This window comes from Sturnira hondurensis, unplaced genomic scaffold (assembly GCF_014824575.4).
Source record: "Sturnira hondurensis isolate 20B ecotype Veracruz unplaced genomic scaffold, ASM1482457v3 Scaffold0016663, whole genome shotgun sequence".
In the NCBI taxonomy this organism is placed as follows: domain Eukaryota; kingdom Metazoa; phylum Chordata; class Mammalia; order Chiroptera; family Phyllostomidae; genus Sturnira; species Sturnira hondurensis.
Genome location: NW_028089294.1, coordinates 5,282,536 through 5,352,176, shown reverse-complemented (window position 1 = coordinate 5,352,176; position 69,641 = coordinate 5,282,536). Strand labels below are relative to the sequence as shown.

The window sequence follows — 69,641 nt, the reverse complement described above, 5'->3', positions numbered from 1 at the left end:
CGGTGACGGCTGCACAACACCGTGACTGTACTGAATACCAGCGCCCCGTATGCTTCACGTGGTTTAAATAGGGAGTAATGTGTTATGTGTGTTCTGCCACAATTTTTACAAAGAAAAGCCCTGGACGGGGAGCTCAGTTGGTTAGAACATCTTCCTGATACACCAAGGTTGCGGGTTCGATCCCCAGTCAGGGCACATAAAAGAATCCATCGATGAATGCACAAACAAGTGGAACAACAACACACTCTCTCTAAAGTCAATCAATACATTTTTTTAAGTTTGAAAACAAAGCCTTCAGGCTTTGAGCATTTCCCCCCCTACTTCCCCTCCTTCCAACCTCTTACTCTCCACCCCCAGTTTAAGAGTAAGTGTTCCAGAGCTCACCTGTGTGAAAAAGGGAACTTTCCACTTCTGTCAGTGGTGGGGAGGCCTGCTCACGGGCCAGAGCTCACCAGGCACCGCCCCGCAGGGCCCCGAGTGAGGCAGTAAGTGTCACCCTCAGACCTGATGTCCACAGACGAAGAATGACAAGAAAGATGCAGCCTTGCACACTCCAGGCCTTCATCCTAACCCACCTCCCTGTCCAGCCCACTCTCTCTTTCCCAGCACTAAGCTCCCCAGGGGGTTCCCAGCTAAACAGCAGAGAAGGCTGATCAACCACGTCCAAGCCCATCCTCCTCCTGAGGGAGCCCACGCTCGTGTGGCCTGCGGTCTGTTGGAGGCTCACGGATAAGGCCCCACCACAGGCCTGGACCACTCACCAGGTCTGCGTGCGGCCCAGCCCTCTCCATGCTGACCATGCTGCTGGAGACGGGCACAGAGGACAACAGGAAACCTAGCCCTCCTCCCTCCTTGGGGGTAACCGGGAACATGGTGGCATGCTGCTCCGTTTACTGTGGCCCAAACTTGGCCAGAAAGGAAGGCAACCAGCCTTCCCATGGCACGTCCTGTAGAAAGCTACCCTGGGCTGATCATCTCAGGCAGGATAAAGGGTGTTTGGAGACAGGGCCTGGGCCAGCCTTCCAACCGAGTGGCAGAAAGACATCCAGAAAGATACATTTTCCCAGAGGACTCTGTGGCTCCTTCTCTTGCCTTAATGCTAGGAGTCAGGATTTACCTGCCTTCTCCAGTCTGTGTAGAAATCAAGACCCTAGTCCCCGGGGCCTTCCACAATGCTGCCAGCTTTGTTTGGCTGGTTCTGTGACCCTGTCCCACAGCCAGCTTGACCAACCTTTCCTGTGGACTGACTCTTTATGGTTTATCCACTTACACTATTTAAATTCCAACAGTCCCAGCTTCCTGTCCCTCCGTGAACCTCTTTACCCCTAGAAAACAGAGACTCAGTGCAACAGAGCATGATCCCTTTTCCAAAACCTTTAGGATAAGCTGTGTTTGGGAATTCAGAATTTTGGAGATGTCAAGAAGGTACATAAAATGATGCGTATGTTACATATTATACAATACCACCCTAGAAGGTCTGGAACAGTACCTGTAACCAAACCATGAATGCTTCCACAGTGGGACATCTGCTCTCCCTGCCAAGCGGGAGAAATAAAGACTATGAATAGCTTCACATCAGTTTAGGTCAGGTTTTGCTGCCAAATAGCTTTGGCAGCAAACACATAAAAACAAATAAGCAAAATCACAGCTTTTGGAATTGTAGACCTGTAAAAAGAGATTTAGGATCAGTATTCACGATGCATAAAGAGAGATGCTGGGGAGCAAAACCTTAGCTGAGAGAAGGCAAAGCGCCTACAGTGGCTTCTCCTGCCTCCTCCCCACGGCCCACCTCCCCTCTCAGCTTGCCTGGCATTGGAGCCCACCCCCCTGCAGGTGCCACTTGGGGCCCTAGAGTTACAGGCCACCTAACCGTCTAAGGCCAGAGACCGAGCCTTTCTGAGTCTGGATCCTGGTCTATTTGGATAAGAAAGGAAGAGTTTCCAAAGGTTCTACTCAGTAAGTTGGGAAAACTTGGCCATACTGTTCAGAGGGAGGCAATGTCTTTGCCATCAAACCAAAAGCACCCCAAGAAAACAGCTGTCCCTCTCAGCACCCAATGCCCTTTACACCCGAGTGTCTTTGGACATGCTGTTCCCAGTCCCTGGGCAGCCCTCTCCTACCTGCTCAGCAGCCTGGAAAGCTCATACTTAGGGAGGAAGAAGTGTTTGCAACATGCTTGCACAGCGAAGCCAGGGCGCAGAGCTGGGGTGCTGCGCACCGCCGCCGCGAGGTGGCAGCAAAAACCCGCTAATGGCCCCGAGCGCGCTGCTGCCCTCTCAGACCAGATATTTTCGCTTAGGCGCGCGCTGCCAGAGCAGGAGTGGGTGCCGCCGCCTGCTCGCGGGGTGGAGGACCGAGCGTCCCGACAAGGCTCTCCGGGTCCCCGAAGGAGGAAGAGGACTCTTCCTCGGGCGTCCAGCTGATACAAGCCGCTAAACTGGTGTCTGTAAACTTCTCTAGGGGCTCCCGGAATCTAGATGCCCATGCCCTCCCACCTCCGGGAAAAGGCATCCATTCTCCTGCCTTCCCGCTCGCTCCGCTGGCTGGGTCACGCGCCCTGGACTCTTCTGCGGGAGCAGAGCTGTGGTCTGCCTTCCTCTTTCCTCCCAAACCTCCTTCCACAGCCGCTCACAGCTCAAGCCAGGACCTGTGAGCGAGTCTGGAAGCTAAGGCTTCCGGGCCCTGCTCCCCGACAATAGTCACACGCAGCCACCCACACTCAGTAGGCACGTGAGGGCGCGGAGTCACACAAAGGCCAAGCACGCAGACATCCACTCCTACAGACAGACTCCCTCGAGCCACACGAACACCCGAGGCTCGTGCGGAGCAAACGTGAGAGTCCTCGACGTGCAATGGAAGGGTCTCCAAGAAACTCCTTTGATTTGGACTCACTCCATTTCTCTGTCTGTGCCTCTGAACCCTCGTCCGTCCAGTAACAGGATCGCCAAGCTGTTTGGTGGCTCCGAAGGGGACGTCTCCTCCGCGTGGAGCTACTGCTGCAGCCTGGGAAGCCTTCCTTAAGGTCCTAATGGCTCAACTGCACATTTCCGTGCAGGGCTGTCTGGATCCCAGAGGACCTGCGGAAAGGGTTGGACGGAGGCTGCGCGCACCAAAATTGCCCTCGGACGAAGATTCCGCAGGCCCTCGGAGAGGCGCGTTTCCTAGGTCCCCGGCTCCATCTCAGTCTGACCCTTGGGGACCCTTTATGCAGGCTACACTCCCATTCGCCTAGTGTGCTAGTCTCCTGGGGTCACTCCAGCTACTCCTTGAAGACCCACCAGGCCTCCGGCCTGAGGCTCAAGCTGTCACCTTTCTCCCTTCCTAGCCCCCTCGGAAAGGGTGTTGTTACCAGGCGGTGGGACTAAAGCAGAAAGTGGTAGGCCTGGGAGGAGACGCTGCCACATTCGACTACCGTCCTTGCTAGGAGATGGGTTTCCGAACCAGGTGATTGGCTTGCGGGATCCACCGACAGACCCTTCTAAGGATCACGTGTAAGCCTTATGAGAGGCTGAAGGGCGTGAAGCTTCTGGAGGAACCGTGGTCAGAGGGTGAGATGTGGCACCAAGTCACAGAGCCATGAAAAGAGAACAAACACGGATATCACATCATCAGGGGGCCCGTCACCACCATCCACCTCCAACTGGTCATCATACCCTTCCACATCCCCGGGAATGGCTTTAACCGGCTCTGCCGCCTTAGCTCAGGCCCTCTTCACTTCTCACCTGCCCCTTGGAATAGACTTCTTGCTGCAGCCTCGCTCCCTCCAACCACAGGGAGAAGCACAGCTGTGGCGATGACCAGTTAAATCCTTATTTGGCTCCCCAGTGCCCATGGGATCAGGGCCACACAACTTGCCTGACCTTGTAGCTGACCCCAACTCCCCCTTCTCTCAGACTCAATTACCAATTTCCTTAGTCACCCAGGCGCCAGCCACATACCCTGCTCTGTTCTGCAAGGGGAACCTCCTGGTGCCTTTGCTCGTGCTGCTGCCGCCGGGAACCTCCTCCACTCAACCCGTTTCATCTCTCCAGTCAAAGCCATCTCTTCTGAGCAGCCTTTCCTGTTCCCAGCGCCAACGTTGTCGTTCGTTTAGAAATTGCCACTCCCCCAGGCCTTCTGTATGCACCTCCACCTGTCTTGTTTGTGCTTCAGGGATGACCTTAAACTGTCCGCTGGACTCGGAGGAACTTGAGGGTAAGGCTTCCCTGGGCTTGTCCCTCCCCTCTTCACTCTTAGTTTTGGATTTAGCTGGCTGCATTCATGCCCACAAGCACATATCGCTCTAGACACTGTCCCCTCCCCCCTCAGGCACATCTGCTTGTTGACACATCATGAGGGAATAAGGGAAATAGTTCTCTTGCGTCTCACGGGAATCTGCACAAGCATTTCATTGCACACTCGACAAAGTTCACATGTATACACACAGCTCGCACTCAATTGCACACCATGGAGTTCCCTGCCATTGGGAAGCAGAGGTTGGGCCAAAGAACAGTCCCGTCTGGGAGAGGAACCCGCTGAAATCCCTGGCTCGGTCCATCACAGGAATGCCCGCCAGCCTGTAGTCCTTGCCCAGCAGCGCTTCTTTTTCACCCGGTCCCCGGTAGGAGGTGTATTTGGTTGGGGCTACATCCCTACGGGCTGCAAGGTCCAAGAGCTGGTGTGAGAGAGCAGGAGTCAGAGGGCGGGACCGGACTGACTGCTCCCGCCTTTCCCTACTCTCTTTCCTCTGCTTGCCCAACCTGAAGTCCCCAACCAGGCTCTAAGGTCAAGGTCTGTTTACTGGGGCACCCCGGGCGCAGGAGCGAGGAGGACTGGAGAGAGGCACCGAATGCATAGGTGTGAGGGGGTGAAGGTAGAGGCTGACTGCGTGACAGTGGCCAAGTCCTGGCCATCTCTGAGCTTCAAATTCTTCGCGTGCAATCAGACCCCCTTCCAACTCAGAGACCTCGGGAAAGGCAGTGCGCGGGGGAAGCTGGGTTTCACATGCCCGCATAATTACACGTGTCTGTGGGTCCTTCCCCCCAGTGGGCCCTGTGGGCCGCGTCCGTGTGTCTGGGACGAGGTGGGGCCAGGCGGACGGGAGGGGGTGGCACCGCCTGCTGCCGCAGAGCCAGAGGCGCACGCCCGTAATTAGCAGCTCGCTCAGTCATTAAGGGGCCCCGCTAAGAATTTCTGTTTAATAATGGTGGCAAATTAGTTATGATGGTAAATAGTCATCTCAAAATCCAACAAACTAAAGCCATCGCCAGCCTGGAAGGGCTCCAGGCCGCCCCAGTTGCGGGCTCGGCTGTCGCCGGGGACAGCCCAGTGCCGCGGGGACCCCTGCGCGGGGAAAGGCTGCTCGGCGGGAGGGGCAGGGCGTCAGGCCGGGAGTGGCGGGGGTTCGGCTACAGCGCCTCCCAGCGGCCTGAAAGAAGAAAGACGGAGTCCGAGCCGGGGAAGCGGGGACAAAGGCCCAGCGCCAGGGAGCGCCGCGGTTGCCGGGAGGCGGAGCGGGGACGGAGGGGAGCTCACGCCCACAGATCCGAGCGGGCACAGGCCCCGGCCCACGGCCCAGGGACCGGTCTGCCACACACAGCCGGGCTCCCCCTGACCTCTGGGCCTGGCATGGACCCCTCAGGCCTTCTGCTTAGGTTCCGGGACCGAACACACTCTCCTGCCTTTCCCTCCAGGGGTCTGAGAATTCAGCAGGCCTCAAAGCCCACCTTTTCGAAGAATGGCCTGTGTTGTCCTGGACTGTGGTGCTCCAGCCCCACAGCCATGTCCACCCTCCCACGGAGAGGCTCTGCCCTCTGGGCCCACGAGGAGCAGCCTCGAGAGATACATCCACGTGTGACTTCCCGTGGGATTTCCTGCCTGGCCAGCACATTCCGTAAAGTCCTCAGTGTCTGAAGGGGTAGACTCCTCCAGGTTAAGGCCCATTCCTTTCCGGAAAAGAGTGTGTGTGTAAGTTGAGGAGAGTCGTGGGCTTATTTGTAAAGAGTGGGGCATTATCGCTGGGAGTGAGTGGAGACACGCTTCTGCCCTGGGCCGGAGGGGCTGCGAGCCAGCGCCTCCCGGGCAGGCGGTGAGTGTGCTCGGCCCTCTCCATGAACGAAGTCATCTGTGGGGGTCTCTGGGAGAGTTCAGTGTGAGGGGAGGGGCTGCTGCTGGTGCAGGGAGGAGTGGCATGTGATGAGAAGGAGGGTGTTTTCATGGCTGGGCCTCTTCAGGACTGAGGAGGCCGCCTGGACTCCCCAGCCCACCGGGGAATGGGCCCGGTGGGGCACCACGCTGCCCTCACGCACGTGCAGCACTCAGTTCGCTTCCCGGGTCCAACATGTCACAAGTCAGCTCCCCGAGGCACTGTCTTGGAGAGTGAATGGTCACTCGGAGGTGACTGTCACCTGTCACCTCCCCCGAATCAGGCTTGGCCCTCCCCCTGCCTGGTCTCCATCTTCTCCAGGTCCTTCCTGTTGCTGTTCCTCCCACTGTCTGTCTCAACTTCCCTCTCCTTTCTCTCTCTTCCTTCTCCTTGTGCCTTTCTCCCCTCTCCATAACTTCTCTTCCCCGTCTTTATTCTCCCTTCTCTTCCTGCCTCTGCAAAGCAACGAGTCTGGGCATTTGGGGTGGATTGTAAAATGGAGACCCCTGTTCACCTGACCGCTCCCAACATTAGGCATGTTTCCCTGAAAGTGCTTGTCTAGTTTTCTGCCTATCTTCTTCTGGGCCCTAGCCTGGTGTGTGTGTGTGTGTGTGTGTGTGTGTGTGTTGGCTGGGCGTGGGTAAGGTAGGGCAAACAGATGGCCTCTCACTGCTGAGAGTCAGGCTATGTGGTTGGGGGTTGGAGTGCGCCTGGGAGGCACTTGCGCCATGTCTTCTGGTCAGCTTGTGCGTGTTGGGCGAAGGTTTCCTTGAATATCCTCTGCGCGTTTGTTCTGGTGATTGTGTGGTGCCTGTGTTCTCTATTTACTGCTCATCTGCTCCCTTCCTTGCACTTTTGATGAGACCCAGCCCACTGGACTGTATGTAGCAGGCTGTGCACTGAATGTGTATTGGTGCCAATGCGGTTTTATGCAGACATGTGCTGTCCATTGCCGCGTGGAGAGCTCTGAACAGCTCTGTAGGGGGGTGCGGCTGTGAGATTGGGTGTGGGCGTGGGCATGTGCATCTGTACGGTTTGGAGTGTGTGCGCCCTGGAGAGTGTGCCCGCAGGGGAGACATCGGATGGTCGGATGGACGGTTCTTGGGTTTGTCTCTAAGAACCAATCTGTAAACAGGAAATCGGAGAGGCAGGCCCTGTGCTGTGTCAGGCAGACCGTCTGTGAGTGTCAGGAAACTGCTCTGAAGACAGGTGGGCAAAAAGGGAAAGGGCTGTACTGGGTTTATGATGGGGGTGAGGTGAGTGTGTAACATGCAAGGTGGGGATGTACTTGTGTAGGTCAATGAGAGTGTGTGTGTGTCTGTTGTACTCTGTCAGCCGGGCTGTGCCTGCCTGCCCCTGCGGAGCCCTGCCCAACACAGCGGAGCTCAATCAGCCGCTGCATGAATACACTCAAATGGAAAGTTGTGCTCAGCTGACCGGAGAAATTGGAGCCTGGCTAGCACTGCTCCCTCCTCCCTGGCTCCCTTCTGCCCTCCCTCAGGCCAGAGAGCTGGGGGCCCTCCAACAGGGCAGAGGAGGCTCAACTCAGCTGAGGCAGGAAGAGATGGAGGGGGATGAAGGATCTGGGGCTTGTTTCAAGTGGGCTGGACCTCTCAACCCCAGTGCTTGAGGGGTGGAGGGGATAAAGGAAGGCCCAGAAAAGTCCCAGAGGTGGCAGCCAGAGTTCCAGGTGACAGCCATACAGAGACCAAGACTCAGGCGGGCACTGAGGAGGCCACAGAGGCAGAGAAAGGGAGAGTGAGAGGAGACAGCCCTCCAGGGCTCTGGGAGGCCGAGCGTGCCCAGTACACACCACAGGCCTGGGACTATACTGCAGGCTCCAGTGACCTGAGCAATGGGTGGGCTCCAGAATGTGCTGAGCTGACCAGGTCTCATTTCATAAAAGCTAAGAGAGCACTCCTCCAACAGACCACACCAGTGTTCTCATTGCACCCCCACTCAGCCCACCTAGGCCTGGGCACCTCACTGGAGTCCAAAGTCCAGCCATCACTGCCCTCCATCCCCAATCCCAGCCCAGACAGCCAGGCTCTTGTGCGTCCAATCTCACCATTGATCAACATCCCCACCCCGTGCCGGGGCAGCTTCCAGGTCATTTCATTTAAATCAGCTATACATCTCGCCTGGGATAATCAACTGTGCTGGGCAGTCAATTCAGCAGGATTGGAGGAGGGCAAGAAGAGAGGCCAAGTTGGGGCTCAGGGCCCAGGCTGGAGTGGGGGTGGGGGGGTGGAGGTGAGCAGGCAGGAAGGAGCAGATTGACCTGTCTTCCCTCAGGCGGGCTACTTCTAGGGGTCCATGACTTTGATACAGATTTTCCCAGTTTTGAATCCCATTCTGCCAGTCTAGGTTTCCAGGGCAAGCCCAGATTGCGGCTGTTTTTCTTTGAGGGAGGTGAGAACGAAGAGAATATCCCCCAGTTGGCTGTTATTCTTCAAGCCCCTTACACACTAGAGTAGGCTGCCCAGGGCCTCTGCACACAGGGGAAACTCTGAGGCGCTGTCTGGGGCACCCGGTGGGAGCGCGCTGTGCTCGGGCGGATGTGCGCCAATACCGCGGACCAGCAGCAGGAGGGGAGCAGGCCCCGCTGCCACAGCCCCGACCGAGGGGATGGATGGCTAACGCTGAGGCCTGCTTACGCAGCCTGGTGAGGCCCCCCTGAGAGCACGCACTGACGCACCGCGCACTGAAGGCACGGTCCGCACCACTCCAGGCTGCGGAGCCGCGCACAGCAGCTGAGACGGCTTTTCAGCCAGCGGAGCTTCAGACAGGCCCTGCCTGGGAGTTCTGGGACATCGACTGTCTTGCAGTGGCTCTGAGGGACCCAGAAAGAAGAATGGGCACGCAGCTGATGAAAGGATATCTGGAGAGAAAGGGGCCTCTCTCCTCTCACTCTGATGTTTAAAGAGGCAGGAGCCAAATCCAGTGTAATAATAGCCACAGTGCCTCCAAGTAAGGGGTGCACTGGGGAGACCATAGAGCCCAACTCCCTACCACCCTCCAGTCAAAGAAAACCAACTCCTCGGGAGAAAAGGAAGGTCCACTAGGGCTGGCCTGGTGACCGTATCTGCGGGTTGATTGGAGCAAGGAAACGCACCTCTGTCCACACCAGAATCCCACAGCACACAGGCCCATTGCGCAGGAAGGCCCTGAACACACCGCACCCGGCAGGCGTCCTGAAGCCACTCCTGGCGGAACTAGGTCCGTAAAAGCCGCCCAAGCCACATAGAAAGACTGACACTGGCTGTACACATGAAGACACGGACTGGACACACACTGGTGCACTGGACACCCATGTCTCTCGAAGGTCACACACACGTCACTTTACACGTGGGCCTTGACTGCCTGAGGGAAGCCCAGCATTCAGAACCGCACGCCTCCGCGCCACCCCCAACAGGCCTGTGCCTCTTCTGCGGGGAATCTGTGGGTAAGGTCAAAAAGCGAAGACCAGCGTGTTTGCATTTGCACAGGCCTGGGTGGAAACACAGGAGACAAGAGAGAGCGCTGGATGACAGACAGTGAGACAGGCCAATAGCAGGGGGGCGCCACCCGGCAGGGCCTGGCCTCCGTAGTAGCCGAGGCCGCTGCGGAGTCTCAGCCCCCTTTCCGCAGCGGAGGCAGAATGGACATCGGGTGCCCGAAACTGGCTTCCTCTGTAGGGCGTGTTGAGAGAAGAAAGGATTTTAGCTCCACAGGTTTGTCTCCTGTCCCCAGACAAAAAGGCATTTGCTTCCTAGTGTCCCCTGTCAAGGCCCTTCCAGAAATCACTCTTCAGCAGTGCCACGCCTTTCTGGCCACCCTTAAGTCCTGGTTAGGCAGTTGGGTAGGGTCCGTCCAGACGCTCCCGCCACCGTCTGAAACAGCCGCTGCTTTGAGATCCCAGGCCCAAGAACTCGGTCAGTATGTGACAAGCCGTTTAAAGAAACAAGGGTAGGGGCCAGATGCTTCACCCAAGACACCATGGTGTGCCCCAGAACAGAGGTTTGGTCCGGGCGGAGCCCAGGCGGCCCCTTCTCCAAGTGCCTTCCCCTGGAGTCAACACTGCCTGTAATGTGGCATCATCGTGGGGACCGTTTCCCAGGGCAGTCACCCATGCAGACATTCTGATGGGCCACAGAACTTGGGAGCCCTGGTTGAAGTAAGAGGGCTCACGGGCACCTTCTGCTTCACCCAAACAGGGCCCTGGGCATACAAGGACCCACTTACACACCCAGGGCACCTGCGGGTCTGGCCATCCCTCTGTTCAGCCCGGCCTGCATGAACCCCATGGTGCTGCCAGAGACTGGGACAAAAGCAAGCCGGAAGTCAAAATTAGTTTGGAAACAGGTGCAAAAATATCGGGCAGTTTCTTCCTCCTCCCTTTGGAAATTGGACTTTCAAGGGAAGGCAAGTTTTCTGAAATTACTTCTTTGGCTCCTTGCAGGGCGCAGGCCGGCCTGGCCTGGCCCAGAGCAGCGAAGGTACCACCAGCCACGCTACCACAGGGGACTGTGGGGACCCTACATGGGCCAGGGAGGCCTGGGGCCAGCAGGACCTGGTTAGCAAATAGAGGCAATTTTTTTTTTTTTTTTTTTGGTTTTTGGTTTTTGGTTTAAAATGTAAGTTGACTCTGAAATGTCTTGGGGTTAAATCCCAAAAGACAGGAAGAAATTTCAGGGAGACGGATTGAGACCCATAAGGCAAGTCACCCCGTCACACTGATGCACACACTGGAGGTGAGGGGGGTTCTGCTCTGCTTCTAGACCCCACACTCCTTAAACTTCTTCTGCCTTGTGCTTCCTCCCCTCCCCACCCAGTCTACAGTGAGTCTGCACCCCAAAAGAAGACAAAACCTGTCAGCTAGGCTCTGGGTGGATGCTTGGTTTTGGTGGCCTCGTGCGTTTCCCTTAAAAATAAAAATAAAAAGCAACGACTGCAAGACGCCCAACACACCCTCAGCGACCCACCAGGGCCATGGCAGGCTGCGGTTCTGGTCCTGGGGATCCGGGCCTGGCAGCTGGCACTGAAGAAGCGGGCACCCTCTCTGCCTTTTCCGCCAGGATTTGGCTTTGGTTCTCTTCCGAAGGGCCTGTTCCCAGGTTCTCCCCTCCCTTCCCTGGGAAAAATGCTCAGACCCAGCCTTAAAATTCCGCTCCGGGTCTGGCGGCAGGGCTGCGGCGGAAGGACGGGACGGTGGGGCTGGGCACCCCGGGCTTGGGCAGTAGGGCGGACAAAAACACCAGTCTCCAGGAGTGATAAGAAAATGGAGAATACTGTATTTGCTTTAGAAAGTTTTTACATATAGATAAACACGCGGTTAAGATAACAGTGAAAGCGCCCTACGGGGAGTGAGAGATATCTCCCAAGCAGCTAGGAAATACTCGAAATAGCTTTTGCATAAGAATACTACGGTCTCACTCTCCGCTTTTGCTAGCCACAGGGTCCCTCATCTTACCCTAGCCCCCCCAGCACGCCTTAACTGCCAAGTGGACGCCTGGAACACCGAGGGGGAGAGGAACCCCGCCCCCAAAAGGAAGGAGACAGGTGAGCAGGGAGTGGGAAGAAGGAGGGAGAAGAGAGAAAGAAAGAAAGGGAGAGGAGAAAAAGCAATATCATATACAGGCAATTTCTACACATATATTACAAACTGGGAAAATGACCGATCATTAAGATATACATAATTCATATAAAATTTTGAAATAAAAATAAAAATCTGTTACAGTCATAACTATTCTTTTTCCACATTTATAACCAGTACCCACACAGGCAGTGACAGAGTGGAGAGAAAAAGGTGCTTACGAAGAAAATGATTGTCTGCTGAACAAAAAACAGAAAATTGCATCTTGTTTGACCAATACTTGGACTTAAAAACAGAGAGAAAGAAAGAGAGAGAGAGGGGGAAAGAGAGAGAGAGAGCAACAAAAGGCCAGAAACACTTGCTATTTCCCTCTCCAGGAGTTTTGTTTTTTTTTTTAAACAAATTCCGAAGGGGATGGTGGTTTTATTTTTTTCTTTTTGTCTGTTTTGCTTTTGTTGTCTTGTCATCGTGGTGGTGGTCGGTTTTTGTATAGTCGATTCTCTTTAAATCGTTTTAAACTAGAGAGGATATTTTCCCAGATACAAATAAATCGTCATGCAGGCGGGGTGCCGGGTCCGTGGGAACCGAAAGGAGAAGCCGTGCTTGTCCTAGAAAGTATACAATTGTCACCTCGTTTACGTTTTCCGCCCACGACATCAGCGTCTGTGGCTGTTGGCGTCGCGGTCCTTTGGGGTGGCCGTGGTGGTAGATGGTTGGGGGTTTGTTGACTGTTTTGCGTTAAATTTACTTTTCTTGGTTTTTGTAGATGTTTGGCTGGGGGTGGGAATGTGCGTGTACGTGTGTGCTGGATTGTGTGTCCTGATACCGGTTTGGTCTGGGGCTGGAGGAGGAAGAGGAGGAAGAGGAAGAGGTCGAGGAGGAGGAGGGGGACGAGCAGGGGACAGAGCGGGAGGCGGGCGGCCTTGGGTATCATACATCACATTCCGAGTCGCTGGAGGTTACCGAGAGGATGGAGGTGCCGGTGTCCGCGCGCTCCGTCAGGCTGGACACGCTGGTGGTGGGGCTGGCCGCCGTGGACGGCGACTCTGCCGAGCCGTGCGTGGGGCAGCCGGGCTCGGCCAGCGAGCGCATGCCGCTGGGTCCAATGGCCTGGTGCTGGAGCCTGCAGGAGACAGAGAGCGGCGCCTGCCCTGACACAGCGGCCGCGCCGCCCGTCTCCTCCAAGCCACGTCCCGGAGCCCACGCCGCGGGAACAGGGCCTGCCGCCTCCCTTGCTCCCGGGCCTCCCCGACTCCGCGCCCTTCGCTCTCGCCCCTGACTCCACTCTCAGCGCTCGTTCCCTTTTTCAAGCACCAGGCCGCTTCTGTAGCACGGAAGAACCTCCCCTGCTTGGGTTTTGACGCATTTGCCCTCTCGGAGGCTCCCTGGAGCTTCCCAAGGCTTCCCAGACAGGGGCTGGCCTCGAAAGAGAGGTAGAACGCGAGGCCGATCGCCTGGGGAGGCCTAGGCGAACGCAGCTAAGGACACAGAGCCCCGAAAGGGCAGCTGTTGGGGAGGGACAGACAGAGCGTTTCTTCCTCCCCACCCCCTGGTACTGTTCAAATTAAGCCGTCTGCCCTAAGAGCAGTCCGGCCTCGCTACGCTCCTGCCCCAGCTCCCCAAACACAATCGGGGGGAAGACTGGCTGGCTTTGCTCTCCGGCTGCCTGTGCAGAGCGCAGGAACCGGGAGAATAGAAAACACGGAAGCTGAGAGCAGAAAAGTGAGCAAAGAGGAGAGAAAAGGGGAGTGAGAAGTAGGGAGAGGGGGCAAAACAGTCTCCAGCTGCCCCTTTCCTGGGGCCAAGCAGCGGCTGCATGAACCTAGTGTCTCTGAGCTCTCCCTACAAAGAGGCCTTCCCCTGGACCAGGGTGCTCCCCTCGTTAGGCGAAAACTTGGCTCCAAAGGCAGGTGAGAAGGCTGAAGGCTTGGGTCTGGGCCCTCTGAACCTGAACACAGTATCTCCAGGAACTCCCGCTCCGCCTGCGGCCCCCACGGCTGTCAGCCTCAGGGGCCCGACTCCCTGCTGAACCCGAGGCCCAGCACCTACCCCAGCCGGGTGGGGACAACAAGTTCCTTGTCGGGGCTCTCACCAATTTACTCCCTTCTCCCTTTCCACTCCATTCCTTTCTCTCTCCTTTCCCCTTCATTCCTTCTGGTTATTTTTCTCCCTATTTCCTCCCGCGCCAACTCTTAGGAATGGTCAAGCTCAGCACAACTTCGTGACGCTGTGGCCAACTTGCCATCGGCAAGACGGCTCCTGCCCACTTTCCATTCCAGCGGGCCGAGGGGATGCTTCTCGGCCGGGGCAAGAGGGCGAACACACACGGCCTCTCCAATCCCGGCCCAGCTTTCCTGCTCCTGGTCAGGCACCTTGCAATGCCTTCGGAAGTAGGCCCGCTGCACGGTGGCCGCCAGCATTCTCCCTTTGTGGCAGGGACTCAGGTTCGGTTTCCTCTCCCTGACATTTGTGGATCACTCCCCCGGTTTGTGCAATGCAAAATAAGAAGCAGAGGGCAAGGAGCTCTTTCCTTCCTTCCCTCCTTCCCCGCCTGTCGGCTCCCGAGGAGCCCCGAGCTCGAGACCGGACTGCAGAGGTGGTGCGGCTGCCGCGCGAGGCTAAGGCTCCCCGGGGCGGGTCCCAGGGCCTGCGGGTGCCCAGGGTCTCACACATACACTCTTTACCCTGACGCAAGCCCCTTTCAGGCAAAGCAGTCAGCAAACCCACAGCCCACCTCCTCTTCAGCGCGCCTGGGCAATCGAAAACTTTCTGCAACTGGCCAGGGGGTCGTGGCTCCTCTCGAGCTCCGGAGCCCTTGGCACCCTGATCCGCCCGCCCTCATTTCAACCCTTCTCCCCCTCCCGGGTCCCGAAGACGGTAGCCAGGCCGAGGGGCCCCGCCACTGACCTGTTTTTGGCCGCCGCGGCGCGGTCGCGCTGCCTCCGGTTCTTAAACCAGTTGCCTACTTGTGTGGGGGTGAGGCCGGTGGCCTGCGCCAGTTCTCGTTTCTTGCTGGGGTTGGGGTAGGGGTCCTGCAGGTACCATTCCCGCAGCAGGCTCCGAGTCCGCTCCTTGAAGCAGTGCGTCTTCTGCTCGCCGTCCCAGATGGTGCGCGGCAGCGGGAACTTCTTGCGCACGCGGTACTTGTCCACCGGGCCGAGCGGGCGGCCGCGCAGCTTCTCGGCTTCCTGGTAGTGCGCCTCGAGCCACATGGCCTGCAGCTTGCCGTGAGACTCCTTGGTGAACTTGTGGTTCTCCAGGATGTGATAGAGGTCGCGGAAGTTGCCCGTGTGGAAGGCGACCACGGCGCGCGCGCGCAGGATCGACTCGTGCTTGTTGATGGCCTCGCACGCCCCGGGGGCCACGGGCAGCGACCAGAGGAAGCGGCCCAGCCGCTCGATGTCGCCCGTCTCCTCCAGCGTCTCGCAGACGCTGGCCACCTGCTCCGGCGAGAAGTTGAGGGTGGGCAGCTGGAACATGGACAACTCTTCCGGGGGGGCCCTGGAGCCGCCGCCGCTGCCGCCGCCGCCTGCTCCGCCAGCACCGCCGCCTCCCGCACAGTTCCCGCCGCCGCCGCCCGCGCCGCCGCCGCCGCCGCCGCCGCCCGCACCGGTCCCGCCGCCGCTACTCGCCAGAAGTAGGGAGCGGTGGTGAGAATCGGCGAAGTTTGGCAACAAGAAGTGGGAGGAATAGAGGTCTAGGGGGGAGCGGAATACCATGGACTGACCTGAGAGGAGAGGAGAAAATTCAGGGAAAGGAAGAGAGAGGGGAGGAAGAGGAGGAGAGGGGCGCCGAGGACCAGGAGGAGGGAGAGGAGAGGGGGGAGGAGGAGAAGGAAAGGAGGGGGCAGCGGGAGGAGGGGGAGGAGGAAGGGCGTAAGGGACACCCACACCCCACACACATCCACACACACACACACCCGCGCAGCCACATAGAGAGGGAGGAAGGAGAGCAGCCCGGTGCGCGCGCGCAGAAGGCGCACCCGAGACGGGGAGGGAGAGGGAGAGCGGGAGCAGGGCGAGAGCCAACCGCCGCCGAGTCAAGATTCAGCGATTCCACAGCAATCGCCCTAATGACAACAGCCTCATAATATCTCCCCTAAATCCACAGTGAGTGCAGCATTGAAACATTTTGTTTCGCTTTTCTATTGGTCTGCGGCGTGTCGTTGTGGCGTTGCCACGGCAACCGCTGCCAATCACTGTCAGCCCTGCCAATCAATACCGAGAACGTAAGGACGGTTTTACCACTTAGCCAGAGTCGGGGGTGGGTGGGTGGGTGGGGGGGGGGGGAGCGGGAGAGGAGGAAAAGAGGGAGAGGGGGAGAAGAGAAATTTTTTTAATGTTTTCAACTCTTAATCTCACCACGTCCCCCACTTCTCTCTTCTCTCCCTCTCTGATTTTCTCGTTGTCTGAGTTCCCTTCTCTCTTCCCCGAAGAAGTTGACCCAAAAATTGAAAAAGCTGTGGGCATAGAGTTACTGAATGGGATGAGCAGTTAAGACGGGGCGGGGGGCGGATTTTGCTGGGAGGTAAGGGGCTCCTCAGGCGGCTTGAAGGCCGAGGGCCAGCCCGAGAAGAGAGGCGGAGGGACAGCCGAGGGGACATGGTGCGCAGCCCGGCTGCCTCTTTCTGCCTATGTGACCGCTACAGTGGCGAGGAAGGAAAGATAGATGAGATCACGGGACCCACTGCCCGAGCTGACCCTGGTGCTGCAGGCTGCTAGGCCCTGGGGTTTCGGTGGGGCGGGGCGGGGGGTGCATCTGGTGCCTGGGAGTCGGAGCCCAGAAGCCAGGATGCTGGAAGCCGCTCTGGCCTCCCCCGTCCTGATTATCAGCGGCGTTTACCCCAACTTCCTCCGCACAGGAACTGGCTTCTCTTTACCCTATCTCCAAGTCAGAGAGCCTTGATTTCCCCTATTGCCCTGAATTTTGAAGCAGTGGGGGAAATAACAGTACACTTCTTTCTGTCTTAAAAAGCAACCCTCCTCTTTGTTTCCTCCTAGACTTCAGCTGCTTCCCCGACGAGCTATGGAGGAGGCCCGAAAGCTGAGAAGCCTGGGAGCTGACTGGAGCCGCCCGCCTCCCATGCCCTGTCCCCTGCCCACCCCCACCCCCCCCAGGGGCTCTGGGTCTGTCTACCAGCCGCAGAAGGGCACTCAAACTTTGGACACTGCCACAAAGAAGTGTCTAGGCCTGAAAATTGCTTGCAAAGAAAAAAAATAAACTGTCGAATTTCTGTAAGGCAAGTAACATCACAAGCCTAAAACAGACCCCCCAAATGCCCATGGAATGGAGAGAGCCCTCCCTCCCTCCGGTTGCCGCAGCCCGCAGACCGGGCATGAGTATTTATTCTAAGGTATGTCGCTTTTAAGAAGATGTAATCAGCATCTTGAGCGGGGCCTCCCTTTGTGAGGCTTCTGTAACTGTGAAGTGTGATTTACGCAGATTTGTCGGGGTCAGAGGCGTCTTTCCTCTGAGCACTGTGTATATTTAGACAGGACTCAGTTTGGTGTTTAAACGTGTATATTTTGAATGAGTTCACACACAGTAGCCAACAATGCCCACATTGTCGGCCCGTGTACAACGCGTATTGAAACGCAGCGTCCAGACTTCAACTAATCTGCCCTCAATAAAGCTGACATAATTATCCTAAGCTGCCTTTCCAGAAGAAAAATCATTGAGGAATTCAAAACTTTTTTAAAAAGATCTTTTCTACATTCCGATGCAGATCTGGGAGCGAGGTGCCGAGTCCCCGGCACTTGGGAGATCTCAATGAGGGAAGAGAGAGGGAGAGAGAATTTAAATGGGAAAACCAACGTGACTTGGGCCGTGAGTGTCCCAGCCCCTAACCACCACCCCCCCACCCCCCGGACTCTGGCCCTCCCGAGGCCCTGACTCCCAGAGCGCCAGGCCTCCCGGCTGCAGTAGCGAAAGCTGCGCAGGAGGCTCCGCGGCAGGGAGGCTCTGGACTAGGGGAGGGGGTCGACACTGGCCCACTGGGCCCGAGGCAGCCGAGGGGCGATGGTTTTAAACCTGAGGACAGAGGCGGGGAAATCGTCGCCTAAAGGGGAGCCCGGCCAAGCCCCACTTGGGGTGATCTCCATGTATCCCCGTCCAGGGCGTGGGTCATTTTCCGCTCAGCAGCGAGGCTCTGGGCGGTCGTTCCCTGCGGGCCCATAAGGAGCCCTAAGGTTGGGACACAAAAACAGACACTTCATCTTTCTTCCCGACCCCTTTCTCTAGCAGGGGAAGGATTATAGGCTGAGGGGTGGGAGGGGGAAGGGGCAGGAGGAGGAAGCGGGGGAGGAAGGAATGAAAGAGGGAGGGGAGTGGGTATTGTGCCGCGTGTGGGGGAGAATTCCTACGGGTGGGTTTCCGAATATTGTGCTCAACTTTTTGAAAGCAGCTCGTGACCCCGAAACTGCAACCCCTGGAGCCGAGGACCCAGGCGCCGGGCGGGCGGGCGAACCCAGCCAGTTCCCTCCGCGTTCCCCGAAACCCCCGCCTCCGGGTGGGGGGGACGGGGCCTCTCCCCGCCGAAGAGCGTTCGGCTCCGGAGGGCGGCTGAGCAGGTGCCGCGGGCTCCGCCGGGAGCGCTGAGATGGAACGCCCTCGCCACGCCAGGAGAACTGAGGCAAGTGGGGCTGGTCCTCAGCTGGGGCGCCCGCCGACCCGCCGCACCCGACCGACTCCGGTAGCGGCCGCGGCTCCGGAGGGCAAAGCCGGGCGGAGCCAGGCGGCCGGGCGCGCAGCTTTGTGTTCCGGGACAAGGCCGGGCGCGGCGGGGCGGACGGGTGGCCCGAACTGTCAGAGCCGCCCCGCCGAGAGCTGCGCCGCGCAGCCCGCGGAGCCCGCCTTGCAGTCCCGCCGCCGCCCGCGCCTCTCCGCCTCGGCCCCAAGCACCGCGCCCGCCGCCCGCAGCCCGTAAGTTGCAAGTCCCAAGAGCTGGGGAGGAAGGCGGGTCGGTCCTCGGTGCCGGAGGCTGGACCGGCTCCGGGAGGATCTGGGGGCGCACGTACGGCAGGGTCTCGGTCCAGGAGTGCCGACCCGTGTGCCGTGACGCGGGGGGGGGGGGAGGAGCGCGGCGCGGGGTCCGGGTGAAGCTGCGGAGCACCGGAGTTCTCCTCCCAAATTCCCGGGCTCTGCGCGTTGGGGCGGGGGTTAGAAGCAGAAGGACCTCGGCTTCCGGGGCCCAGGCCGCCTTCCCGGCAGCTCGGGTGCCCTGAGGATCTGGGCTGCGAGAGGGCCGGAGATAATCCTGGTGGGGGTAATGAGTAGGGGAGGCCTGCACCCCGGGTGTCTCAGAGCGGGGAGATCGGAAAGGCTAGGTCAGCCTGCGGGGCCTCTGGGTAGGTCTCCCACGCCGCCTGGCCGCTCACACTCCGAGATCTGGGACTTAGCGCCTGTACAGGCCGAGGCCACAGAACTGTCATTCTCGTCCTTGCTCAGTTCTGGCCCAGGCGATAGGAAGGACAGCGCACAGGTGGTTCGAGGAGAAAGGACTTTGGGGCTCAAGAGTGTCTCCCTTTACCAGGACCTACAGGACATTTACTTACAAATGGCAGCCCCAATCCCAGCGTTCACACCGCCCACGGGAGAGGGGCTTGGGACTCCCGCTCCCTCCTTGGTTCGGGTTAGCAGGGAAGACAAGGGGTCTGCACGCCTCTGGGAGGAGAGGATCCGAGGTCTGGGGCAGCTGCACCCACCCGGCCTCGCTAGGCGCGTTGAGACCAGTTCCTCATGAGGGGCAACGCCCCTTCCGGCCCCCTTGATGACAGGAGGCGGGAGCTGGCCCGGGGGCCTGAGGTCTGGGCCTCCCCGCAAGCTGCAAACCGAGGCGCTAGGCGCTAGCGGTGGAAGAGGGAGCGGAGGAGCGCAGCTCTCGGGCGGGGAGGCCGCGCAGCCCTTCAAGGACCCCGATTACTTTCCTTTGATTGAAAAACAACAACAACAACAACAACTGCTCCCTCCCTGCACCCCCGCCCCCCGCCTTAGCCGCCCGGGACCCGCGCTCCAAGCAATTGTGGCCCGGGACAGTAAACACAGCTCAGTTGCCTCAACTTTCTCCGCACATAAAAGTTCCCGGCGTGTGGTGAAATTTGAATATTTGATCAGCCCTTTTGAGTGACCCTCATTAGCCTGGCGCCCTGCTAAGGCCCCGCCACTGCAAGAAAGCTGCTGGGCCGGCATTTGTATGCCTTGTTAGCGCCGCTTAATGAAGCCGCCCCGACGGCTCAAAGGCGGCCTCCAGGGCTGGCGGCGCGCACCTCTCGGCACCCCGCTCTGCCTAATGAGCCCCACCGCCCGCAGAAGGCCCCTCCGCCTCCCACATTCTCAAACAGGAGGAGTTTGGCTCCGTCTTGGGCCACTGCACTTCCCACTGCCAGGCCCAGGAGAGAGGGCACAAACACGGCCCAGCCCCAAGAAAGAGGTGGGAGACGTGGAGCGCGGGAGCCTTACAGGTCAGGGGGTTGGATTTTTGCAGCCTCAGGTTGTAGCCCAGGCAGTACACAGCCAAACCTGTCCCCAAATGGCCAGCTTCTAGCCAATTAGTCACCCCAGGTCCTTAAAGATGCATCTGGCCTCATACTGGCATGGCAGAAGGCAGATGCCCGGGTAGTGTCAGCCTTCCATCCTCCCCGCTCTCCAAGTTCCTTTGGTTTCCACTGCCCAAGAGGCCACCGGCCTCTTCTCGGGGATCCCCTTATGACAGCCAGAATCAGAGTGCTAGGGCTTGGATTTGAGAAGGGATGTGCATGCTCACCGCCTCAAACCCTCATTGCCCTCCCCACCCGGGACCCAGTCAAATGTGATGCCAGTGGCAGTAGGGAAGGGAAGGCAATGCTCTCTCGAACCTCTCTTTAATCATGCTCCCAGTTGTTAGAAAGCCTGGAGGAAATGCCTGGGGGCCGCCACCCCATGCAGGACCTGGCCTGTACACTAGCTGCTAGTGTGAGGTTGGGGCTAAAGAAAAGGCCTGAGGGAAAGGAAGAGCCAGATCCCTCTGGAAGGAAGGGGGACCAGAGCTACCAACTATTTTCCCTTTAATCAATGCAGCAGGCGACTGGTTGGCCAGGAAATATAAAGAACCCTGTTAGAGTTGTGCCATGGTCCTCTGAAACAGACTTCCTTCCATCTCTGCCCCCTCTCTCCTGGATGCCCTTTTCCCTGGGCAGTTGCCACTCAAGGTCCCTCCTTGCTCACCCAGCTCTTCTGCTTTTAAGGGTTACTTTGGGGGGGGCGGGGTTAATGCACTGGGCTTAGGAAGCAGTCTACTCTCATAGCCACACTCTGGGCCTTCTGGAAGTCCTCCTCCTGTCCATGCCCCCAATGCCTCGGACATACAACAGGCTGCCCTGGTTGGTAACCTTGGGGCACCACTGCAGGACAGCCAACCTGTAGAAATGAGTGTCACCCAGCCAGCCCTCACTCTGCCCAAAGGCCTGGTAGGCCCCTGGGACAGGAGAGTCTTCTAAGTCTGTGTGGTCTGGGAGACCTCTTCTCTCTCTCCCCAGCTCAATTGGCATGCCTCACCCTGTTTGTCATCCCGGGGACACCCTTATTCAAGCCTAAACTGCTGATCTGTAGGGGCTCATCTCTGTGCTGGGCCAGGCGATGATGGGGCCTTGATTCACGGTCCTTCCCGTGAATCAAAGGCAGGACCCGGGAAGTGTGGGGTGAGGCTGGAGGAGAGAAAGGGGACCTGAGGCAAAGGGTAAAACTCAGCTCTGCGGCCCCAAGGCCAGGCCTACCAACTGCTCAGGGGAGGAGGCAAGGGGAGGGGGCTAGGAGTCCGCGGGCAACGGTCGGGGCGTCGGTGTGGGGGGCTAGATCCGAGGAGAAGGGTGGGAGGCGGGGGTCGGGGGAGAGCGCAGGGCGGGGGTAGGGGGGTGCGGCTCTTTAAGAACCACACTGCTGGCAGGAGAAGCTCATGGCCCGGTGCTGGTATCGCAATGACCCCGAAGGAGAGTTACAGGGAAGGGAGCGGCCCAACACCCGGGGCTCTGTCCGGGGCGACCAGAGAGGGCGAGGCACAAGAATAAGGAGCGACTGCGTCATGAAAAGCCGCACAGAGACGGCGGCGCTGCTGCTTTTGACTTCTGAACAGGGCTTAGAAAGCCTGTCCGGGTTAAGCAGAACTGCCCGCGCTGGGCCCTGAGCGCCGACTCCGCGCGCTCACCGTCCCCGGCCTCTGGGAAGGCCTGGGATTAGCGGGACATTGGGGTGTCCAGGAACCTGGGAAAGTTGCTTTTGGCTCTGCAGACGCCTGACCCTAGCGCAGAACTGCGAGCTTGACTGGACACTCCGGGCAAGGCCAGAGAAAGAATTTTCCTTTTCCAACTTCATCTTTTTTTGGTTTTGTGTGTCCACTTCGCGCAGCTCCAGAACCTACCGATCCCAAATGGAGTCTCAACAGGTGCCTGGGTAAGTCCATTTAAGAATTCGCCAGCCCCTCCCGGACCTCTTTCCCTTTCCCTCCCAGTGTCCCCTGGCCGCCCGTATTGCCTATGCTCCTCCCGCGGGTGAAGGCAGGAAGAAGAAGTTTTGGGGTGTGTGAGTGGTGCCCTCACCCTGGGTGTCTTCGGGCTCCCAGTTTTAGCCGGCCCGCGACGCCCGCAAAGCTTCACCCAGTACCCGCGGGTCCCTATCGCTCTTTACTCAGTGGTGGGCCCTGGTTCCTCCGGTTGTGAGGAGGGAGGTGGAGGAACGTGGCCAACAGGAAGGGGGCGGCAGACACCTTGACCCGGCGGCCTTTGTGGGGTGTATATAACCCGGTGTATATAACCCAATATACACCCTCTTTTATGAGAGACCCAGGATCCCGCCTGGGGAGCCCGCACTAGCTTTACGATAGCCCACTGGAGAGCGCCACAGCAGCTGGGGTAGGAGTGGGGTGGAGGAGGCCGAGGGGCAAGAGGCGAGGGAGCAGAGAAAGGCAAAGGCAAGAAATCCGGGGCGTCCGAGTGTGAAGTCGTAAAATGTCCTCAGAGCGCGCGGAAAACAGGCGTGCGTGCTTGCGGGCGCAACCTCTTTGTCACACACACTCTTATACACACACTCACACCCACCCCACGCCAGGAGCCCAAGCACGCGATCTGCAGCAGTGCAGAGTCGCAAGCTACCGCGCCCAAGCCGAACCGGAGGGGAGCCTCTCTCCTGCGCCCCGCTCTCCGGCTGCCAAGAACCCTTCTGCCCGCCATCGGTGCCTGGAGAATGACTAGGGGGAGATGAGGACCCTCAGGGCTGGGGCGCGGGGAAGATCTTACCTGCGGCAAGGTAGGGGAAGCCAGGAGCAGGGAGCAGAGGCGGATAAATATTCATTAGGAAGTGTGTCTCCTTTTAAATCGCGCTGGAGTGCGTTTTTTCTCCTATCTCTTTTCCTTCCTCCCACCCTCTGTCCTCTTGTGAGGCTCTCCCCCTTTCTCGCTCAGCCTGCCCCCCCCCACTCCTCCCCACTTTCCTTCGAGAGGCCGGGTGGATCCCCGTCTAGCTAACCTGTTGGGAAGCCTGAGTAGCGGACAGAACCTCTCCAGCGGTTTGTCTTCGCTCTTGGGGCACGAGTTCCCGATCGGCCCTCCCTCCGGTCGCCCAGCCCCTTACCCCCTCCTAAATTACTACATCATTAGCTTTATTTTCCGGTGTGTGTGTGGCGGGAGGGGGACTGCGGGGGTGGTAACGCACAGCCCTACCTATCTCTCCAAAGCGGGCCAAAAGCTGTGGATATCCGAGGCTGCCCCAAGTCCATCCCCACCCCACATCCCACCCAGTCTTGTTTCTTTTTCCCATTTTTACATCTCCACCTCCATCCTGAACCAACCCAACTCCTCCATCCTCCCCTCTCCCACCACCGCCAATCTGGATCCCCTGGGGGGTCAGAAGTGAGATGCCAGGGCTGTAGGTAGGTACGACGCACCGAGGTTGGGACTTCATCCTCAATTGGGTGTGAAGCAGCTTTTCCAGTCCTCCTTTGCCACGTCGGTTTTCTAGCTTGACCCCGAAGTGGGCACCTGGGCAGCTTGGGCTTAGGATTAGAACAGGAGGGTGCCCATCAAGGGCCTCACCTGCCAGGCCCCAGGGTCCCCGGACTTTGGCCCTTTGGCGGAACCTGGAAGGCTGCATGTTGTGTGTGGGAGAGGTGGCCGCACTTTGTGGGAATGAGCAGGAGAGACAGACCGACACACCGACACACTCTTACGAAAACACTGACCTGAAGTTAGCCTCAAGTCCGCATCTTGCTGTCTCACGCTCTTGAGAAAACACACCTACAGGACTCCAGAAACTCACAAGACCCTCCCCCCCCAAGCGTTCCCAGCCGCCCGCAAGACTGTGCCCACGCTCACGGCCGCTCGCGCAAGGCAGCGGCCTGCGCTCCCGCTGACCTCGGAGAAGGCGGAAAGGTGGCCCTCGGTGGAGACACACCGTGAAACTCAGGACGACCCTGACCACCCTTCTTGGTACCTTCTCTCCCCGCTCCGGGTCCCAAGGCCACGCCAAGAGCTGTAAGGGATGGTGTGGCCCCAAGGTGCTTGGGGGTGGCCCGGCATCCGGCTGTGCTCCTCGCGCCCAGGTGGGGGCGGGAGGAAGGGCCGAGGGGGCGGGCCCAGGCCGTTCCCAGTTCCCAGTAACACTGCTCAGGGAAATCCGAGGAGGACAGTTTCGTCCCTACTCACTCGCTCCCCTCCCACCGAGGCGCTGTGACCTCTTCAGCAGGGTCCTACCCCTTCCCCAGGCTCTCGGGTCTCAAGCGGCCGTTTGGTGGCCGGGGACGCGTTCTTCAGCCTCAAGGTGGTGTCGCAACTTCTCCCTCCCCCATTTGGCCTGGACTATTTGGTCCCAAATCAACCGGGAGAGGTCCCACAGGCTGTTTCGACACCTGGTGGATGTGAGTGTGGCACAGGCTTGTCTCAGGGTCTCCCTCCTCCTGCAAAGTAAGAAGCTGGGCAGTTGTAGGTGTAACATGCCTGTAGGGCCCTGGGGGCGGGAAGCCTGATTAACCTCGCACCTCACCAAGGCCCCACGCTTGCATGTCTCCCCTTCAGCCTGCAGACCAGGAGGTCGTGCTCATGTCCCTTGGTTGCACACGGAGTGTACATGCAGTTTACACTCCGAAGTTTACATCCAGAGAGGATCTGAAGAACCCTAGCAGCAGAGTCGGAGACAGAATCATTAGAATGCTCGGATGCACGCCCAGTTGTCCAGGTGCAGACAAAAGCTGCAGCGGCCCCCGGGAGTGACCCCATCCACAGGGGCCGATGTACAGGAAGCCACACACAGGGAGAGTGGGCAGAGGAGGATGCAGGCCGCCAGGCCAAGGGCTTCCTGCTAGAGGGAGGCTGGCTCCTCAGGGGGAAACTTTGTTGAACCGACTGAGGGAAAGATTTCGGGTCAAATCCTGGAGACTAGAAAGAGCACCTCATCCACCAGGAAGGCGACCCTTTCACCTTCCTCTCAGCTGGGCTGGAGACGCCCAGAAGAAGGCAATCCAGGAAAGATCCATTCTGACCCGGATTATTTGTTATTACTAGGAGGCTGCCCTCCGAAAGAGAATGAATGGGGTGGAGAGCAGAGGCTGTGAGATTCCCAAACCCTAACGGGGATGTTCAGCCCCAGCGGTTCAGGAAGGGGGAGGGCCCTATTCTCTGCCCTTTCACTCCTCCTAACCTAAATTTAGTCATCAGAAAGAACCTTGGCTCTCAGCTCCACACCGCCTTGCCCTTACTTCCATTCCAATCCCCTTCATAGCAAATAATCTGCAAAAGAACACTATAAAGCAAACCGAATTGTTTTTTAAAAATTAAGCTGTTGTGTGTATGTGTGTGAGAGAGAGAGAGGCAGATATTGGGAAGTTCTCAGCCCCTACTCTCCCATCCTAGGCAGAGCTCACTGTCCCCACCAGGCTGGGGAGCAACTGTGTCCCAATGCCGAAGAAGCGCGCGAGCTCATTCGTGGTTTCAGTGCGTGGTTTTCCGTTTGCCTGCCCAGTCTCCGGGGTGAGTCTTCCAGACAGTGTCCACTACGGTTTCCCAGCAGAAGATGCAGGCACACTGGACGCGGTGGAGCCCTCCCTTCCACTTCTCCTCCCTCCCAAACTGTCTTTCTCTCTCTCTCTGAAAGTAGAGGGTAAGTTTAGAAAATCTTTTAGAGAAAAAGAGGGGAGAGGAGAGAGAGAGAGAGAGAGAGAGAAAATGATGAGAAAAGGAAAGGAAAAGAAAAGAAAAAAAGAGGACTTTCTGAGCCAGCAACTTGGATGAGCACCCTCCAAGGAGCAGAGGAAGGGAAGAGACGAACCATCTGGAAAGCATGGCCAGGCAGTGCAAGCATTTGTGGTTGCCCTAGAAATGGAGGGGTTGTGAGATAAGAGTAGCATGAATTTCTTCCCTTTTGGAGGCAGACACTGCACCCCATCCTGATACACTGAACTCTTGGCAAATTTGGCAAGAATTTGTTCTTGTAGCTGTTCTGAACAATAAAGAGGGAAAACTAACTTTAGAGTCAATTAGTCTTACTTGGAAGGGCGGTGTCTTCCAAGACTGTTCTCTTGTCCTCAGGTTTGAGTTCTCTTTTTCCTTAGTGAGAGTCCATCTGCTGACACACTTGGAAGAGAGACTGCATCTGAGAGAGAGAAACGAGGAAGGAGACCAGACTCCTAAACCCAAAGTGTACCTTCCATTCCCAGAGCTCAGGCTCAGGGCGCACACAGGTAACCTCCTTTACTGGGGTGTTTCTCCCCTCTTCGGGTAGTGTATTTAGAGCTTTTCAAATAATACACAACAACCAGCATTTTAGAGTTGGAGACGTTTGCTATTACTGTAGTTACCAACTGATTCTACAAGACCCTTCGAACTCTGCTTGTCTGATTTATAAAACTGTGCATTCATAGCTCAGCATCTTGCAACAGTTATCACTCAGGCAGAAAAGCGGTTCATTTTCTCATGGCCCCAAATGCCTCAATACAGTCACTGGAGCAAATTTTTAATTTTTAATTATGGTTCACATAAAACATTATATTAGTTTCAGGTGTACAATAGTGATTAGACATTTATATAACTTACCAAGTAATCACCCCAATAATGGAGCAGTTTCCCCCCCTCTTCCCTAAATGCCCTGGTCACCTCTGCAGAAGCCACAAGGCTCAGGGCAAAACCACCTCTTGCACAGTTGTTAGGTTTCTTAGAGACTGCGTGGTTTCTCTCCCCTCATCCTCTCTCTTTCTCTGTTGGCCCCAAACGAGCCAACTAGAGTTGTTCTCCTCTTCCTGAGCAGAGACTCCCCGTCTAGGAAGAAGAAGCTAACCATTTCCGCTGCATTGGGCAAAGGTGTTCCGGAGTCCAGAGCTGGCTGGAGCAAGGGGAGGAGACCCCCCCCCCCCCGTCTTCAACAGTAAAATAAGATGGCCAGATACCCGCCACACCCCTTCAGTCCCTTCTGTTAACAGTGCCAACGCTGGAGAGGCCGCCTCACCTGCAAAGGTGTCTTCCCTCCCGGAGGGCCCAGGCTTCCAGCCGCAGCCCAGTGGAGGGCCCGCACCCCCAAGAGGAGATATTCTGACGGCAAAAATCCCATACATTTTTAACTACAGTGATTACTAAATTAATAGCAGGCACTAAGACAGATGTCAAAACGTCTTGAAAATGTTTATCTGTGAATAATTGAGAAGGTGGTGGGACGCATTATCTGATTGTGTAATGAAATATGTATGAGGAACAGCTGTTTGCAACAGTCCCCTCCCGCCACCTCCTCAGCCGGGGCACTTCTCTTCCAAACAGGAGTCGCCGCGAAGTTGGTCGCCCACTTCCGTCCACTTGGGAGCCCGCCCCGCCCCTCCTGAGCCGCTGGTAGAGCTGCGGCTCCAGCACGCCCCAGAGCCACCCGGTTTCCTGACGGAGGACATCCGCGTGGAGTGCCCCTCAGCCACGATCGTTTGGCTCGGGGGGCAGTGTGAGGCTTCGCGCCTTCGAAGCGGGCCGGGGAGTCGGCCTGCGAGGCCCAAGGAGAGCCGGACCCGGAGCCTCGGCGTGCGCCCGCGGAGCGGTGCGGCCTGCTCGGAGGAGAGGGCCTGGGGCTCTGCCACTCAGCGGGGCGGGCCTGGGGTCATCGCGGGGTGATCGGGCTCCCCAGCGGGCTTTGTCCGGCGCTCTGGCCGCACTGTTTCCTTCCAGCCCCCAGCCAGCCCCCACTCTAGGCTTTCGTGCGGGCCTTGTTTGTTTTTCCAGCCCTGCGCCCTCCGCCCAGACACGCAAGCAGCCCTCGGGGCGACGTCAGCGGCTCCAGGCCTCCGGGCCAGGCTGGTGCAGGAGCGCTGGCCCCGCAGGAAGCGGAGTGAGCGGGGAAGGAGCTCTGGGGCCCCTTCTGGGATTTGGGGGCAGGGGTCAGCTGGCCGGGGAGGTGGCCTAATTGGGCGCAGGGCCTCGGTGGGCGGCGAAGGCCCAAGTCCTGGGCTTCGAAGGGGACGGGCGGCCTGCGAGGGGCCCCGGCCCCAGCCCCAGCTTGGCAGGAGAGTGGCGGCGCTGTGCGGCTACAGGACGCAGTGAGGGGCCCCATCAGACCTCGGCGTTGTCAGCAACTCCCAGGCAATCCGGTGACAGGCGTGTGGGCGTGCTGGTCCCTTCGCTGAATCCCCAGCGCTTCGCATGGCAGTGCAACCGTGTCCTGCAGCTGGACCATAGGCCTGCCCGCGCCCTCTGCCCCTGCGGCCTCCTGGCCCCTCGCCTTCCCGCGCCCGGGGACCCATCCCTAGTTCTCGGCACCCGAGACGCCCCGGCCCGCAGCCTCCGGCCGCGCTGACCCTGCGGGCGCCGCTGCCGCCGCCGCCGCCGCCCCTGACCGCTCCGGGACCAGCTGCCGAGGAGCTGGGCGAGCGCGGCCTCGAGCCCCGAGCTACGACACGGCCCCTGCCGGCTGACTCGAAGTCGAGATGTGCTCGGGCGTTATTTCTCGAGCTTTCCCCCTTTTACCTAATCCCTTATGCTTTTATTCTAATCCTACACATTACAGTTAATCTGTAATGATACCGCTTCAGAGGAACCTGTTGCATACGAGGCACGGTAATTTGTAACCTTGGAAACAGTTTTAAATAAAGATTGTAACAGTGATGTCAACTGTGTTTATTCTCCGCGAGGGGGTGGGTGGGGGCCTGGCAGTCTCTGGGCGGCGCGGACGGAGTGTGGGAAGAAGGGAGCGAGGCTCCAGGGGCAGAGGCTCGGGCAGGCGGAGAAGCAGCCGGAGCCTGCTCCAGTGGGGCCGGCCCGCCGCCTGCTGCCTTCGGGTTTTTTTCCTTTGGGAAAACTGGGGCGCAGGAAGAGAGGGGAACGATTTGCAAAAGTCAGGAAAACTTGGTGAGCTTGAGCTGCTGTGTATTGCGAATTAGCATTCAGCCGGGCTCTGCGACCCTGGGACGCTGAAGCGCCGAGAGCACTAAAGGGGCGGCTTGCAGGACCCTTCGGCTGTGAGAGCGCAGGACCGCCTGTGCGCCGAAAGCTGCGCTCGGAGCTTCCTCCGCTGTAAACAAGCCCGCAACGGCGGCAACCAGCGGCCGCAATTGTGCGCACGCCGAAGGCAAAAATTAAACATAATAGCTTTTATTTATCTGCTGCTTTTATATTATTAAAATATTTTTAGTTACATTGTATAAAACACCATCCACTCTGATTATTACCTGCCATATCTGTTGATCTGCTCCTGTGTATTCGGCGCAGCAATATTAACAATCAAGAAAAAACATATCTTATATATTGTATCTGTCAAGATATGTTACAATTTCCATTAACAAAAAAACCACATTATTCTCGCTGAAGAAGCTATGAAGCATCTTTCACGAGCACTTTATTAATAATCACAGTTGTCAAAAAGAATTAGATATGCGTAGATTGTAGATGCAAGGAAATATTAGATACACAAAATAAAATATACAGTGGGCTTGAGGCATAACTATTTTTCTTTTTAAAATAAATTTTTACCGAGGTGAAAAAAAAACTACGCTATTAAGCTTACTTAAAAGATGGCTTTGTTGGTTTAATTATACTGTAGTTATTTTATAAATATGTTTCAAAGGAAGCTTGCCATATTGCATGTCAATGAGGACTCTATAAAGAAAAGCTCACAAAAGCTAATGCATACCAAATAACAAATTTTAGTCATTAGCATTCTTATTTATTACAAACTAAAGGAACCTATTAACAGACAAGAATTTCTATTTAGCTAGCATTACATTGTTTGGCCATTAAAATAAAAAGGGCAAAGTATATACGTATTTTTTTCCCTCGGAACTATAGTTCTTTCTGCCTAGAAGCTCTTGGGGAGCTTGGGGGGTAATTTCTGATTGAGCAAACAGATTCTACAGTGGGAATGGGCCAGAGGGCCCAGAACCACGATTTTTAGTTATCCAACTTTATGCCATTTATTGGAAGCAAAAACAGTGCAGAGACTTGGAAGTAGCCGCAGTCTGTGAGGGTCCCTTTGTCTTTAATTTGTGTCATGTGCATATGCAAATTATCCATTGTTTTTCCTCTGGGGGAGGGCGTGGGGAGCTTTTGTCTGGATATTAAAATTTCCTTAAGTCCTCCCTAGACAGAGTACTTCTCCCAACGCGGATTCCCCCAGTAGGAAATCCCGCCTAAGCAGTAAACATCAGGGTGTTAATTCTAGCAACACGCACGTGTAGATTTTTGTCATTTAAAAACATTTTCCTTTGAGCAAAAACAGCAATTCTGCTCTCACACCAGAGTAAATGAATATAGAAATATATTTTTGAACGCCCATTGGACAAGTCTCTTACATTTAGAAACTTGAAAGATCTTTTTCTTCTCAAAATCGAGGGAGATTTCCTCTCCCTAATTGGGAAGGGAAACAAGTAAATATTACAGACACTGAGGTGAAACATTTGGAATTACAAGGAAGGATTTTTATGAATTATGGTAGGTGTGGAGGTTTTTTAAAGTGCCCAACAGGAAAAAAGAAATGTTAGTTACATGAGCTTGTTAAATTCTGCGCATTTACCAGCCAACTCAAGTACAGGTTCTTCAGGCCTGACGGTCTGAGCTCAGACACAGGGCGTTCTGCCTGCTCAGGGGACTATTTGCATTAAAAAGGTGGAAAATTTCTAGGAAAGGTGCTTCTTTGTAAGACCTGTATCAAAACAACAGGTATTGGAAGGAGGGAGTTCCAAACCAGAAAAATCTCTGCCAAAAGCCATTAACAGATTTTGCAAACCCCACGCAGAATCCAAGTTTTCAGTAGTAAAAGGCGCTGCGTCCTGTCAGTGTTGGGGGGGTGGTGGAGGGCTAGGTATTCTCTCTCCTGTGATTACTCAGGCAGAGCTTAAAGGAGGAAAAACAACGATTCCCATCCTGCAAACTTTTCCTACAGGGAAATAATGAAAGTCAGTGTGTTAAGAAGCTCAGGTGGCTGGATGCTGGCAGTTGTAGAAGAAAAATGTAAACTCTGTTTTTATCTTATTATATCTGGACAAGGTGTTCACCCCCAAGTTTCTCTCAAAATGTATTTGATACAGAGGTGGGGAAATTTGCTTTAAAACCTAAGTGTATCCAAAAAAACAAAAAATGTGTCACATGTCAGCAAAGGCCCAATCTACATAATTATTTGGATAATTCTGCTCCTCTTACTCACCCTAAGTTATAACCAGCCTGATTTTTGTCCCACTGCTCAGAGGGCTGATATTATCTGGAGAGCCACCCACGTGCTTCTCCCTCATCTGCTTCTTTCCCCTTCAGTGAGTGCTGAATGCTACCAATAGCCATGGAGGAGAAGGCTGTTTCCCTTCTATTTAAACCCAGGTGGTTTGGACCCTAGTGTGAGTGGAAGAACACCCGGTTTTGGTTGCCTTCAATCCAGTTTCAAAGAGTGTCTTAGCGGAGACAATCTCGGTGAGGCAAAGTAAGTAAGTAAGGTGATGACCCTTTTCTCAGGGAGCTGAGACTTGCTTGGGTGAGAAACACAGGTCAGGACAGCACAGAACAATGATGTTTTTTAATGGGTGTCCTGGCTGGGAGCACATAAAAGGGAAACATATGGAAAATCTCAGAAGGCTTCCTGGAAGAGGCAGGATTTGAGCTGAGCCTTGAAAATTGTGTATAATTTGAGATAGTGAGGAAAAGGGCATATTGACAATATTGGCATGTAGTTAAGGTATAGTGACAGGTTTGATATAAGGCAGGCATTTAAACGTGCTTATTTAAATGAATGAATAGAATTACTTAGAAGCCTAATAGTAAATTCCTCTAAACATTTCTCCTTAGGATGGCCTGCCTTCTATGTTAACCTGAAGCTCTTGCTTCTCTCCCCCTTTGAGGTTGTATCTTTCCCTCATTCAGGTGGAGAGAGCTCATTTTGAGGTTACCGATCGTGTCTAGGGCTGCAAAATGAAGCCAACTGGCACTAGGAAAGGAGACTTCTCCCCGGGCACACGTTCCCTGTATTGATGTCCTGTTTACATTCTCGTAAGAATGAGGGGATTACTGCAATTCTCGGGAGTTAGGTATTTTTAACAAACCTTCCTCTTATGGACCAATTTAACATTTTGTTTGAAACGTCCTGGAATACAAAATGGTGAAAGGGGGCTTGGTAGGTTTTCATATACAGAGCAGAGTCCACTGCAAATGGCCCTGAACAAGGAAAGCTGGTGGGGCTACTAATTAGTGCGTGGAGAAAGTGGCTTGCCCAGCCCAGCTTCGTGTTTTCTCGTCTGAGAGACACAGACAATACTGGCTGCCCTGGTCTACATGAAGACATTTTGTTTTTGTTCTTTAAAGACGAAACAGTAGGAAGGTAGGTTTTGACATAGCTCTGGCCTCCAGCATTGTAGGATTCTGGCTATATTAATCAATTAGGAACAGCTCTTTTTTTTTAATCCCTTGGGAAGAGATGCTTATTAGTTTGAGCTTTAATGTACAAATTTAAAAATTACGATCACCAGCAAGATAAACAATACTAGTACAAAGGGAAATCTACAGCCATACTGTCTTTTCTTCGAAATGCATTTCTACGCTTTTGTGGCTCTTCAGGCCTGGGATGTGCAATCCACACTAGGATCCCGCAGAGCTTTGCTTTTCAGAAAGGGCCTTCGCTAAGTAAAGCAGTGCCAGGCTGGGTTATGGCCCAAGCAGACATCTCACATCTCCATCCCCTCTCCCGGGTCTCTTCCACTTTGCCCTCACCTCCACCTCTGCTCCAAAAATCTGGCTTTCTTCTGCTTCTTCTTGTCTTTTCTCCTTCACCTTCTTCTTCTTCTTAACACACACACACACACACACACACACACACACACAAGCCACTCTTTCTTTCTAAACTAAGCATAAAAGTCAACAAGCGGAGGGCAATTCAATTTCAATAATAAACAGATGCCTTTTGAGTTCCAGACACCCCTTCCACAGGAAGCGCCTAATTCAAAAGGAGGAAACACCAAGGATTATGAAAAATTCTGCCATGAGCCTTCCACCACCCTGGCCTTCTCCTGTCTCACTGCAGCTCACCCCTCACCCCCGGTTCATCCGAGGGAAGCAGGCTTTCCCAAGAGTCTGTCTTTCCCTGGTTGTACACTGTGTTCAGTTCCACCACACACAGGCGGGCTATAAACACAGGGCAGAACAGCGTGAAGAAGGACGTCTGTCCATTAGCACGTTCGGAAACAGGGACCGGGATGTACGTTCAATAAAGGGCTTCTTGTCTGGGAGCCTGACACCACAGCATCCCTCTCATGAAAGCTGAACCGACCTCGATTCGTGTGGGCAACGTGCTTGTGTGTGCGGTGCATTTAGGAGGCCAGACAAGCTGGAGCTATTCTGCAAGCCTCTTGATGTACAGGAGGAAAAAGGTATTGGATGACCTGTGTGTGTCGAGGAGGAGGAGCCCCGAGAGATTAGAAAATGAAGAGGGGCTGGAATTTTACTTTAATTAGTCTCGCATTTCCCAGGAGAGCTTTTCTGAGAACATGATCTTCCCTCCCGTTTATTTCTGTGCAGCAAAGTTCGGAGACTCGCCGTGCTGGGGAAGAAGAAAGGGCCATCTCTACCCAGACTGGATCCTGAAGAAAACTTGGCCCTAGCTTCCAGAAATCTTAAGTCACATGACGCCAAAGTTTTGACCTGGTCACCAAGAATAAAACAGAAGCGGAGTTTATTACTCAAGATTTTGAATTAACCAGAGGACACATTGGAAGGCCTTTTCTGGAGTGGGAGACTGAAAACCTGGTTTAAGGGTGGGATGTTGGACCTTCTCCTGATGTGGCAATGTGGGGGCTGCATCCTCAGGTCCTGGTACCCAGGTCACCTCTGCAGCCCCTCCTGGATCTCACCCCATAGGAGGGTAGGCTAGGAGCCGGGGGAGGGCTCTGCAGGATCAGAGAAAGCAGCAGGAGTCGGGGAGCAGGAAGAACCCGGGGAGCATGCCTGGAAGATGCCAGTCTGGTGCCCAAGGAAGGCACCCACTCGGGATCCAAGGGGTTGCTAAGTCTGTCCTTGAACCACAGCGCTGAGGCCCTCAGACGGTCTCCAACCCTTTGTAGCAATCTACAGTGTGAGTCAGGATGGGTGGAAAAGCGCCTTATATCAAGTTTAACAACTTTCTGGTGTAACTTCTGAGAGGGCTGATCGCTTATTCACGCGGAAGCAAGACGCCCAGTTCATTTTGCCTGTTTTTGCTACTCTTAGTTGGGTTTGGGAGGCTGTCATGGTAGCTGCAAATGGCTTCTCAAGTGACATTTGCTGACATTCAGTGAAGTACATTATCAGTATTCTCCAGCTCACCTCTACACATGCAATCCATTTTGTTTTGTTCTTCATAGCAACCTCCTTTCCGACACCCATGCCCTGAAAACGATAAATGGCAAGGTGGCATATTTCTCAAATGTCACTGTGAAAAATCTTTAATGGACTAAGTGTAGCTCTTCACGTTACAACTTGTCAGGTACTGAGAAATTCTAGAGTTTCTTCTTAATCCACAACTCTTTGGAACTACACAGCTGCAAGCAGAGACTAATTATAAGGTACACTAGGCAGACCTGGCAAGCAGAAACCAAACAGAAAACATCTGATATCAGCTAAGTCTTTTTTATTACTCTCATTCCACTTTTGCTACTTCCTTTCCTACTCAGAGACTATACCAGAGGAGAAATCTGGTACTCTAAATCAGTGGGCGATAGCTCCCCCAGCCCTCCGTGCAAGCGTGTGATCCACTTGCACACTCAGCCTTCTCCATAACAGCTTCACAAGTCTCCTCCAAGACTCAAAATCACCAGGACCTCACTCCCCCAAAACGTGGTTCTGAGCCATAAATCCTAGCCCCTAAGTATTGCTGCATTGGGGTGATTCAAAGGCATCTGAATCTGTCTAGAAGGGTCCTCTGTCCTATCTCCCTAGCCATCCCTTTCCAGACTGCCTGGCCGTCCCCCCAGAGGACTGAGGGTTTCACAGTGCCACCTAAAATCCTGCCACCGTCCTCCGCTGTCCGCGTGTCTGTCCACCACCCGCATGCTGCTTCTCAAGGGAGCTGCCTACAGCCGCTCGCTCACCTCCTCACATGCCTTGCTCACTCGGGCTCTCCCTTTTCAAATGGTCTGTGTTTCCTGGAGAGGGCTCAAGGGGAATCCGCTCTTGCCTACCCCACCATCATCAGGGGAGAATTTGCTGTTTTGCCTGTGCCTGAGATGTGTTCCAAAAAAGTGGCATCATCAATTTACATGGAGTTTTACAGTCAATGTTTGAAGGTCAAAGAGGCTGGGAAAGGGTGTAAGCTGAAGCCAAGGAACAGAACTGGTACTGCCCAAAAGGGTGCCGGCCAAGTTCCTCTTTGGCCAGATGCTAAAGGGTGAGATGTTGTTTTGCTCTTGGCCTTTTGAGACCCACCCAAGCTCTAATCTTCATGTCTGCTTTACAGGAGTGTAAGCCCCACCCACCCCCACTTCCCTGATTGCTGCTTTGTTCTCCCCTAACATCATCCTTAGATTTGTTTCTCCCTTAGGCTTGGCCTCCTATCTCTTGGGTTAAGTAACTGTCCCCTCTGCCTCCTAGCCCTTGGGGAACCCTCCAACAATGACAGGTCTTTAGCCACATAGAAGCTCAACAATCTAATAGTCTAACACTAAACAATTCATAAAACGCTACCACTTCTATGACTTTGTGTTTATTGTGACTCCTTCTTTTGTTCTTTTCGAAATCTTCCAGTTATGCCAGAACTAGGCTCACAGTTTTGTCTTTTCTCACAACTTAGGATAAAGAAGGGAAGTCAGTCGTGTTCCAGCAGCCAGGCACAACCGCGCACAGAGTGGAGACGCCTGCCCAGGAAGGGCGAAGGGCAGAGGACCTAGGAAACAAGCCGCGGATGGCGTGGGAACCTACCCAACGGACTCAGGCCTCGGCATGCCGGACTGATCACTCTCACCAGGCCAGGACCTATCACAGAAACAGGAAGGTGTCTGAATGGTTCCCGCAATTAAGGGGAGCAGACAATCAAACCAGAAAGGTGAGGGGGGTGGGGATGTATTGTGTAGCTTTGGAACCCCCTAAAAAAACAAGTATGGATTGGAAGTGATTTTTGAAGGCAATGGTTATGTCTTTACTTGCATGGATGTTTTATGCTTTTCTGTAAGCTGTTTTGGATGTAGAGGTGGAAATATAGGAGATAGCTACACCCTATTTGCATCATTAGCTATTAAATTGTTCCATTAATTAAAAAATGCTTGAGTAATTTTTATCTATTTTTTTAAATTTATTTATTCATTTATTTTTAGAGAAAGAGGAAGGGAAGGAGTAAGAGAGTTAGAGAAACATCAGTGTGTGGTTGCCTCTCACATGCCCCCCAACTCTGGGGACCTGGCCTGCAACCCAGGCATGTGCCCTGACTGGGAATCAAACCAGTGACCTTTTGGTTTGCAAGTCAGCACTCAATCTACTGAGCCACACCAGCCAGGGCTGGGGGGCTTTTTTTTTTTCATTTAAAATCTATGCTATTCTAGATCGTTACCTTTCTAAACACACTGAGAAAAATCTTAAGTAGCCTGTATTTTTTAAAACTTCAATTTAATTTTATTAAATTTATTGGGGTGACATCGGTTAATAAAGTTATACAGGTTTCAGGTGTATAGTTCTATAACACATCATCTGTATATTGTTTTGTGCATTCACCACCCCAAGTCAAGCCTCCTTCCACCATCATTTATTTCCTCTTTCCCCTTTTTACCTCCCCCCACCCCCCCTTCCCTCTGGTAAGCACCATACTGTTGTCTGTGTCTGTGAGTTTTTGCTTGAGTAGTTCTTTCTAAAGTCAGTAGAGATTTCATTGTCTCTCATTTTGATGATTAAAATGACACCTGGGTTGTTTGTTGGACCTCAGATGACATGGAGTACTCTGGGATAAGCACAGCGTGTGTGTTTGTGTGTGCACGCGCGTGTGAATGTGTGCCCATGAGGGAGGCGGGCTCCAGAAAGATGGGGAGTGGCCATGAGGGGGCACCTTTCATAGCCCAAGAAACTATAAGGATGCCTGGCACGCAGTTTCCTCACCCAACAAATAAAGCAGCCTTCATTTTAGTCTATAATTACAGCCTGCATGTAATAATTAATACAAGATTGCTTTTAAGACTTTCTCATAAATTCTAGATATTCTTCCTTTCGTTCAGCCACTTTGGAGACCAGGTTAGGAAGAGCTCTGCTGAAGTCCCGTCGGCTGCGTACGTTCTCCGAGTGGTGAAGCCGTGCCCACTGTGCATGGAGCTAGGTTTGCTGTGCACGGAGCAATGGTGTCTCTTTTGGGCAGGCTGGGGTCAGCCCTCTGATCCAGGCCCTCCCTGTCCACCGTCTACTGAAGAGAACAGCACAAACAAAGGCAGGAGGTGTGCAGATGTCCAAAGAAAGCATTTTACAGCTCCTCTCTGCAGTGAGGGGCCTGGGAGGGGTCATATTAATAGAAACAGTAAATACCCTGAGGGTCTTTGCCCATTGCAGGACCCCTCCACAGGGGGTGGTAGGATCTGATGGGGGTGGGCACTCACAGGGGAGCCTGAGCTGATCATTCCCATCAACACCCAACTTGCTTCAGTAAAATCAAATGAACCAAATGATCATCACAGATCCCTCCCTTGAGGGATCCCTCCTTGAGCTGATGACCCTCTGCCGTTACTGCCCCATGTACCTGCTTCTCTTTGACATAAAACAGTCCCAAGGGGGTGAGGGTGTTGTTTCCAGTCTGTCTCCTGTCCCCATCCCTCCCCTGAAGAGCTCTTCTCAAGGACATGCACATGCCAGCCACACAGGCCTTCTGTCTGTCTGGTTTTGAATACAACAAACCCCCATGCCCGCACGTCAGTGCTCGTGGGTGGTCTCTTCCCTCCGTCTGGAGTGCCCTTCTCGTCCGTGTGCACGGTTGCTGCCTTCCTGTCGAGCTGTTCAAGGGGCACCTTCTTGGGGAGTCCTGCTCTGAGGAACCACCTCCGTGGGCTCCCGAAGTCACTCCTTCGATTCAGCCTTTTCATGATCTCCACTGCACATTTCCTCTTCGGAAATGGTCATCGTCTTTTGTTTGTTAACTTCTTTAATTTCCATGCCCTTGACCTAGATGCCAGCCCATCAAAGCAGGCACCTCATCTATGTTTGTCACTGCTATTTCCTTAGCATCTAGAACATTGGCCTATTCCTAGTAGGTGCACAGTAATTATTTGATAATAAAATTGTCCTTTACAATAGAATTCTATTTTTAAAGTTTTTTATTTATTGACTGTTGAGAGAGAGAGAGAAAGACATTGATTTGTTGTTCCATTTACTTATGCATTCACTGGTTGATTCTTGTATGTGCCCTGACCGAGGGTTGAACCCACAACCTTGGGGTTAGAACATACCAGGAAAATGCTCTAACCAACTGAGTTACCTGCCCAGGGATAAAAGAGAACTCTAACTCAAGAACACATGAAGTAAGAATCTGTGTACAGGGACAACTAGGAACCTCTTCAGCCCTCCACCTGGAAGCCCTAGGGAGCATCAGAAACATACACATCCTCAAGCCCAATCATAGACTAAACCAGAACGTCTGAAGGCGAGTCGGGATGCATGCACTGAGCAAGCACCCAAGGCCATTCGAACACAGCCAGTAGGTGTGGGCCACCGGCTGGGCTGGCATCTGTGAGCCACAGAACCGAGCATCGCTCATTTGTTCCACAGAGAATCACTGGCTGTGTCTGTGCTACACAGCTCTGTGTGGAACTCAAAGAATGTCCCTGTGACAAGTAAGAGAAACCTAGTCAAACAAGCATCATTAAAATGAGGCAGGCGTCTCAGTTAAGGAAACCAGAGTATCTCAGGGAACCAAGTGGCAGAAGTTGCCTTGGAAAGGTCTGGGATCAGACGCGGAAGAGGCACCAGGCGAGAGATGGCCGTTCTCTCCCTCATGCTCATCCTCACTCGCCGTCACCTCCACTTTGGCCATGCCTGCCTGCTGACTGACGTTCTTGGCTTCTTTGAGTGCCTGATGGACCAAGGCCCTCTCAGTCCTGGGATTTGTATTTCCTCTCTCGGGTCACCAGCCGAGTCCTCCTGACTTTTTGACTGGCCAACCCCAAACCCCCTAGAGGGAGGGTCTCTTTGGCCTATTGGGTCAGAAGTTGCCTGAGAGAGGACCGATCCCTAATGTGCGCGGGGACCTAGTATTAGATGACACGGTTGTGGGTTCAATAGTCTACAACAAATTAGGAGCTAACAGGTAGCACCGGGGCATGGAATCTTCAGCTTACGTCTTCCCTGGGGTGGAGGTGGCAACTCTCCTTAGTTCTACCCCCTGTATGTGAATGAGTTTGTTGGTTTTTTTCCTGAGGAAAGGTGTCAGGGAAAGGGAAATAACTACGAAGGCGCTGAGTGTCAGAGGAAGGGTAGAAAGGATGCCACGAGGGTGGAAAAGACTGCGCAGCCCTTTCACGGGCTCCATGATACATGTAGACAAGAAAGGCAAGGGATTCGGGCAGCTGCATGTCCTGAGAGGCATTTGAACTTGAGGTTAGACGAACATAAGCTCCTTGGGTGTCTGAATCCATACGGTGTGGCACTTTTAGTTGCTTCGTAAATTCTTAGAAGGTAACAGAACTAAGAATCCGGGAACCCTTTTTGGAAGCCTGTTCCTCATGGCCCTGGGAGATTCCCTTGTTTGTTTGAAAATTAACGGGCACTGTTTTCCTTCCTCTTCTTCTCATTCCTAGCAGATCATCAGGGTAGGCCTCGGGGTGGGGCCCAGGGAGTGGGGGGCACGTCATGCAGATTTGGACAACAGGGCTCCACCGGCCTGGCATCGGAAGCTTTGAGAACCAGGATGACTTCTTTTCTCCTCCTCCTCCTCCTCTTCTTCCTCTTCTTCTTCTTCTTCATCTTCAGAGGATCCAGAAATTTAACCTTCCTAACATCCTATGTTTACAATTGCCCACCCCCTTTTCATGGATCAGATCTCAGTTTTCCTCTTCCCATTCACTAGCTGAGCTGAGGTTATTGGTCAGCGAACCAAACACCCAGACAGGAGCCTGGTTCTGCCTCAGACCACATTAGGGTCTATGGAAGTGATGGAAACAATTTCCCATGGGGTTTGGGTCAGTCCAGTGGGTTAGGGACGGGTGAGCCAGGTAGGTCCATGCTCGGGAGCAGGGCTGTGAAAGCCAGGCTGTCTTCCCCCAAAGGATAAAATGTCTCCAGCCCTAACCGTTGTCCCTCCCCCAAAGCAAGAACCAAGAAGTAGTGCTTCCTCAGAGCAAGAAGAAACACTGGCCTGTAAAATAGAATTAAGAGACTTTGTTCCTAGTTCTAGCTCATTCATTCCATTATCTGTTCATCCAGCAAATACCCACTGAGTGCTTCCCACAGGCCCGGGGCTAAACTTAGGGGAAGCCCAGTGAGTGAAGCAGATGCAGGTCCTGCTGTGACCACACGCCTCTTCCCAGGCCTCAGTTTCCTCATCTGTAAAAAGAGGTGGTCGGACGAGGTCAAGGGTTCTCAACAGTTAGCATGTGTCCGAATCACCTGGGGGGCTTGTTGAAAGAGTTTGCTTGGCCTTACCCCCAGAATTCCTGAATCGGCAGGCCCGAAAATTTGCCTCTCTAACAAGTGCCCAGGAGATGCTGCTGCTGCTGGTCCACATTCATACCTTGAGAACTGACGGCCTAGATGGCCTCTCAGACCCCTTCCAGCTGTGATGGCCTGTGTTGTGGGTGATCGGCTGTCACCGGAGTGGCCTCTGTAGAAGGGGATTGTGGAAAGCCAATCTGGAGAAAGAAAAGTCCTTGATGTTCCTGAGCTTAGGGGTAAATGGCTCAGAGATAAACTTCCACAGAACCACTAAAGCATTCACCTCATTATTTTTTTCAAAAAGGTGATTAAAAAGTCACTCCCCAACATGAAAGTTCAATCAGATGCCGCAGAAATTACTTCAACTTTTCACAGGGGGAGAAAGGCTCCACTAAAAAGCTACAAGGGTATTGATGCCTATTAAATATTTGCTTTTCTCTCTCACCCACACTAGACAGAGTAATTTGTATTTGGCAGAAACCAGCTGCAATTACATTAGTCAATCCAAAAGCCCAACTTGCTCATACAAAATGCAAACAAATTAGTTAAAATGGCCTAATTAGTGGACTGTAAAAATACAAACTGAGGCTGGCAGCCTGATGTGTGTTATTCGAGAGCACTGTCTCCCCACACAGTGGGGTCTGGAGCCAAGGGGACTATGGGGCTCAGCCCCCACCTGATTGAAGGGCTTCTCCTGGGACTTCTGACAGCCAGTGACCCAGCCAAACCCCAGTGCTTCTGCCTTAGGTAAACCCATTCTCTCCTGGCCCTGAGCATGCTCTCTCTTTGGCCAAGCAGGTACAGTGGAAGAATGTGGGGTTTGGATCCAGATGAACTTGAGCTTGAATCTCAGCCCCATCAAATCACCAGCTTTGCTTTTGTCAAATCGCTTCATTTCCCTGAACCTCTAGTTTCCTTTTTTGGAGGAAAAAATGCATCCTGTACCTAAAAGTGGTTGTGAGGATTCGCAATTACCTGTGTTGCGATGGTACACATAGTTGTTCTGTTATTAGCTTAAGTCTGGATTTTCTTTGCTTTAAAATACCCAAATCGGAAGGGCCCTGTAAGCCAGGATGCTGCTGAGTCAGATTTGGGGCCCCCATAGACAGCAGAGATTGAATGAGCCTGAGCTAATGACCCTGTGAGCATTGAGCAAAGTCAAGGGCTGTATTCAGGGTACTGTGCTGGGACTCCGATGACATCCCAAGGGCTGCAGGCTGCAGCGGTGTAGATGCCTGGGTCACAGGATCAGAGACTGAGAAAGACTGCAGACACCATCTAGTCCAGGGTGATTCAAGCTCTCACTGTGCATCAGAATTTCTTGGGGAGTTTATTAAAAGTGCTGGTCCCCATTCCCAGAGACTCTGAGTTAACCAGACTGGGAGGGGCCCAGGCATGACAGTGTCTTAACGCCTCTCCAGAGGATTCTGAATGAAGTCAGGGCTAAGAATCATCCCTCTAATCCAAACCCTATATTTTGTGGAGAAAAACAAAAACACAAGACATACAACAAAATAATTTTTAAAAACCAAACACATAAGCAAAACGATGACAACAACTCAGAGACTCAGAGAGATATGAATTAAGGTCATACAAAATTAAATTCTCCTGAGTTGGAGCATTGGTGGATCAGACCACTGGCTCTGAGAGTAAGGAGTTTTCAGGACATTGGTAGATGATCAGGGCTTTCTAGCAGGTTCCTAAAGGAGGCTAGACTTCGGTGACAATCAACATCCCATTCCAAATCACATTCCAGCTCGGTTATAGCCTCAACATCAGCCGGTCTGACACTGGGAGTCCCAGGAAAGTGCTACAATCTGTTTCAAGATCACACAGCCCGTCAGTGTCAGACACAAGACTGAGGTACTTGGGGGATGGGTGTTAGACAAACAGAGAGCCCCTGTCAGCTCTGGCCACCAGACTCTGCGAATCATGTCCGAATGGTTCCCATGCACTAGCAAAAAATTACACACTTAGTTACAGAGGACCAGAGAAATAAACCTTCCCGAGTAAGTAGAGAGATTCACTGTGCCACTCTTACCTTAAAAAGAGAATCTAACCCTTTAGAGACTGAGCCTCATACATTTTTGTCTCTAATGGGAGAGGTTCATCCAATTGACTACACTAGTTTAGAGTCCTTTTATTTGAGATGAATTCATTCATATATACAGCACCAGCTTGTGCTGCGTGCCAAGCCAGATACTGAGGACACACGAGCACAATTTCTGTCTTTGAAAATTTAATGTTAGTGGGAATCTCAGACAAGAAGTGGGCAATTTCGATGAGATATAAAGGGGCTATAATGCAAGAAGTACAACTAATAATAGCACTTAGAATGGCCCAGGCTTGGCAGGAAGCTGTTCAGGAGAGGCATCCTTATAAAATTAGTGTTGATGCTGAATGCTAGTGGATCAGCAAGTTAGCTAGTCAAGAGGCAGGGACAGAAGAATCACAAATGGGATTTAATGGGTACTCTTCTGCATCTTTCTGCTTCTGTTCTAATGGGCATCTGCCCACTCCAGCAAAGCAGAATACCAGGGCCCGTAGAGGTCAGGGCACTGGCAGACTCTTAGGGCTCCTCACCCTGAGAGTGGGGGCAAGGAAGTTTGGTTTTACTCCTGCTCCCAGGTTCCCCTTATATTCATCCTTGCCACCCCAATTCCCAGAATCAAATCTCAGGGAACGTGAAATTACTGTCATCTGTGGTTGTGTGTCCTTCAGTGATTTTATCACAATATTTGTACTTCTCTAAGTGTTTTTTAGAAGCAATTCAGTCTTTGACATAGTTGTCTCAGACTGTGGTGCAGAGTCAAGCTGAGGTTGCTCCATGGCTTTGCCTACCTTCATAAGTCAGATGTTTGGCTCATTAGTTCTTAGCCTTTATTACCTCATTTCTAATGTCATTTAGGGTTAAAAACATGGAGAGTTGCTTTAGGTGCTTTTCACAATTTTTAAAATGTAGTATTTTATCTTTCAGAATTTCTTAATTTTATTTGGGGATGGTCTGTTGGTAGAAGAATCTCTTTGTCCAAAAATGCTTTGAAACGCATTTCTTTTTGAAATATAGGCTTTTACATTGCTAAGTATTTTCTTTCAACACATAGAAGATATTTTTTCCACTATCTTCTGGCTTCCATTTTTACTATTGGCTTTCAATCATTGCTCTTCCAATGAGCATTCCTTTGAAAACAATGTTTTTCCTCTCTGGATGCTTTTAAGACTTTCCCTTTGTCTTTTGCATTCTGCGATTGCAGTGTGATGTCTATGGGGGTGTGCATGACCATTGTACTGAACTATAAGATAGATGTCAGTAGTAGGTTCAGCTTGATAGAAAAATGAGACCCGGACTTAGATAACTCGGATGAGGTTTGCTTATTTAAAAGATACAAGTGGAAGGCAACGCAGTGAGATTACATGGGAGAGACAGAGATGTAAGCGTCTAGACTCCAATTTTCACAAAGGAGTATGTTGTAGATGTCAGTTTTCAAGAGAATGAGGGTCACATCAGACTTTCTGAAGAAACATCTTCCATTTTTAAGCTCAACCGCACGTGCAATGTTGGTGTTATACAATATACAGTGTGACTGAAACAGTACAGTGTGGTGTGGTTTGCGTGTGCATGGGCACAGTGCTCATGATCACTCCCAGCTTGGGTCTTGAACTTGTGCTATGGAGCCAGAACAAAAGGCAGGGACTTAAACATTTCTGCAAGTCATACTAGGTTTGGCGTCTACTCTGCCATGTAATTATATCTTTTACTTATCCTTCTTTGTATTTTTTATTTTTTGCTCAGAATCGGTAGAAAATTTTTATCTTTTCAAAGAGTGCTCAGCCCCATTCTTCCTCTCCTCTGTAATTGCTAAAATTAGAAAAAAAATAAGGGGGATACCCAATAATGGGAAGAATACAATAAAAAATAAATTTAAAAAACCTCAACAGATTAGACATACTGAAAACAGAGTGAACTAGAATATAGGTCTGAAAAAATGATCCGGAATGCAGTACAGAATGACAGAGAGAAGGGTGATGTTAAAGAATTGTTAAGAGACATGTAGGGTTGAGTGAACATGTTTTACATACATCTAATTTGCTTGGGCATTTCAATATCTGATGTCTTTGTGGGTTCAGTTCTGCTGTTTGCTGATTCTTGCTCACGATACCTTGCTTCCTCCAATACATGATTTTTAAAAGTTTTTTTATAAAAAAATTGAGAACTTTGGGTGGTGGACACATAATGCAATATATAGATCATGTATCATGGAAATATACACTTGATACCTATATAATCTTATTAACCAGTATCACCCCAATAAATCTTTAAAAAATTAGAGCTATAACTGACACATAACACTAACTTTAGGTATACATAATATTTAATATGTATATATTATGAAATGATTACCTCAATAAGTGCACTTAACATTTATCACCACTCATAGTTACAATTTTTATTTTCTTGTGATGAGAACTTTTACGATCTACTCCCTCAGTAACTTGCAAATACACAATACAGCACTACTAACTGTAATCGCCATGCTGCACATCACACACCCAGGGTTGTAGCTGGAAGTCTTCACACTTCTCATACCCCCTCGCGCTGCCACTGGCAACCGTCTGTCCTCTGTATCTCGGAGTTCTCATTTATTTACTTATTCATATTCCACATGTAAGTGAGATCGCTTGGTATTTGCTGTTCTCTATCTGACTTATTTTGGTTAAAATAAGCCCACATAGGTCCACCTGTGTTGTTGCCAATGGTAGGATTTCCTTATTTTTTAAAATCCATTCATTCATTGAAGGACAGTTAGGTTGTTTCCTAATACTTTGTGACTTTTGATTGTGAGTTTGTATCTTTGCATTTTTATCTATGACAATTCTTTGAGGTTTGGATTAACATTCCTTCAGAGAGATAGCATCTTATTCCCTAGGTGCTGGGGACCACTATTAATTTACATTCACTTCCTAAAATTTTTAATTTAAGGCATCTTGGACTCCCCATGAGAGAGCTGGCTTATGGTTATAAATTTTCAAAATAAGTATCCCCCTCTGTTTAGGGTCAAAGTTGGATGCACATGGTTTTCTTTGTAGTTCCTGAGGCAGGAACAGAGTGTAGGTTATCTCTTGTCCATCTTTACAGGGATGGTGCTACCACAGTAGTATCGTGAAGGTCAAGTGAGGTGATGTATATGAAAATACCAGGGACGTTTGGAGACTTTCTATAATGTAAGGGAAAGAAATTATTATTATCCAGTACCAGAAATGATTTTTCCTCCTAGCACCCCCACATCACCACTGCTCCCACCCAACCATTGCCAATAATATTATTCCAGGCCAAATTTTTTTCTGCAGGGAACATTCCTTTGGAAGCCAGGATCTGGGAACACTCCAAACTGTATGATGGTGGGACACAGCCCTGTCTGGCCGCAGGCCCCTGGTTCCAGGGGACAATCACATTCCTGCAGCCTGTTTGGCAACTGCAGATGTGTGTCCTTGCCTCGCCCCAGCCGGGCTGCCTCCCAGGAGAGGGGAGTGAGGAGACCTGCCTCCTCTGTGTGGGGCGCAGAGTGCCAGAACCGGCTGATCTGCAAAGGGCTGCAGCATCAGGGGTCAGTGTCAGGACGTGCTGACTGCAGAGGACACAGTGACAGGCTGAGCTGGGGCAGTAATTAGACAGTGAGAGCTTCCACCAGCAAGCTACAATCAATAGGTCCGCTTACCGAGGGAAAAAAAAAGATTAAAGTAAAGCAGATGGTGGAAGATAATAACATCTCTCCCACTTAACTCGCATTTTCACTCGTCAAAGCACTTTCACCAGCATTTTCTCATTTGGTCCGCAGCGTCCCCACGCTCAGGCCCTCTGGTGGGCGTAGCTGTCCGATTTTACCGGCAAGGGAGCTGGCGCACAGCGACCGCAGCGGCCCAGCCTCGCTGTGGGAGCTGCGACCCGCGCTTCCCTCCCTTTGTGCTAGCCTTCCTGCCCTCCGAGTCTCGGAGAGAATACGGACACTAATAATGAGGGCCACACATTTTCACCGAGCACTGACTACGTACCAGCCGCTGCTCTAGGCATGATGCACACGGCGGTGAACTAAATAGAGTCCTAATCTCATGGAGGTTTAATTTTAATAGGAGAAGACAATGCACAAGAAAATTAGGAAGATAATTATAGACAATAGTCCATATTACGAAGACGATAAAACAGGATGATTTGATAAGTAGGAATCAGGGATGCTAACTGAGCCTGGACAGAGCTCTCTGAGCAGGTGACCTCTGAACTGAGAGCTGAATACCACGAAGTTGCTTGAAGGTCAAGAAGAGGCCACATAACGAAGAGAGAGGGAGGAGTAAATGCAAATCAACAGCTAATTAACAGTGCAAAGGTCCCTGTGGTCTCTCAAGATGGAAGAAGGAGCCCGAGGAAGAGGAAGTTACTTGTGGTACAGGCGGATGCTGGGAAGTGAGAACTTTCTGCTGGAGCCCTCTTTGCAGGTTACCAACCTTTCTTTACCCCTGGTCTTAGACTGCCCATCTGTGAAGCAGACGCCGAGGTGCCAGTCACTGTGACAGACAACTGCACCCGGAGGCCTACCTTGAGGGACCCTGATTCAATTGTTCTGAGATGTGGCTTGGACACTGAGATGTTTCAAATCTCTGCACATGACTCTAAGAGACAGCCGATCTACAGGGGCTCTTCCCCGTGGCAGGGGAGGAGAGCACTAACACAACAAGGAGGAGAAAGCACCATTTCCTCCGCAGCTTGCACTGCCTGTGCTGAGACGCTTCTTCCAAGGCAACCCAACCATCCGGTTGGTTGTTCCAGATTTCATGCTGAAAGCCCTGCCCCCCAGGAAATCCCTCAGCCCCAGCTGCACCAGAAGGCTGGTCACCCTACTGCCTCCTACCCCAACCCAGGTTGGCTCCTACCCCAACCCAGTTCTTTTTCATAATGAAAAAGGGGGGAAATTTAGAGCCTCCCCCCATGGCATTCAGGGATTGAGGGGGAAGCCTTGAAGGGAGAGGAGGGGCATCTTGGAAGAGGGCTGCTGCCTGGGATGCCTCCAGTGTACAAGTGCATGACGCCTTCATTTCATGAAAATCCACCAATTCAAAAATACTTGATATGAATAATTTTTTCCTTTGGAACACTGAGAAAGTGGCTGAGTTTCACTCTAGGGCTGCAATAGTATTGGATATTGGTAAGTCTCCCAGGTGGAAGTGGCCTTGAGATGATGAAACCCTGTGCCAAGAACCTGCACCCATTGTGTGAGAGGGCTTGGCACTTTGTAGGATTGGTATGGTTTGGTGCCTTTTTTACCTAGACCTTGGAGCAAGATGGCTCCCAAGTGACATCTGAGTCACACTGGCATCCACCGTGAACCAAACCTCTTGTTGGACACCTTTTATTTGCCAGGCACTGTGCGTGGACTCACACTCAGGGTGCATACTGGCAGAAAGGGAACCTGAAGTCACTGCAGAGAAGGTGCAAATAGGGGGTTCTTTGGGGTGGGGCTGGGCCGAGGGCAGCTTGGTTGGCACCGATGGTGTGTCTAGAGAAGGGAAACCAGCTTAGCTAGCTTCACAGAGGGCGGGACCCTGTTTTCTATCATATTATAAATGATGAATCATGCCAGCTTGAAAAGTGGCCATTGGCCACGAATCCGACATGACTAAATGTTCAGAAATCACTTACAAAATGACCTTGCAGTCATCCCTGAAGTCGACCAGACAAGTGGATGGAAACTGACAGCTTCTTTGTGTCCCTACCCCCACCTCCTCCCCTCCCCAGACGTCCACTCCACCTTACCCTTGTCATCCCCAAGGAACCGAATTTGAAAGTTTCTGTGAATTTGAAAGCGATGGGCCCTTTGGTGCTCTGATCTTTAGAAGCAAGGAAAACACCTCTTAAAAATGTTTGTTCCTGGTGAATGGTTGTGTTTTGCAGCCTCCGGTGCTCCGGGAAGGAATCTAGAATCCCCAGTCCTCACCCAAATCTCAATGGCGAGTAATTAAATTTCTACTAAGAGTTTGTTTTATCACCTCGGTTAGCTTGTTGACATATAATAGGTGCTGCTGAGAGGTACAGCTAGTTAATGGTTTTCTTGTACATATTGATATTAGTACCTGGAGTGGGAACATCTCTTCAGAATATGATTACGATTTTGAAATCTTAAGCACAGGAGGTAAATCCATTTCTATAGATTAAACAAGAAGTTCTGAGAACTTCTATCTTCAGTTCCCATCCAGGCACTAATGCATCTCATTTACTTTGTGCTGTTCCCCCGAGTTATCTGTGTCACACAGGCGATGCCTGCGTGGTGCGTTAACTGTCTATTGAAAAAGGCTCAGAGTGTGCTTCTAACAGTGCCCTGAGCCAGGATGCAAGGTAGGGAGCAGCCTGGGGAAGACTCATCACGGTTACATTTCAAGTTGCTCTGGTATTTTAATTCCAAGAGGAAAGAACCCGTGGCAGCTAAAGATGGAGCTATAATTAAACGGAGACAGCGTTCACTGTTGCCTCCAAAACAGCTGGGGTTGTTTCTTTTCCCCATCTTTCAACTACATGAAATCAATTATCTTCTCAAACCGGTGGTAAGGATTGTATGCCAGCTTCTTACTCCTGAAGTGAATAAATTATTTGGAATTCATTATTGATGTGAACAACTCTTCTGATGGAAAGCCCCATCTGATTCTCCTGGGGTGACCTCAGGAAGCCATCCCTGGGCCTGGCGTCTGTCTGGAATGCCAAGGGCATTCAGACCAGGATGTCTGTCTCACAAATGCTGGGGCAGGGGCGGGCAGGACAAAGCGAGCTTCCCCTGCAGAGTGGCTGCCCCTTGAAGTGTGTGGCTTTACACGTAGTGACAAACATGTCCCCAGCATACCCCAGAGTGACAGCTATGGAGTAAAGTGGGGACAGACATCCTGGTCTGAAAACACCTCCCGTGTGTGGAGGACGCCAGCCACCAGGGGCGGTGATAGGCACTGCTGTGGACAGGATCGGAAATGGAATTGATGCGATGTCATTTTGGCTCTCCTATCACCTGGTTATCTCTTGCCGAGACTTCATGTCTGATTAGTCCGCTCGGAGAGGACTGCGGGCTTATCAGCCTCACTTCCCAACATTCCCATCAACTTCAGAAACGCTGTAAAGGAACTTAAGATGAGGTGTCACATCTTCCTATCAAATTCTTTTGTGGGCCACTCCTGAGCCTGGTGCCTCCTTCGGAAAATATTCATCGGGTGGAAGGGGACAAAGTCTCTGCTGCCTCCAACCTGGTGACGCATTCTGCGGTGGCATCTTCCTGGGTTCGCCTCTCCCGGTTGGCTCTAAGTTATCTCTGTCAGCCACGCTGGTAGGGGGCACCGCATCGGCGCTGACAGCTAGTTGGGCTCCTTGGCAGTTTGCAGGGAGGGCGAGGCCTGCTGGAGACGGGCAGGGCTGCTCCTATTGCTACCCGGGTCTGAGCACGGGGAGATCATCCAGTCCACAGCTGACAAAGAAAATCCCTCCTAGCTGTCGTCTCTCTATGTTGTCACATCATTTTGCCACTCTAGCTCCAGGGTTCCTGGCAGGGCCTGGACCACACAGGGTTTGCTAGGGGACTGATCCTGCCAAGCCTCCTGGCAAAGGAAGGAGGCTGGGTCCCGTGCCAGCTTCGCACTCTCAGACCCAACCCGTACTCCTCCAGCTGCCATGGCTGTGCCTACAGCAGACCTGTGACCTTCTCCTGCCCTGAAGAGAAAAGCTGTGTGACGGCAGGGCGGGCCACTAGAGAAGTTATGGTGGCCGAGAAATAGACCATTGGCATTGGCTGGCTCTTAGCTGGCATGAGCCCTCTCCAACTCCCTCCCACTCCCCGTCCTGTAGGCTTCTTCAAGGGATTCTGTGACACCACGTCGTTTCATCAGGAAGAAGGTCCTAAGCTCATTTATAGTGGCGTGTTAGGAACTCAGTGCATGGCCCTGGATCCAACAGAAGACCTGACTTTAAAAGAAGAACCTGCAGGAGCCCGTGATTAATCCAAGAGGAATGAGCCTCTAACAGTGGATCGTAGGCACTGAAAGAGCTGACATTTTGGAACCCTGGTGACATATTTGTCAGGGTCCCTCAGATCATACCCTCCAAACACTGGTGTCTTAACTGGGAAAGCGGGGACCATAACAGCAGGCTCACTCCTCACTCGTGTTGGAACTCGGGGAGGCAATGGCAGCGAGTGCAGGCAGGAGCCGCCGCACACACTCGGTCAAGCACATTGCATCATACTACTGTTCTCCAGGAGAGAACGTAGTCTCACTTAGTGAATGAGGTCCAGACATCGGCCATTCAGATCAGGAAGGAGAGCCTGCCAGCTGACTCAGCAGCTCTAACTCTGTCCCCCTGAATTCCACGTGGGTCCCAAGGACTGCTTTTGCCCTTCCACGTGCATCCTCAGTGGGAACAACATGTTCACTTTGCCTCCTTATCAGACAAAGTTAAGATGCAGGAGACAGGGGCCACTGCATAGACTTTAAACAGAAAGGTATATAACAGAGGGTGCTCATAAAACCATCAGAAGGGCTCCAGGAGCGGGTTCTAGGCTGGCTGCAGGACTGACTCCCAGACCTGACCGCAGGATTCGACCACAGACCTGACCGTCCAGGGAGCTGCGGCTTCTGCCGCCATCAGGAAGGTGGAGAACAGGAGGCCAGGACTGCCATCGGTCCAACAACTCATCCCGAAGGGGTGCGCCAGGAAGCGGGGAGTGCCCTCTACCCCAGTGGTCACCAACATTTTTTATACTGGGGACCGGTTTTGTGGAAGACAATGCTTCCATGGACCAAGGTGGGGTGGTTGGGCATGGTGTGGGGATGAGTCAACCACATTACATTCAAGATCACTTCCTGTTCTGCTGCCCGTTTCCTAACAAGCCCGGACCGGTACCAGTCTGAGGCCTGGAGGGTGGGGACTCCTGCTCTAGCACATTTGCCTCTCAGGTCCACAGCTGGATGCTGCGAGCTGTTGCAGAAAAGCCTACTGTTTCCTATGGCTGTGCTGGAAGGAAGGTGCGCATCTCCCCACTTCACCTTCCGGATCCCAGAATCTGCAGAAGGGAACTGACACCCAGAACCCCAGCTGCAGAGAAGAAATCTCTAGTTTTGGGTTCCCCAGCCTCCCCAGTTTTTCTTTACAGATTTTATTTATTTATCTTTAGAGAGGAAGGGAAGGAGAGAAATATCCATGTATGGTTGCCTCTCGTGAGCCCCTGCTGGGAACTGGCCTGCAACCCAGGCACGTGCCCTGACTGGGAACCGAACCTCAATCATGTGGTTCGCAGGCCCACGCTCAATCCACTGAGCCACACCAGCCAGGGCACCAGCCTCCCCAGTTTGTGACAAGAGAAATGGGAATGGCTGCCGAGTGCCTGTCACCACATATCTTCATGTTCTACCACAGCGCCGCTGGGGCAGGCAGGAGCACGCCAGAGATGTGAAAACATCTCTGCCAGTCAATGTGAAAACAAGATAAAGGGAAACAAACACAGCAAGTGGAAAGAATTTAAAAAGCCAACACAGTTTTCTTGTTCACTTTCCTCCCAGCATCTTAAGGGAACTTCATTCTAGCCCCGAAGATTAGCGCCACCTTGCAGACACCTGGCCTCGGCTCCCTGCACCTGGCCTCTTGGACTGTTCTGGGCGACAGGCTTTGCTCCACCTTCTTTCACACACACTGCATTCTTTTCAGTTCTCAGTGAGAAAGAGAGGGAATCCCTGCCCCTCCAACTGGGGCTCATCCCTTTCCCTCCATTTCCCCATAGGATAGCTATGCTGCTTTCACTGGTATTGGCAAGTAGAAGCGACTCATCCTACCCAGAAACCCGGAAGTAAGTGCATGGAATAGCAGGAGTGTATCCGCTAGGGTGCATGGGGAAAAAAATAAGCTGATCAAATCAGCTTCAAAAGACTTGGATTTATTGCTTCATATAAATCCCAGAGAGGGTGGCCCTAGATGCAGCTTGACTAGAGAATCAACTTTATTACTCTGCATTTCTCTTGGTTTTATCCTTTTCTCTGTGTTGTCATGGTTTGTGGGCTGGCTTCCCTCATGACCACAGGATGGCTGCAGAAACAATGAGGGCAATATTCTCTTCATTCACTCCAGGGATGAGGGAGGGGAGCTTCCCAAATCCACCATGCAAAGGTCTTGAGTTTATGATTGAATCACCTTCAAGCCAGTCATCGGGACCTGTCTAAACCCACGGTTCTCTGAATTTCATGTGCTGTGGATAGAGTCAATCTCACTGAATCAATTTGTCTGCTATACTCTGGGGAAGGGTGGATGGGGCTGGGAATGTAACCCATTGTCCACTTAAAGGCATGATGCCTGGCTTTCATCTCTTAGGCCTGGTAGCCAAGCTACAAACTGACCACATGTTGAGCCCACAGTATGGCCAACTGGACACGTGTGCATGGGCATCAGGGCCAGGACTTCCCACTGATACTTACGGGTGAGGCTGGTTCCGGGGGACAGAGTCAGAAGTGGAGCTCACAGGGTTCCTGGACAGCATGTCTCCTAGCCGCGAGCTGCCAGGCTGAACTACCCATGAATTCAGGACTCAGGAAAATAGGTTTCTATTTGTGTGCAGCACTGCAACCTCAGATTGAGGTTCCTTCCCTTTCCACTCTGGAGTGCCTCCAGGCAACGGCATGGAGAAGGTGTGTGTTTGGAGCGAGGTCCACCACAGTTAAACCTTGGCTGTGCCACTTAGCAATTCTGGAATCTTGGCCAAATAACTAGTTTCCTGAGCTTCGCTTGTCTTATCTACAAATGGGGCGTGTGACACCCAACTCATAGGACGGTTGTGAGGAATGACCTGGAACAGTGTCTGGCATATTGATGTTTCTTAACCATCTTTTCCCCCTTTACTCCCAAAGGCTAGAGATGGGCATCAACCTGGTAGATGTTGTTTGGCTGCCTCTGCTGCCAGGTACCTGCTCCCCACTTAGAAATCCAGGACATCTGCTGTTATTTGGAAGAATATGGACATTGAGCAACAGGTCAACATTGCAAACCTATTACGTCTGTGCCTAGTACTATTTAAGATGCTGTGAAGAGGCAGAAGAATGGGAAATCAATCTCCTCTGCTTTTAAGGTACTCAACTTGGCTGGCACAATAAGATACATGCCGATGAAGATCCAGGGAATCCTGTCTTTGAGCCTTCTATGATGTTCTGGATCAATGTCAAGTTTAGAATTGTACTGTCTTATAACTCTGTCAGGAATAGTCACTGTGCATCCTTTGAATGCTTCCTTCACTCTGGGCAAAACTGTAAAGTTGGCCAGGTTTGACGGCAGGGCCCTAAGTTCACCTGTCCTCAGGTTCCCACACCTCCCAGAGGCCTCTCTCTTGTCTCTTTCCCCACAGCCTTATTCCCAGTGAGCTGCTATGTAGGGTCATTACTGAGTAGCAAACTCCAGGACTAAGGAATTAGAAGTCAAACACTTAAGGTAGTCTTTGCCTGTGATGTTGGGTTGTTAATGAAAGACAAAAGCCCAAATCCTTGCTGATGACTCTAGCCGCATAGACTCTGAGTTGAAAGACACTCGTGTGCATATGACCCAGATCTGGCCAAGGAAATGATGATGAGGGTGATGCTGAGGTCACTAAAAATAATAGCTAATATATACTGAATATTTGCTATGTGTCAGGCATGCTACGAATTGTATATACATGACTCATTCAGTTCTAATAACAACCTTATGAGATAGGCACTATTATGGGTGTTGAAATCCAGACACAAAGAACTTACCCAGGTTCACACAGGTAGTCAGTAGGGAGTGTGTGTGTGATCCCAGACTCCAAGACCTTCTGTCCCCTCCTGTGTCTCTATAAGATGTGGTGAGAAATCTGTCGGGGTTTCTGGGGAAAACTTCCCTCCATAACAAGAGAGCAGCGCAAGGAGAAGCCCTTTTTTACCTTTCTGTCCTTCCCTTGCGTGCTCTCCTGTTAAGGGGCCATGGTGGCCATCTTGCATCCATGACACAGTGAGCTTGAGGACAAAGGCCGAGAAGCCCAAGACAGTGGAGTGGAGGATGCCAAGAGCCAGGTCCCCTGGCAATAGTGCTGAACTGCTGAACCAACCTTGGACCTCCAGCCTGAACTTCTTTTAAATAAACAAGGAACATCCTTGTCACCAAACTACTGCTGTGTCTCCTGTTACTTGATGCCAAAGGCTTCCTAACCGATTGAGGTTTTCCATGTTGCCCCTTAAGAAACCTCTCCACCTGGGCAGTTGTGTCCCCTGCATCTTGCCAAAAAAATTTTTTCAACCTTGTTTGGTCATTAGTTCAATAATGCCAGTTGAGGTCCATTATTTTAGCAAACTTCACAACAACAGTATTTTTTATAAAATATGAAGATATCTTATATCTTTACAGTTGATGGCTGAAAAAAACTTTTCTGGTCACAATCAGTAATAAAATTATAGCTTTCCTAACAAACCTGAGCTCGGCCCCTGCAGCGGACGACAGACTCCCAGTGGAGGTGAGGATGGCGGGGTGGGCTGCGCGGCAGAAGCTGAGAGCCGCACCACTCAAGCGCTCCTGTTGGGGACAACCACCAGCGTCTTCTCTCAGGTCCTCAGTCATTATCCAAGGGAGCAAGGCCAAGAGAGTTCCGGGGCATACTTGTAAGCTGTCGTGTCTTTGAATTTCAGGGTCTTTATCTGCAGACTCACTCCGCCTCTCTGGTCACTATTGGGAATGTCTACCTGCTCTACACCCACACTGAGGGCAATTATGGATTCAGCCCAATTCAGTCCAATTCAACCAAATGTTCACAATTCAGGGCAGCACAATGTAATACAACACAATGAACCCAACAACCAAAACTATAGCGTGTGTGTGTATTTGTGCAAATGAACCTTATGATGGTGGTGTGCTCTTTATTTCCTGGGGGATTTTTGCTATGAGAAGAGTGTTACTGTTCCCATCAACAGCTCTCTCCTCCAAGATACTAGGAAGAAGTTGCAGGTAAAAGGAGAAAGGTGAGTCCCCTCCCCGGGGGCCCTGCCAGGGGCTAGTGTCCAGGGTCTTCTCAGCCTGAACGTCACCAGGCCCTTTGTCTCCCTTTCATAAGCTTGATCACTCATCTTTCTATATAGACTTTTAAAAAAACACTGGACTTTTAGCAATACAACACATTATTCAAACCCCTTTTGCCGTTAAGACATCCTGGGACAGTCTCTTTGCTATTTTTAGGACCATCGATTTCTTTTTGAATCATTCTGCCTGCGTTATTCGTGATGTCCTCAGACAAGACTTTTGGTCTGACTCTCCTATCGACACCCAGCAGAGGCATCCTGCCGATCAGTTAGCAGACTAGGCAGGAGGGATGGAGCTGGGGAGGGAACCTCAGCCCCAAGCCCCTCCTCTTCTTCCTCCGCAGAAATAATCATGATAACAATAATGACACCACCGCCCTGCATCTACACAGAACACTGTACTTTACAAAGAGCATGCACCTTTCAATAAACGACACATAACATCTTTGAAAGGATGAGAAAGAACAGTGCACCAGAGGCACAATTTTTGATTGGGGTAGGGAGGTGCATAGCAGTACACATACCCCAGGCATTTTTCTTATCAGTTTTGTATTTCTCCTGAGGAAGGGAAATTTATTCTGTTGATTATCTCACTGGCTCCCAGGCCTGGTCCTGGTGGCTGTGCCACCACTCTGTGCTCCCTGGCCCAAGTGGGGACAACCGCCAGCCAACCCTCAACGGAGCTGAGAGCCTGCAGTTTCCCAAAGTCACTGTACTCCCTCCCACATGAAGCAACTTCTCTCCTCACTTTCTAAGTCACTTGAATTGCCATCAAATGCAAAGTGTTGAAACAAGACTCGTTCTAGGGCCTTTGGGAGAAGGCCTCCGTGGGCAGGCAGCTGTGGTATAGTGGAGGAGGAGCTGGACTTGGTGTCAGGCAACTTGGCTTTGAATCTTGGCTCTGTTGTTTTCTAGCTTTGTGGCAATGGTGAGAGGAAACAGCAATACCTGCTTCTGCTTGTAATGAAAACTAACTGATGTATATGTATAAAGAAGCACTTGGAAAATCGAAAAGTAAAATAAATGCAAGTTTGAAATTCGAGGCAGAGGAGAGAGCTTGGGTTTTGTAGCCAGGCACTCCTGGTTCTGAATTCTGGCACTGCAAGTTACTTAGCTTTTCTGCGCCTCAGTTTCCATACTTGTAAAGTGGGGCTAACGGAATGGAAAGGTGCTGAGCTCAGTGGATAACAGCTGCTCTCACTGCTACTATTACTTGTGCCTCAAACCGTGGCCCAAACTCCCTCATGTCTCTAGCAGAGGAGAGGAGCACAATGACATGGACGTAACTGATAATTCAAGATTTTTCACATCAACTCATGCTGGATATTACAGACTGATGAAACAGGTGCATGAAGCTGTCCATGAGCCATTGAGAAACTGTTTCGGATAGAGGCCACGATGAGCTATAGTAACAATGATTTTTAAAAAAAGACAGGGACAGAACTGCAGGTGGGAATGAGAGCCTGGCTTCAGGGAGGCAGAAAGCCTCCATAGCTTTCAGCTGGCTTTCTACTGGCAGCAACTTAGCGTTCTCTTTAGACTTGACCTTTTTATCTGCTCAAAATTTTGGCAGTCATATGCTAAAGTTAGTTGTACCGGGCTGGTTGAATCTTGAGGTAAAAAATGACATTTACTCTGATTCTTAAATTGCCCTGAGGCGTATGCAGCATGCAGATTCAGAATTCTGCATGTGACTGTGTGACACAGTGCACACTTTTCCTGAGTGTGTGCTGGGCACAGTGACATCCAAGAAAAGTTGGTTGTGCTTTCAGATATGTGGACTAGACTAGGAGATGACCCGGAAAGCCTTTGAGCGGGTCAGCTGCTCCGCTGCTGGTGGGTCCCAAGACAGTCGCTCTCAGTCAGGGATACAGGCACTGCTTGAGTCAAGTGCCCACGAAGACACATTTCAACTTAAATGGTGAGATTAAGATTGAGTGAGGATATACCTGAAAACAGCGAGTGTTTATGTTACCAAAAAGATATTTAAAATGATACTTAGAGCAAATTTATTCATAATAGTCCCAAATTTGAAATAACTCTGATGTCTATCAACAATAGAATTGGGTAAATAGGTTGTATAGTCACAGGGTGGAATATTACATAGCAAGGAAAAAGAAGGGATAAACCCAATAACATATTGTTAAGGGAAAGAAGCCAGATGTACAAGAGTACATACAGTATGTATGATTCCACTTATATGTAGGTCAACAACAGGTAAAATGAATCTTTTGTGACTGAGTTACCTTTTGGTGACGGTGGGGCAGTACTGACTGGGGTGGGGGTACATGTGGGAATGTTTTGTGGTGCTGAATTATAAATATTGTCTTCCTAAAAAGTGATTTGGAGCTGGAACACATTTAAAATAGCCCAATGGTCCCTCCAAATTTGTGGATTCACATTTTAAAAAGAATTTATTTCACTGTGGTCAAGTGAGCATAGCCTCTGAGAGAAGCCTGATATTCATATTAATTTCCATTCAGCCACCTGCCTCCAGAATTCTATGGTATGTAACATTTATAAATAGACAGTTGTGGAATGAACAAACAAATGAATGCATTTTTTCAATTACTTATGACTTTACACGGAAACAAGTCATTTGCCAGCTGACCACTGCTTTGATTTGATCCATCCCTGAGTCCACCAACGTATTAGTGGTTCAGACTCAATAGGCAAGACTGGATCCAAGCCTCCTCAGAAGCTGAGGTGCTGGAAAGACTCAGAGGCCTGGGGTAGAGACCATTTGCATGTCCAAGGCCTGGTTCTTGGCCATCACTGAACTTACTCTGCTCTTTGGACTTGAGGCCTTTGAACTAAAACGTGCCCTTGCAAGATTTCCCGGCTTCCTTGTTTGGACTGGAGAGGAATGAGAAACACGATTCTTACGGTATTTCAGGCTCTTGCCTTCCTGTCCAGCTCCTAACGGAGGAAGTTCAGAGAGGGGCAAGGGGTCACTGCAGCCCCAGTGTTTACAGGCCATCCGGCCGCCCTCCGCCCTGAGCACGTCTGCCCCGGAGAGTTCGCTCCCTCCGCCGGCCGCAGCCCTTTCTCACTGTTTTCCTAACACTAGTCGTGGCCTTATTTGTGTATTCATTCACTCACTTACTTACTTACTTACATTTGTTAAAGCCCCCCAGAACTATTTTCTACCCTGGCTTAAAATTTTATCTTTTTTTCTTGAGCACAAATAATTATCACCATGATAAAAATCTGGTAACTATAGTTGACAAACCTCAGTCACAAACCTCAGTCACTGTATTATATACTTGAAATTTGCTAAGAGAGTAGAATTGGAAATTTCTCACCAAATAAAATAAAATAATAAAGGTAAATATGTGAGGCGAAGGGGAGTCCTTTCACAATATGTGTGTGTATCAATGCATCCTGTTGTACACTCAGTCTGACGATTTTATTTGTCACCTATACCTCAGTAAAGCTGAAAAAAATAAGCAAGCAAACAAACAAACGTTGGGCATTTGAGATGGCCTTACTATTTTTAAAAGCTTTCTTGTGATCTTATGTCATAGGTTAGAGCAGGTGTTATCCCCCCACTTACAAAGTGCAAAATAGGGGCTCAGAGGGGTTCGCAGATTCCCCAAGGTCTCGCAGCAGTAATGTAGCTGGGGCCCATCTCATTTTGAGCCCAGTCCGTTGTCTCCTTGGCTCCCCTGTCAGACGCAGTCCGCAGCCTCTGACCCTCAGCTCCCACTTGGCAGGGGGAGACTGTCTCTGGGAGTGAGAAGGCCCCACGTCACCAGGGATGTTGTACTAAGAACGGGCTTCAGCACCTCGCAAGGCCCTACTGCGGCTCTGGGACCTATTCTGTAGCCCCAGGCCCAGCTCAGAGCTTGAAGCAGAGTACCCCTCAGGGCAAGGGGGTCACCGAAGTGGGTCAGCCTCGGGTGCTGCGGGCTTAGTGCTCCTAAGCTTTGAGCAAGTGACAAGCCACAGAGCAGGGAGGACGGATGTGGGGTCCTACTGGCATTCACTGAAAGCTGACTGTGTACCAACAACTTAAACACTTTACATGGGTTAAACTTAGTAACACAATGATGCTGTGAAATGGCTGCTTCCTATCGCAGTTTCACAGGTGTGGAGACCGAGGCTCAGGTAAGGGCCTGCACACAGTTAGTTGCCCAGGCAGTATGTGTATGCATGTGTGGGGATGTGAGGGGGGTGGTCTGGATTCAAACTCAGGCCATCCAAGTCCAGAAACCATACTCAGCCTCCTAGCAGGTCCCCCGACAGATAACTTGTCTCAAGGCCAAGGGGATTCTCAGACAGCCTGAGGCTTCTGGCTGCCTTGTTCCCTGGACTGGCAGATACCCTGGTCCCTTAACTTGCTTTCCTGCCATCAGCATTTGCTAACTTCCCTTCTATTTCTCCAGCATCCACACCCTTCTCACTTGCTTACTTAATTTTCTCATCTTTCCTACTTCCCACATTTTAAAAGGTAGTCTCCTGCTATTTCGCCCTTTCCCTCCTCTCTGTCCCTGTTTTGTTCTGTCATCTCTGAAAATTGCTTCTCCTCCTTTCTTTCTCCCCTATGCCTTCCCTCCTCCATCTTTCCGTTTAGCTCACGACAATGTTGACTCAACTCTGAATTGGAGAGAAAATCACCTGGAGGTGAGCTTGGGGCAGGGGTGGGGGCCCAGGGCGTCAGTTCTTTTCCCCTTGCAGGAGGAGCCAACCAGCCCAGGAGATCGCCCATTCATATTTACTGGGCATACAATGGAGAGGAGAGGCAGACATGGACTGAATACCCACACTGCATTGGGACGATTAAGTAATCGATAGTGGCACCTGAGCTAGCCTGAAAATAATAATAGCAGAATCATAAGCAAGACTTGCCTGTCTGACACTATTGTAGGTGATACCAATGTCTCAACATATTCAATATTCACAATTGGCCTCTGAGGTGGGTACTATTATGGGTCCCATTTTACAGGTGAGGAAACTGTGGCATACAGAAGTTGAATGATTTGCTCGAGATCACAAGATGTAATAAGTAGCACAGTCAGAATTCAAACCTGCCGTGGGCCCCAGAGCCTGTGCCCTTAAGCCCTGTGCTGTGTTGCTGGGAAGTCGGGGCAGATGTTCTTGGACAAGTGACCACAGGTGAGATCTAAGAAGAAACAGCTGTGGGGCTTCCATAATCAAACACCACAGCCCGAGTGGCTTAGAAACAACAGGAGACTGGGAAGTCCAAGATCAAGGTGCCCAAAGATTCAGTGTCTGGTGAGGCCCCACTTCTTGGTACATAGATGATTATTTTCTCTCTATGACCTCACATGATGGAAGGGGCAATGGAGCTCTCGATGGGGGGGGGGGGGCGCTTTTTTANGGGGGGGGGGGGGGGCTCTTTTATACCGGCACCAACCCCATTGCCGAGGCCTCCACCCTCATGACCTAATCCTCTTCCTAAGGTCCCACCTCCAAATACTGTCACCTTGGGGATTACATTTCAGCACATGAATTTTGGGGTGACAAAAACATTGTGTCCATAGCAATCTGGATTATCAAACACGCAACAAAATGTTGCTCTTTCCTCACGTCCGGGTTCATGGCAGACACCCCCAATTGATTAGAGCTCCTCCTTTTCTCAGATGGAAATCAGCATTGGATCCCCGCGGAAGCTGCTCCAGGAGCCCCTCCGAGTCGATCAGAATGAGTCCCAGAGTTGAAACCAGTTGGCCACGCCAGGTTGTGCTAATCCTGAACCCGCAGGCAACCTAAGACCACTTTGAGGTAGCTTTCAAGCACCGTCTTTGTGCCAGTGACCATTGATCAAGCACTTACTGTACACAGCAGCTTGGTTTTCCTAACGTGGTGGCTACTTGAGCTGCCTGGACCGGGTCCTCATTGTCTGGGAACAGAGTGACAGGAAAGGGTAGTGGCAGCGGGAGCTTCAAGGGGAGCTGCCCGGGAATGGAAACCACGCGTGGACCTGGCAGCAAGCAGAGAAATCGCCTGTGATTCATACCCTGCAGAATACCTCGTTGTTGGAGCAACTCAGCCTCTGTCCTGGGGTCTCCAGGCCCTCTCTGACTCACGGCCAAAGAGAAACTATACAGAAAATGGCGGTCATGGCTGGTGCCAACATGGGCTTCTGAGCAGAGAATTCAGAACATCTGCTCAAGCGCTGACCTCCACGGGCCAGGCCTCCCCGCATTCCCGCCCTGACCAGATGTTCGCCAGCAGAGCCCAGCTCCCTGTGAAAACCGGAGCAGAGGGCAATGTACGCTGGGGGTGGGGCTGGCGGTGGGGGCTGCAGCAGCCCATACGGGCCCCTAGAATCCCTTACACCTCAGCCTGCTCCTCCGTCTGACTTAAGTCCTGCCCATTGTTTCAAGCTCACATTACATATTATCTTTTAAAAGTACACACACATATACATTTAACGTGGTTATACTTGTATGAATGAATAGAGCAGTATGATATAAGTGATCTTTAGTAACTGATAATTACCGTGTGTTAGCCATCTGCTATTCCTGAGGGTTTCACCAAATCCTTCCATAAAAGCAAAATGATACTCTGCAGCCAAATTATATAACATTAACAGAATATTTTATATGCGAAATGCTGTATTTCTTTACTTTTCATTCAACTAAAAATGTACACAGTCAGTAACAAGCCATTTCAGCTGCATATTTATCCAAAACATTTCACAGGCAAAAAAAGTCAAGTGAGAAAAATAACAGTTCAGCCACATGAGGGCTTGGAAAAACACATTAGAAAACGGATCCTCATTACAATAATAAACGAGGGCCCAATTAAGGCTGCCACATGCAGGGCGGGTCCATAGTTGACAGGAAAAGCCGCTGCTCAGTAGCTTTCGCCCTTGACTTTGAGGGCGTCCCCAGCGCCCTAACCAGCATTCCCAGACTGGGGCTGCCTCAGCTGTGGCAAAGAAACATCAACAGCAGCAGCCCCTTTTCAGCCTCCCAATCTAGAAAGGACTTCTTGGCGTGAGTAGATACTGTTTCCAGGCATGCCTGGGTGTCCATTTCATGGCCCTGTGACCCTCGCTGTCCTGGCACTCCCAGTGGGCACGTGTAGAGGCTCTGAGTCACACAACATGTCCACAAGAAGACTCATCTCAATATCCATGAACCTGCACTCTGAGCCCCCTGGATAGGGGACAGGCATGGCACTCCTGGTTAGTAGTAGCATTTGGCATGTAAGTGTGATGTGTGGAGCCCTGCCTGGGAGGGAAGGGAAGAGCCTGTGCCTGGCTCCTGCAGAGACCTGAAAGTGTGTAGCGTAGTGCCCAGACAGTATTTCCCTTCTCTAAGCCTCCGTTTTCCTCATCTGTAAAATGGGAGCACAACACCAATCTGTATGGCCATTTCAGGACTAAATGAGATTACATGTGCTAAGCAGAGTGTCTGGCCCTTTAAGAGTCACTTAATCAATATTTGTTGTCATTATTAAGCTTGTGATTTTGTTGAGTAAATAACATAGAATCACTTGAACTAGAAGGACATAATCAGGGAACAATTTCTGAGTGAGTGAAAACACTCCAGGACAGACTAATTTGGGGTGCTGCAAGGGGAGCAGAGGGAGGTGAGCAAAGGGCAAGTGGGGCTGAGTAGTGAAGGCTGCCTGGAAGAGGTGTGTTTCAGATCTGAGAGGCTGGCAGATCCATTGCTGTCCCTGGCAAGGGCAGTGCCCCGAGGCAGACTTAGTCTTCGGGCCTCATGCTTACCGGAGGGCTCCAGACGTCAGGTCACCTGTGGGTCTATTTAAGGTAACTTGGGCCCAGTAGGCTTTCTTCTGGGGTGGGTAATTGAGAGGGGCAGGGAATTCATCGAGGCATTTAATGTCCGTGTGTCAGCATTAATCAGTCTTCTCAGAATTGCTCTGTCCTTACTTGCAAAAGTTTCCAACGTCTACCTCCTGACTTTTTAAAGGTGCCAGGGCCACGGACATTAAAGAACATCCCAAACAATAGAAAATCTCTTTTGAATACTGTTACATGGCTATTTCCCATACATATTCACACAGAGAGGGAGAGGGAGATGGGGATGGGAGAGAGAGGAAATGGAGGGAAGGGGACAGGTCAGGAGGAGAGGCAGAGATGATCAACAGCAAGGCGAGGAAAGCAGGGGGCAGCGTTTTGGGCCTGAGCCTCAGTTGTTGCCCTCCTGCCCTGGAGAAAGCCAACAGCGATGTGAAAGGGCCGTACCCCTACTGACCAGGGCACCACGCTGACCTCCCACATTTTTTACCTGGGAATCCAGCTCCCTGGGGCTGTCGGATCCAAATACCTGCATCTGTCTGCCCCATGATCCAGCCAGCCTAGCCAGCCTGGGTCTGGTGATGACTCATAACTGAGGTTCTGATCAGGGGCAAAGATCTATTCGGTTTGTCAGGCAAGGGCAGTACACAGGACCTTACTCTCTGCAATTGGACATGGGGTTGGAATGTTTCAATTTACATTCAGTGTTAAACTCCAATCTTATTCATAAACATAGTAACTATTTAAAGAAGCCTTGCCTTTTGGAATGAATAATTCATGTTAGTTTCTCTGGTGCAGGAAATTGGCATTTAGATTTTGTTCGAGTGGAAAGCCTGTAGGTTGTGTACCTTGTGAACACGGTCAAGTGAAATGAGTTCGAGACAAAGGCGTGCGCCGCGGATTTCCCAGTCAGCGCTGGAGCCCTGCTGCGTGCAGGCAGATGGCCTTGGTACTTAGCGAGCATTTTCTACACGCTCGCCCAGTGCAGGAAGTCACGGGGAAAACGAAAGAAAACGGATCTGCCCCCCTCCCACCTGGACAAACTTCCGTTTCCTCATCTATAAAATGAGGAGTCAGATAAAGTAATGTCTGATACTTTAGCACTACGGGTTTATAATTCTGTGGGTGTGATCCAGGCCCGATAGGCCTGAGAAACTTGCTGGAGAGGATGACCTATACCTTCCAGTGAAATATCAATGTTGCAATGACTACAGGGCAGGGAGGAAGAGGCCAGGGGTTGTAGATCCAAAGCTCTTATTTAGTCTGTGGGATGAGGCAGGCCCTTTGACGATGGGGAAACTGTCCAGAGGACCAGTGGAGGGTTGAGTAAAGCTGAAGAGGACAGCTTGGTAATGGTAGGGGGTGGAGAGTTTCCCTGCCTAACAGGGCTGTTGGGAGATTAAATGTAAGGAGTCTAACAGCGCCTGGTGCACAGTGAACACCTATGCCATGTTCAGAGACAACTGGTACGAAGTGACTGCCACACTGGATTTCCTTCTGCTTAAACCCCTGGGTGTCACCAGGAGAAGACCCCGTCAGAGGAGCCGCTGGAGAGGGACCACAGGCTGCACTGAAAGCTGAGCATCTCTCAAAGGTGGAGAAGGGGCAGGTGTGGCACCAAGATCTGTCTATTCGGTTTTCATTTTTTTAAAAAAATATTTTATTTATTTATCTTTAGAGGGGAAGGGAAGGAGAGAGGAAGAGAAACATCAATGTATGGTTGCTTCTCGTGCTTCCCCTGCTGGGAACTGGCCCCTGCTGGGAACTAGCCTGCAACCCAGGCATGTGCCCTGACTGGGAATCGAACCGTGAATATCTGGCTCTCAGGCCCTAGCTCAATCCACTGAGCTACACCAGCCAGGGCATCGGTTTTCATTTTTTAACAAAACAATGCTTGCTAAGCTCATGTAAAGGGCGGCCCTGAGATCCTGGAGGGCTCTTTGGACATAATTTGGATTGAACTGACCTCTTGGAATGATCAAGAATAATTTTACTTTAAAAAATATTTTGCACATTTTTTGGTTTTATTATTATTAACTAGAGCACACCACTGTTTATTGAACTATGCATGCCCTTCATTCTGTTCTCAAAAGATCAGTGGGTCCAGCAAACAGTGAATTCTTGAGATGTCCCTAAATTAAAATGCCAATAGGTCTCTCTCAAGAACTTGCCCGGCCTTCTAGGATCAGCTCTTGCGATGTTCTGAGACTCTGGACAGATTCCCAGCCAAGGGTATTCACACCGATATCTCTCTTCTTTCAGTTCCAAGTAATATTATTAATTGCAGCTATCACTTATTGAGCCTTTACTATAATCCAGGTACACATATCAATTATTGAATCAGATTCTAAAATTTCTTACATTGCTCCTATGAGATAGGCTTATTATTATTATCCATTTCATAGATAGGGACACTGAGGCCCACAGGGGATAAGCCACTTGCCCAGAGTCACACAGCAGGCAAGTGACAGGACTAAGACTAAAATCCAGCTCTGTCTGCTTTCGATTCTGAATAGGACACCCTCTTAGAAGACGAGGCAACGGGGGGTCAGGGGTAAGAAGGGCATGTGAGGCAGACAGATGAGAAAGAAATGGAAGCGCCATCAACTCCACCTTGGAGAAGATAAAGGAAGATCAGGGGAGCAAACAGGGCTATGGGACCACTCCCTGGGCACAGGGGCGGCAGGCGCAGGGGCCGCAGGCGCTGGGGCCACCGCAAGACCCTGGGTATTTAGGGGCCACAGGAGAGTGCAAAATGCCCGCACATAGGGAACTCTCAGCCCCTGTTGTCTTGGCCTCTGGATTCACTGGGAGGAGGATGCAGAACCCTCATCCTGGGACGCCAAGGCGCTGGAGATGGGAGGCAGCTGCCTGGGACTGGGGAGTCACAGAATGGAAAGCGTTGGACATTTGGAAGGGGGGCGGGCACAGAAAACAGCCCCTCGTACGTGTGCGTTATCTACAACACAGCAGAGCAAATTTACTAGCGTATTATGGCAACTGTGGGAGAGAAATCATGGAAAGTCTCTGGCGAACAAGGAAATCGGAAATGGAAATTGGACTCTCCCAGCACAGCGCTGATTATTATTAATTTGGGCTGTATAAAATGTTATCGATAGTGCCTTCTTTACGATCTCCATTCTGCTTTAGCTTAGTGATTACACAAATATTCAAAAGGCTTCCAAGGGTTCATTCTCAACCTCCTTGCCCCAATCCTATTTTTCCTATAATGTCTGAAATTTCTGAAACCCCACTCCTCCCCCATCAGCGATTTTCTTCATACCTGGAGAGAGCCTACTGCATACATGATGTGTTCCTGGTGACGGAAACGGTGCCTTCCCATTGTGGAATCCATAAAGGCTAAGCCTGGAGTGGACAAACAGTAAGTGTGCAATAAATACCTGCTGTGTGATGAACGCTTCTCAGTTTTGCCTCCTCTGGTTGTGTGACAATTCAGAGACTCACACTGAAGGCGATGAAGGGGGGGGGGGGAAGGAGTTGGGCCCCCGCCTCTACCAAGATGGGGCTCCAAGCAAAGGCCTGTTCTGGTGTGAGGAAGGGGGCACCTACAGCTGGGGGAAGAGCCTGCCAAGATTTACCTGAAATTTCTGCATTTTCTCTGGAGAGCCTGAGCTGTAGGTAGATGGAGGTGGGGGTGGGGGGTAGCACCCCCGCAGCCAAGACAATGAACTAAAGAGGGAGCTTGCCTGGCCCAGACTAAGCTGACCCCCTGTGAGGTACAAAGATGGCTGTGGGCCTGCCTGGGAACAATTGACATGGGGTGGACCCCAAACTTAGAGAAAAATTGAAGAGCAGGACAATTTCCCATTCATGAAGAAAATAAGGAGGCTGAGAATCTTTTCAATGAGTCAGCTGTAGGCAAAGGGATTTATTTATAATTTGGGAGAAAAGAACTTACTATGGCCGAATGTAAAAAGTATTTTTTTGATAAGTTAAAGAGATTAAGAAAAATCAGGCCGATTTTGACAGAGAATGGTGTGTAAACGAGAGGTGTTATCAGTGGGGATCTGGCACCAGCTCCATTGTGTTCTGGTGAAAAATATCAGTATTATTTACTAAGAAGATTAGGGTTGAATTGGAAGAGAGGCTGGTTGTTGTGTGCAGATGGAGATAAGATAAGGATTTTACCTTCTCTGCAGAGCCAAAGGCAGCGCTCACGGTCTGTTATCTCGGGGCTGGCAAGCAGGGGGATATTAAGATGTACGTCGTAATTACCAGTGGCAGGAGCAAATTTCATAGCGACTATTTTAAACCCTAATAAAACGTCGGCCTTTAATTATACAGCTTTGAAATATTTTTCTCAGTTAATTGCAACGGGGGAAAATAAAATCAACCTCATATTTGAAACTGATTCTCACAGGGAAAGCCCTCGGCCTGGCGCTCCAGCTGCCTCTGAGGCCACGCGGCAGGGGCCAGGGGCGGCCTTGCTTCCGAGTTCCCAGGTTCCATCCACCCCCTCCTTCACTGCCCGCCCCTGCCCCAGCCTTGAATAGGGAGACAGAATAAGAAAGGGTGAAGTCTTTCTGTGCAGCATTAGATACTCCCAGGAAGCCACTGTTCATTCCTTCTGAGAATAAAGTCTAATTTCCCGAAACTGGAGGCAGGCAGGGTGCAGGAGAGAAGAGTTGGAGCCGGCAGGGAGGGGCTCCTGCGCTGCAGGGGCGTGGCCACCCGGCAGCCTCCAGCGGGGCAACCTCGGACCCCGCTCCTCCTCCCCGCTGGTCGGTCATACTGAGGCTGTGGTCCATCTTGGTCCACATCGCTCCTACTTTTAGGTTCAGAGATCATAGTCTCATGCCATTAACACCTTCCTCTCTGTTGCCCTCCACTAATAAACATAATAATAATAATACTGGCAGTTGTCATAGCTCCTGTATTCCAGGCACTGCCCTCAGCACTTCTTATGCCACATAAACTTCCCAGGGAAACGCAGGTACTTACACTTGTGTCCATTTTAGTACTGTTACTGAGGTCCAGAGTAAAGAAACTTGCCCAGGATTACACCCACAGTGGCCTTCCAGGTCCCCCTGACCTACCCAGGGTAAACTCACCTCTCCACCTGCCCTTTCCTTTGCCTCGGCTCATCAGCTCCCACCTGTGACTGTCCTCAGTCACCCAGATGCCCTGCTCACAGATTTCAAGGCCCCCTCACTGCCTGAAGGATGACAGTCAATGTCACAGCTGCCCCTAGACCCTCTACCTTTTGTTTTCAATGACCTTTCTTCACTCATCATCCACCTCTTCATCACAGGAACCTTCCAGTCCCCGCAGGTTGACCGTGGGCTTACTGGATGAGGAGAGGAAGCGCATCTGCTCACCTTCCCTCACCTGGCACTTCCTTGAGCTTCTCCCCACTGCCCTGTTCTTCAAAGCCCAGCTCACACTGCACTGTCTCTGGAACTCAGCCCCCTCCCTGCCCCCTGCAAACCCCCTCTGCATTCCTGGCACAGCCATGCTCTGCCCCAATCCTCTTTCAGCCCTTGCCTTCTCAGCAGAATTGGGACTGGAGGCTCTGGAGGGCAGACGGTGGCCCTGCTCGGCTCCTCCTGTGTGTGTCCCCGTCACACAACACCGTTACTTGCTGAGTGGTAACCTATTGGTTATCCATCAGTGTGTGTGTGCTCTGTTTCAGCCGGTGGATAGTAAACTTACCGTGGCAGGAACTATATGCAAATTCCTTCCACAGTCCCAGCCCAGACTTGCCGGAGGAGCCCCTGATGGGAAAGGGGCTAGTTTTGTATCTGAGTCCCATGAGGTGGAAAAACTTGTGGGCAAGAGGCCAACAGATGATACAGTCTTAAGTAGACTGTGTCACCTTCTATCCCATACCCCTTCTATGTGAAATGGAGCCAGTAAAACTGACCTGATAGAGTGTGGGTTGTGGGGCTCCAGTGACTACATGGGATGGGAAAGACTCGATCTGAAAGAGCACAAACATGGCACGTTGGAAATTACTACCTCTTTCTCCCATGGGCCATTGGACTCTTTAAAGTCCATTTTGTTGGCTGGCACTCCCCCCCAAAAATCTGTCACCCACTACCATTGGCCCCTGGGTCC

The 69,641-nt window shown here is 51.8% G+C and overlaps 2 protein-coding genes and 1 long non-coding RNA gene across 4 annotated transcripts; 2 read left to right on the top strand and 1 right to left on the bottom strand.

The window, feature by feature from the left end:
• Positions 1 to 11,374: 11,374 nt before the first annotated feature.
• On the bottom strand, positions 11,375 to 23,332 carry SIX3 (SIX homeobox 3). Of its 2 annotated transcripts, XM_037066513.1 has the most exons (4): positions 22,964 to 23,332; positions 14,607 to 15,426; positions 12,663 to 12,822; positions 11,375 to 12,307 (listed from the first exon to the last, which is right to left on the bottom strand). In XM_037066513.1, the coding sequence occupies exons 1-4, from the start codon at positions 23,016 to 23,018 to the stop codon at positions 12,218 to 12,220; spliced, it is 1,125 nt and encodes a 374-aa protein (XP_036922408.1). In that variant the 5' UTR covers positions 23,019 to 23,332; the 3' UTR covers positions 11,375 to 12,217. The 2 variants fall into 2 exon arrangements, with proteins under 2 accessions (XP_036922408.1, XP_036922409.1); XM_037066514.1 differs by lacking the exon at positions 11,375 to 12,307 and having other exon boundaries at positions 12,443 to 12,822; positions 22,964 to 23,329.
• On the top strand, positions 15,584 to 18,330 carry LOC119001238 (uncharacterized). Its single transcript, XR_005069523.1, has 3 exons — positions 15,584 to 15,808; positions 16,700 to 17,052; positions 18,103 to 18,330. It is a non-coding gene; the product is annotated as an uncharacterized LOC119001238 (long non-coding RNA).
• On the top strand, positions 18,340 to 28,789 carry LOC119001237 (uncharacterized). Its single transcript, XM_037066515.1, has 6 exons — positions 18,340 to 18,620; positions 22,077 to 22,121; positions 24,737 to 24,896; positions 25,571 to 25,817; positions 26,246 to 26,397; positions 27,133 to 28,789. The coding sequence occupies exons 3-6, from the start codon at positions 24,761 to 24,763 to the stop codon at positions 27,243 to 27,245; spliced, it is 648 nt and encodes a 215-aa protein (XP_036922410.1). The 5' UTR covers positions 18,340 to 18,620; positions 22,077 to 22,121; positions 24,737 to 24,760; the 3' UTR covers positions 27,246 to 28,789.
• Positions 28,790 to 69,641: the final 40,852 nt, after the last annotated feature.

What these genes read in the sequence shown, in the direction of transcription:
- SIX3 (XM_037066513.1), bottom strand. Translation starts at nt 23,018, where the DNA reads ATGAATATTTATCCGCCTCTGCTCCCTGCTCCTGGCTTCCCCTACCTT. An exon ending in CTTCCCCTACCTTGCCGCAG is followed by an intron (nt 15,427 to 22,963) that starts GTAAGATCTTCC and finishes CTCTCCTCTCAG; the next exon opens with GTCAGTCCATGGTATTCCGC. An exon ending in CCGGCACCTCCATCCTCTCG is followed by an intron (nt 12,308 to 12,662) that starts GTAACCTCCAGC and finishes TATACTTTCTAG; the next exon opens with GACAAGCACGGCTTCTCCTT.
- LOC119001237 (XM_037066515.1), top strand. Translation starts at nt 24,761, where the DNA reads ATGTCCCTTGGTTGCACACGGAGTGTACATGCAGTTTACACTCCGAAG. An exon ending in ATGCACGCCCAGTTGTCCAG is followed by an intron (nt 24,897 to 25,570) that starts GTGCAGACAAAA and finishes CTCCCATCCTAG; the next exon opens with GCAGAGCTCACTGTCCCCAC. An exon ending in CAGGCTCAGGGCGCACACAG is followed by an intron (nt 26,398 to 27,132) that starts GTAACCTCCTTT and finishes TTCTGTTAACAG; the next exon opens with TGCCAACGCTGGAGAGGCCG.